Raw genomic sequence first — 72,089 nt, 5'->3', positions numbered from 1 at the left:
TAGGAACTGTGATTCAAATTTAACAATAAACGATGTACATAACATGTACGACCAATCTTGCAGCGCTAGCTGGCAGCATAACACTGCCAATGTATGATGTGTGAGTGAGTCAGTGGTAGTGTTAGTGAGTGTATGATGTGTGAGTGAGTCAGTGTATGATGAGTGAGTGTATGATGAGTGAATCAGTTTATGATGAGTGAATGGGTCAGTGGTTGTGTGAGTGAGTGTATGATGTGTGAGTGAGTCAGCTTATGATGAGTGAATCAGTGTATGATGTGTGAGTGAGTCGGTGTATGATGAGTGAGTGTATGATGAGTGAATCAGTGTATGATGAGTGAATGGGTCAGTGGTTGTGTGAGTGAGTGTATGATGTGTGAGTGAGTCAGCGTATGATGAGGGAATCAGTGTATGATGTGTGAGTGAGTCAGTATAAGATGAGTGAGTGTGTCACGGCATCCTCCCAGCCATCATGTCCTCCTGCCCACCATTACGGCCTCCTCCACGCCATCACGGCCTCATCCACGCCATCACGGGAAAAACCGTCCCGAATTGACGCGGACGCTAACATCCCGAGTCTGACAATTGAGGCTATTCATAAGCTTCTGCTGCCCGGTGTGCCGAGCCATGGACGAGCAAATGCTGCCGTTACAGCTGACTGAGGTGGAGTCCACAGTTTTGCTGTGCGGCCTTCTCTTGGTGAGTCTCGACGCCCACGGGAAGGGAGTTTCGAAACATTTTCTACGGTGCCACCAACCAACATGAAGCTTAATGGAGAACGCCTTCACGGTATAATCGCACTCTCAAGGGGCGATTTGATCGGAGCTGTGATGAGGGGATCTCTCCGAACCCCATTTGTTTTTTGGCAAGTTGGAGCGTGACTGATGCTTAGCACCTGATTGTGAGGCTGCTTGGGAATAGCAGGGGCTGTACGTTTGGGGCTGTGGCTGCGAGGTGGCCAGGAGATTGGAGCGCATCAATGGATTCTTGAATCTCTCCCATATCCGTGGTAGCTTTATCTACATGCTTTCTGTGCTTACTCCTCGTACAAGACGACCCAACCTATTTTTTGAAATTTGCGAAACATCCGAATGTATTAAGGACATCTTAAAACGAGTCTTGAGACTCAGTTGGGCTTGACAAGAGAAAAAAATATATTAATGATTTATTATTTAAAAATGCAGAAGCACATTCGGGCAATGTTCAATTACCGTTATTTTCAGTTATTTATCGGCTCTATTTATTGAATGAAGAGTTTCTTCACGTCGTGTAGATTAGATGGGTTTATTTGAACGTACTTTAACACTCTGGTCAAAGCGAGTTGGTGAAATAATGTTTTATTTATACCCCCCCCCATCCCGACCTCTGCCCCCCTTCTCTACATATAGTTTGACAATTATTACCCTGATTGTGCTGAATATTGTTTTTGTAAAAGCTGGCGCGTCACGTTGGTTTCACTTCTCTTTATTTGACCAGCGGTAATGTGACAGGGGATTTCCGTCTCTCTCCCTCGTTTGATCGTAGTCACAAGACGAGACAGAGCCATGGCGAGTGACGACGTCTCGGCTGCGAGCTGCCCGGCGTGCTGTAACCCGCTTGCGTCTCCCTGCGACCTTGCGTGCAAACACGCCGTGTGCTTCGCGTGCGTTGAGGGCGACTTGAGGCTATTCAAAAGCTTCTGCTGCCCGGTGTGCCGAGCCGTGTACGAGCAAATGCCGCCGTCGCAGCCGACTAAGAGCAACGAAGAGGAGGATCTCACGGATCAGTGCATACAGAAGCAGACCGGAGCGCTGATGGCACGAGAAGACGAAATTTGCTCGACCATAGAAGTTACAATTAAGGAACCCGTCATGGAGATGGTGAGTTTTTTTATAGTCTGCATGTCATCGTTATTATGTTCATCCAGTAAAGCGTAACTGACTTTTTGTATTTGAGGGCTATGTATATGTAATCGCAATCGAGTGATACTTCAAGTAACTTTCAGCATTGGGATATTTGAACCTTATGGCGGAACCCCGGGGTTCCGAGTAAACGGAAGTCAAAATCGTAATTAATGTCTTTATTTTTGGCGACTCTGTCTCACTGCGAACATAAACGCCGCGATCCACCTGGCGCAGATCATTCTGTTGTCGTGTCGTCCAAGCGCAGCAAGGACGAAGGCGCAGAAGAAACAAAACTTTGATTAGCGAATCGTGTAGAGCTCGTCGAGAGGAATATATTACCGTATCGATCGCCTTCAACAGACTTAAAATGACGTCGCAACACAGTTTATGCGAGAGCCGGGGGCTTATGGGACCCCGGGGTCTCGCCATAAAGTTAATTTGGCCAATAACAGTGACATTGTTTTGTTTGTTTACTACGGGAGGAAAGCGGAGTGCCCATGGAAAACCCATGATGAAAAGGGGGAGAATATGCAAACTCCACACAGCAAGGCGTCCGAGTTGGGAATTGAACCCAGTGCCATCTTGCGATAAGGCAACACGTTTTACGATTGCATGTGTTATCTAATCCATGCCTTCCTCTTTCTGTCTCTCGAACCAATTCTAGCCAGCATGGCTCTGCTTAGGTGGAAACTTTTTTGTCAAAACTGGTCCAGAGTGTGTTTGCATTGAACTAATTCTACTGAAATTACGCTGTCTCAGAAGAACGTGTGGCTGTTGGGATGTGTAGTAAAAAACGTGGTTGAACAGATATGTGAAGAAAGGCTCGTTATTTTGTTGCTCAAAGGTTGGTTTCGTTCTCGTGATTGCAAGCAGGTGCCTCCCCCGTTTGAAACCGATACTCGTGACAAGTGTTCACTGGCAGGAGCAGATGTTAAAAGTGACATCAGCACCGAGCCTGAGAACATCCCTGCGGGGGTGCCGATGAACGTGAACCCACCACCAGCACCGGGACAAATAGTGGAACGCCTCTCTGACAAGACGGACCCTGCACTGCACTGCATCGTTGACAGAGTCCAGGGCCAGAACGACGTCGTCCCTGTCATAGAAAATGAGTCGCCCGTTATAGAAGTGGTGAGTTCTACCTGTGTATATAAAAAATAAGAATAGGTTTTACCCATTCTGGCAATAAAACAGGTGTTAATATGCTCAAACACCAAATAGAAACCTTTTGCAAGGAGTTAAGTTCGCATTAACCACACGTACTTGTGGTGAACATGCAAACAAACATGCTCTAATATATGCAGTCTTTGAAACTGATTAGCATACACCAGATACAGTCTTCTTTAAGGGCCAAGTCTCACGAGTGTCATACCAGAGAATGCCAAAAGGCGAACAGTACAAAGACAATGCACTATCAGAGCATTTATAGCTTGGGGTGGGTAGCTACAAAATGAGATTTTTTAAAATACATTGAAACTGGCATGCAATTAGTACTGTGTAAGATGTGGCGCCTAAAGCAATGCAATTGCAATGAAAAGGTAAAGTGCTCGATTGTGCCATGACTGGCAGAAAGGCCTCCACACGATGGATAATGATTTGCATGTATTGGGCACTTGAACCGCCTCGTAACTGAATAATTAATACGCCCTACTGTAATATCTCTTTCGTTTTTAGTCAACAAGACACTCAGTGGAAGCTGTCCTTATTTGGTATAAGGTGCATGCAGAACCGACCTGCAAATGGGGAGGGTGAATATCTTGGCTTTTCCAATTAATATTGACGGTGACATCAACAAAGATGATCTGATTAATTTTCAAATAACGTTACTGGATCTCCAACGTCCACAGTGAAGCAGACGGCACTGATGTTATGGTTAACGCACCCCCGCTATTAATCAGGGCGGCAAGTGGGCTCGAATCACAAACCTCTGCAACAAGATGCAAATACGCTACCTGCTCGGCCACATCATAGTTGTAGGGGGCTCGAGAGAGAGTTGCACAATGTCACAGTCATTCATTTATTACATTTCTGAGCCAGCTGGCCTCGATTTGTCTAAACCTAACCCACATTTCACACAGGCAACTGGAGAACAGGACAGACCTAACAATAAAACTAACAAAAACATTCTTGATTTGAAGCTTATTTCGGTAAAGTCACGTCGGTAGAAATAAAATAAACAAATCACGACGTTTCGATCGCAACACAAGCAATCCTCTTAAGGTGGAACCACAGCAAGAAAAAATGCTGTAGTGGGCGAGGGAGCTGCCGTAGCAAGAGGTTATATAGGTAAGAAAGGGGGGAGGAGCAAGGGGGGAGAGAGATAGGGGTGGGCTGCGTGAGCGCTAGGGGAGAAGAAGTGAGGCTGGGGGGGAAGTAGGCGGGGCTAGGAGTGGGAAGCTGGGGACACGAGGGGGGGAGTAACTCGGAAAAAATTAACCCGTAAAAACAAAGTTTTTCACTATAAATCCTTTATATGCGTGGCATCGGTTTTATTTTATTATTCATTTCTGTTTTTCTTGAGTAAGAGTTTCATTTTTATCACATTGGTATTTTAAATTAAATATGAAAAAAAAATTCCCTAAAAAGTGGCACATTTTGGAAAAAAGTTTTCACAAAAATAAATTATCACGCACAACGAGTCTGTGTGCAAAATGTCAGCTCGATTGGATCACGGGAAGTGGGTTAAAAAACGACCGAAAGATTTGCACGGTCGTAAGCGCGCAAGCAAGCAAGCAAGTGAACTTAATATAAAGGATTTAAACATAGACTAGTACCCGGCAGGTATGATGGAAACAACCACAACAGTTAAGGCTTTACCTGGTTAATAACATCCTTCCAATGATTGCTCAACTTGTATCCATCTTCTCGGTTGAAGTTATGTCTATGTTTATATATTTGGATGGCTTCATGAACAAACCTTTGATAGTAGCCCGAAGGTTTGCAAAGTACCTTGATCACAGTTTAGAGAAAAAACAACATAGATACTGTTTAAGAAGAAGAATAAATAAAACATGAAATATAATCAATGGTCCTCGTACTATATCCGGGTACTATTCCAGTACTCAACCAAAATAATAGTCCTCGCCCTCGGTAGCAATAAAAGTCGTGGGGAGTTGGGGACGTTGCCAACCCCAGCTACAAGCGATGATCAAATTCTCACTGGCAACGTCCACCAAATAACTGCAACCAGGCTGTTATGGGTTTCAATGAGGATTATGTAGGAAGATTAGGTAGGAGGTACAATGGCCTGCTTTGCGACGCTGGCCAGACGTATTTTAGCAGGTGAACTAAGCTAAACTGTTTTATTTGACTAGGTATCCCACTGATCTATTAGCTCTTTTTCAGAAGCGACCTGGCCACAAATGAAGGCTCAAAGAAGTGGATTATTGTGTCGAAATGTATCGCAGCCAAATAATCTAAACGCATGTTTGTAAATAGAGAGGGAAAAACCGGAGGAACAGGAGAAAAATCCACGCGACCACGGGGAGAACATGCAAACTCCAAATATACCGGCATACGGGTGGGAATCGAATCCACGACCTCCTGTATACAAGGTGATGGAAATAACATCTCGCCACCGTGGCACTAGCGTAGGAGTAGTGTGGCTAGGAGTAACCAGACTATACACCACCACCTGCGACGCTGCTGATATACTAACTTTGGTTGTATTCAATAGCAGGGGGAGACTCAAACAAACAATATAAACGTGCCCATTGTTTGCACGGCCACAAAAGAGATATTCCGCCGGCGACTTACGGATTTCAAGTATAGTGTGCTCATTATTATACCACTGCAGTGCAACATTGTAAGCAAATGCTTGTTTTCAACCTTCCGGTTTGCTTAAACACCAAATAAATTGCCATATTTTGCAATGTGACAAATTTATTCGATTGGCTCTGTCGGATTTCTCCAGAAGAAATACATATTCTGATTCTGGGTGGTGGAGGGTTATCGTTAACCCGATATAAACACATTATAAAATAGGAAGAGAGTTGGTAGTCAATATTTAACACAAGTGCAACATGTTCCTCTTTAAGCATGGGTCCTGGCTTTGTAATACATTGGACGCACCTAGTATGTAATCCTTGTAACACTCAGTGCTGTTCGTGGTTCTCTTCCCCTGTAATTTCTGAATGTGAGACCCCCCTGGTGGATGAATAGATACAGTTGCTGCTCACGTGAAACGAGGAGGCGTTTGGTGGTTGATGGATCTGGGGGGGGGGAGTCCGATGGAAGGAAGACAATGCACACTCACACGTGGAGACGGGGATCCACGATGAAAGACTACTTTTGAGGAATAGTGATCATGTGTTAAGTGGTTTTTCACAATCCTTCTTGGCGATGATTTTTAGTCAAACATTTCATTATCGGGATGCATTCCGAAATGATTGATTCCTCCAAAAAAACCTGAAAAAAACCCATTAGATTTGATCTTCGGTGCTTTCAGTAAAGTCACGTAGAAAGAAAATAAATTAAATAATATAATACGATGTTTCGTTTGCAACACAAGCAATAGTAATCAGGTAGAACTAAAGTTTAGAGAGAAACAAAACACAGACACGGATACACATAGACAGACACACAAGCAGAGAGAGACACACAACATAGACACAAAGACGATTGTTTGTGTTGCAATCGAAACGTCGAAATTATATTATTCAATTCATTTTATTTCTACATGACTTTACCGAAAGAACCAAAGAGTAATTCCTGCAGTCACGAAAGTTTAAAATCAAATTAGATTTGTTTTGATTTTCATAAATATTTGACCAGAGTAAATAACCCATTGAGCTATACAGCTCTTTTTCAAGGGAAACTCTCCGAGCAGACAAAAACGGCAGCAAGCGTTATTATGAAGGCGTGACGTGGGAAATTATGTAATATTTACATAACGCCTTTACTTGTTTGCCGATAAAGAATAGTGTCACAATTGGCATCAAGTAACGCCACCTTTTTTGATCGCAAAAACACGTCCAACGTATTAAACGATGTTGTAACAGGATCATAAAAACCCCAAAACTATCCCTACTATAATCACCCAGGAATGCCCTTAACGCTCGTGGCGTCACTCCACATCGACCAGCCGCCCTCATTAATAATCATGAGCAGGTGACTGCACTCCACATGGAGCACCCTCCTCCCTCAATAATCATGAGCAGGTGAAGTCACTCCACATCGAGCAGCCCCCCTAATTAATAATCATTATAAGGTGACGTCCTCCAAATGGACACCCCCCCCCCCCCATTCATAATAATTAGCGGCTGACGTCACTCTACATGGGGGGGGGGGGTCGAGGCGCCTCCTTCCCCCTCCTCGGCGTCAACTTACAACCGTCACTACAAAGGCAGAACCCTCACGCTACGCGATCTCCGTAACGCTATTGAGGCATAGAAGTAAAAAGGACGTCATGATGTGATTATAACCTTTAAATTAAACTAGCCTTTTGCCCGTCCTAGCATGGAAGCTGTAATATTAAAGATTTATATTTACGTGTTCTTGTGTGATTGTAATTTTTTTAGGAATAGTTGTACTAAATACATTTTTCTTAACTTAAAAAAATAAAATCAGGACTTTGCAACATTGCTTGGTATAATATATTGTGTGAATCTCTTATTACTGTTCAAAAGGTTCCCCTGCAGTTGAGGATCCTTGATGAACACTTTGATCCGCTGAGGATTTTTAGATCTAGATAGAGCCACGTAAATGAGAAAATATGGGTTCATTGAGATAAATGCCCACATTTTCAAAAGTCTGACACTTGTTGATCGTCATTGCATAAGCAGGAATTATCGGAATTTGTCGTCGTTTCAATACGAAAGGAAGAGTGACATCACTTGGAGCTAGGTCGATTCTCGGGATGAAAACGATTTCGCCTCGGTTGCATTCCGATACAATCTCTTGCGGTGATGAAGTTATTTTGTAATTATTTGACCATCAAACGCGATCCATTACAAAGGCCGTTCTTCGGGTTCAGATTTCGCAGCAGCATGCTGATAACGCCAGTTTTCAGTGCCAATGTGTGTGGCGGCATTCCTGAAGGCATTTGATCGTGAAGAAATTCTGGAGGGTAATTAAATGCGTCCGCAGGATCTTCCGACATGATCGAGTCAGAGCTGTAATACATTCGGAGATCTCTGGACACCTGTGTGATGCTGTTTCGGTTCATTTCGAGAGTGTCCTTGTTGGTATGTGCCAGAATTGCTCTTTTCACAAGCTATTCAGCAGGCATGTGTTTCAAGTTCTGACCGTACATTGTGGTGACCAGATCATCAACCGTCATCATTTGAGGTGAAATTTCATTGGAACCTAACGGCACTCCAGATATCTCGGGAAAAGTTCCCAATCCAACTTTCAGCAGCCAATTGCTATGCTCATTTTGACCATCACTCCGAAGGTTTTCCGTGAGAGTCAATTTGGTCAAACGCTGCCATAACACGCTGGATTTGATGCAGCACTCGATTACATCAACACGGGTGCCTTTTGCTACAACCAGCAAAGTCTGTCTGAAATCGCCACCGATTACGACGACTTTTGCACCAAACGGCCTTTAAATCTGCATGATGTCGCGCAACAGCTGATCGATGCATCGAAGGCTATGCTTTGTCAGCATCGTAATTTCATCAATGATGATGAGTGAAGCTTGTCGTAGGGTTTCGCCTTGTGGCGAATTCAGTCTCATCGACGAAGAAGATGTGTCGAGGAGGGGAACTGGAAGCTTGAATCCGCTGTCAACAGTTCGTCCGCCTTTCAGTAAAGTCGCTGCGATTCCAGTGGTCGCAAAAGAAAGAGTGATTTGACCTTTTGCACGAACAAATGACAGCAACGTGGAGTACAAAAAAGTATTTCCAGAGCCGCCAGGACCATCTAAGTAGAAAAGTCTGTTGTGGACATGCTCATCGTCGACAGCTCTCATTATTGCTTTGAAAGCTTCAAATTTTTGCCCATTAAGGGAGCAAATTCTAGTTTCAGCTTCTTATTCTTCTTGCCAGTGCTTTGATTGGATGTCCTATCGATTGCGGAATACCAATTGATGCGCAAGACAATCCATGTTGTTTGAGAATCGCGTTGATGTCGTGCAGAGCCATGTTCAATGCAACATTTTTGTCATGTCGCCATAGATAATCCAGCGACATGTCAAGTGAATGCTTATTCCACAAATCGCCAGCGTTTGTTAAGTTTTATCATAATTTAGAAGTAAAAATTTGACTAACCTTTTGTTTCAAGTGCTGAAGAAATAAACAGACACCAAAAGCACTTTGTTGCTGCGTCGAATTAATTATTTGATAACATTTCAATAAATAAACGTCAAATTTAAAGAGAATTTGCGTTAAAAAATGTTTCTCCACTCATGATTATTAATGAGCGGAGGGCTCCTTTACAGTAACGTCACGTATGGATGTAGCACTGTGCTGCGTAGATTTATTTTTCAGCGTCACTTTCTGTAAAGAACCGTCATATTTGAAGCGATTTTGCGAAAAAATATATCTTTCCGCTCGACCCTCTTCCGCGTGAGTGTGAAAATCCACTTGCTCATGATTATTTTATTATTAATGACGGGGGGGAGGGGTGCGGCACGTGGAGTGACGTCACGGGCGTTACACACATTTCTGGGCTATTACAGTAGTCATGGTACTGTACATATTTACGATCAAATGTTGGATAGTGCTGCATAATCTTTGCGTTTGCATAGATTTCCAAACGTGTTACAATTATGATGAGATACCTCGGCGACTGAACATTACACGTGTTTAAAAAAACTATTGGCAAAGTCTTGTTAATTGGTGTAAAACCACGGATTTCACAAAGGCTGGGGCATCGTGACGGCAATTATGTTGTGGAGTATGGGGCCGTCTATAAATGACGTCCTTCGATTTTTGACGATTTTTGACCCCCCCCCTCCCTTCGTCACACGGCGTCACAAAGAGTCAACCCCCACCTCAAATATGACGTCACAAAGCTCTGCCCCCCCCCCCCCCAAAATTAAAACACGCTTCAAATCTCTTTTAACTATTGTTATTGTAGTGCGTATTTAATGTGGCGCTACACTCTGATGTTGTAAGAGAAAACATTTATTAAAAAGTGTATTTATTTAAGGAAAACGTGTTGTCTCTGTTTATTTTAAGTTGCGCATTTTGATGTGACGTCACATTTTTCACCCCCCCCCCCCCTCGTCACACATCGTCACAAATGTCTGACCCTCCTCCCCCCTACGTGCGTGACGTTATTTATGGACGGCTCCTATGCATGTTCTCGCCCTGTTGTGCATGGGCTTCCTCTGTATTTTCTCGGTTTCCTCACATAGCTAAAAAAAATATGCATTTTAACTTTGTTTGGCCGAAACATCTCAATGCTGAAAAAATATACCTACGAATAACTAAAATGGGATTATGCATGGAAATATCGACGGGACCCTCCTGAAAAAAAAGTATTGGAACTCTAAGTGAGGCAAGCAGATGAATAATCTTCTTGGTTCTTTCGGTAAAGTCACGTAGAATGGAAATAATAAAATAATAAAAATTAAACATAATAAAATAATTCTCACGACCTTTCGGCCACAACGCAAGCAGCCGTCCTCAGGTGGAGAACAGGTATGTCGAGAAGACAGAGTCTGAATGACACACCCCAGCATCACGTTGTCGTCTACTCATTGGTATGCGAATTTTTTCTCTGCCCCCTCCCTCTCTCCGCCCCCGCCCCCCTCTCTATATTTAAGGCCCTGTCACAGAAACGACCTCTCTCTTTGTGCCGATATGTGTTCTCTCTCTGTGTGTCCTTGTGATGTCTGTCTGCTTGTATGTCTATCTATAGTTTTCTAGTTAGATTTTTGTTGCTTTTTCTTTTATGCCTGATGATGATTGCTTGTGTTGCAATCGAAACGTCGTAATATGTTGTTATTTAATTTATTATTTTATCTTTAGACGTGACTTAACCAAAAGAACCAAAGAATTAAATTATATACTGTATTACTATACACCACCTTATACATTGTAATATCACACTATGTATTATTCTACCCACCCTACTGTATATCACACTGCTGTATATTCACTATACAATTACGATACTATATAATACTTTGTACATTGTATTAAACATTACAATTTTATACTATTTATTATTATACAATCCGCTATACACTATACCATTGACCGTCGCGTGAAAGATACTAAGAGGAAGCAACGAAATATGTCAATGGGAGAGTGGTGGTAGGAGACTTGTAGCGGAGCAAAAAATCCATTCCCTGCGGAGAATACAAGATATATAGTCAATGCCAGTGAGTGGACTGCGGTCTGAAAGTCACCGTAAACGTGAACATAATCAGTTAAGATCCGAAATGGTTTATTACGTCCTTCCAATGATTGCTGAGCCAGAATCCATCTTCTCGGTTGAAATTGTCTCTGTGTTTGTATATGTGGATCGCCTCATGAACGAATCTCTCATGGTAGCCAGATGGCTTGCAGAGAACCTCTGTCTTGGAGAAGTCAATATCATGTGAGCCCACTGAATTGTAACAGTGATCTGCCACGGCTGAGGTGTTTGTCCTACCGTGTTTCAAGTCTGCTTTATGTTCACGGATGCGGTCCGAGACATGTCGTTTGGTTTCTCCAATGTAACTGCTACCACAGAGGCAACTTAGTTTGTAGACGCCACTCACTGGCATTGACTATATATCTTGTTTTCTCCGCAGGGAATGGATTCTTTGCTCTGCTGCAAGTCTCCTACCACCACTCTCCCATTGACATATTTCGTTGCTTAATAAAATAGACTAAAGCATCTATTAAAATATCATCATCATCATCATCACGATCAATGGGAAGATAGCACGTATGTGTCCACTGCACATTTCGTCATTGTTTCCACTTTCCTCTGTATTGTACCAATAAGCTCAAGAAGTGCACATCATTCTATCACCGATCTATTTTGTCGTCAGGCCATTCTCTGTTCGGCCTTGCTCTCTTTCCGTTTTTTTCGATTTTTCCGAACAACATACTTTACATGTTGTTGTGTCTAAATAGTGTCAGTTTGCTTCTCATCACTGGTTACATCAGGTCTTATGCTATGTGCAACTTGTTTTATTACTTATACGTTGGTCAATCTTTGGGTCCAGTATAGATGCAGTATACTTCTGTAGCAATACATTTAGAATGCCAAATATCATATCCCTGTCTTTTTCAATGTCCAAGTCTCCCAAACATCAAGTTCAAGTTAATTTATTAGGTATAGCCCTGTGAGCCATTCGGCTCTTGAATCGGGTGCAACCGCAACAAACAAAAAACATGAACAAAAAACATCTTAAAGTGAATATGTGACTGAGCGCAAACAGAAAATCCATACACATCTGTACTGAACACGCATGTTATTAAAATTAACCTCATGGTGGGACCCTGGGGTCCCGAATTAACGGAAGTAAAAAGCGTCATTAATTAATAATTTTTGACGACTCCGTCCCACCGCGCACATAAACGCCGTGACCCACCTGTCACGGTCATTCTGTTGTCATGGCGTCAACGCGCAGCGAGGACGAATGCGCATTTGAAACAAAAACTTTGAAACTTGTATTAGCGCGTCGTGTAGAGCTCGTGGAGAGGAATAGATTGCCGTATCGTTCGCCTTCAACAGACATAAAATGACGTCGCAACGCAGTTTATGCGAGAGCCGGGGGTTTATGGCACCCCGGGTTCCCACCATAAAGTTAAAATATGCACGTCAATATCAAATCTAATCACGGCGGTGCGGTAGCGCCACCTGGTGGATATAGCGAAGCATTGCACTTTATTCAAACCAAAAAATAGGCAGTTGATTTTGAACGAAAGCATGATTCCAATAACAAGGCTGGAGGAGGTTTGAACACACATTTAATCAATGTTTGCTCTTTAATTGGAGGAGCACAGCACTGCACCACTCGCACTGCACCAGGGTGCCGCGGTGGTGAGATGTTAACTCCCTCACCTGGTATGGAGGAGGTCGTGGGTTCGATCTCGGCCCATCCCGACGCCTGCATATTTGGAGTTCGCATGTTCTCCACGTGGTCGCATAGATTTTTCTCCGGGTCCTCCGATTTTTCGAAGGACACTTAGAAACATGCGTTCAGAGTATTTGGTTACAATCAATTTCCACATGATTAGCCACTTCGTTGAGCTACATTTGTGGCCAGGTCGCTTCTGAAATCGAGCTGTATAGCTCAGCGAGCCCTAGTTGGTAAAAAAACTAGTTTTTAGTTTATAGCGCTCTGAACGCGGTTTGCAATAAGTTAAATGCAAATTCACGGTCAACAACAATGGCGAGTTGATATCACTAACCTACATTAACCAGCGTGGTGAAGTATGGTCAAACACGGTGGAGGCAGGCCGTCGTCCATAAAATAAAAAGGGGCGTGAATCTCTTTTGCTATTAATCGTGAATCCCACGAGGATGTAATGTTAAATCCATTCAATAGTTAATGTATTAATTAATTCGCTCATGGGGTCCAACCGTTTGTATTGAGTGCTCTTGCCAACAACATCTGTTAATATAGTGTCATCTGTTGAACAAGATTTACTTTGTTGATGGGATCCTGAATTTCAAGTTTCAATTCTGGAGCCTTAAGCTATGCCAACCAAGTTTAAGAGGCCAAGTGTCTCTACATTTTTGTCATACCAGAATAAAAATAACCATAGGAGAGTTTTTTTTCTCATTTATCTTATTTTTACAACTGATAATGTAAAATTGAAGCTTCATATTACATATGTTTTCGAATTTCGGGGCCCCTCAATGTTAGGCCTTTTGCAGTAACTTAGCTTATGCCTGAATCGGGACCTGCAGAGTTTCCTTGCTTAAACAAATGATACTGGATAACATTGGTAGGGAAAGTCAGGACGCAGATGGACTAAAGAAGATGTGTCTGTATTTATATTTGAAGATTTTTTTGAATTATGCTAACATGCGAACTCCAAATATGCAGGAAAGCCTAATTTGGTCTTATGGCTCGTTTTCAGAAAGGTCCTGCCAATTCTCTACAGTAGGGGGTGATGTTCCCAGGCGTAATCCAAAACTAATAATTTGCAGGTATTTTTTCAGCATTGGGATGTAGTCTATACCAGTTTGGCCAATGCGTATTTGTTTTAGCTATGGGAGAAAAAACGGAAAATGCACAGAAAACCCACGCCTGCAAGGCGACAGCACTATCCCATATTTTACTGTACTGCATTCCCTTAGCAAACCAGGGTATGGCTTCTCGTAAACGCCCACGTGAAGAGAGTTTAACAAAAAACATCTGTGCATTATTCACCAACCCTAGCTGTTGTCTCGACAGTGCTGAATTACTCATCCAGATCGATGGCATTCAAGTCGTTCATACATTGCAACATTTCCCTCGCGGCGTTCAGTTGGTGCTCATAGTGTTTCAAACGCATTAATAATAGCCTCGTTGGGCACTGGTAGATTCTACCAGATCTAGTATGAGTACCATTGATCAAAGTTTTTTGTTATTTTTCTTTTTAATAGTATATATGTTATATGTCTCTGAACTGTAATTCTTAAATGTTATTGTTCGTTTTAATGTTAGGGTTGAAACACTTATTCTGTGCTGCTCTCCAGTTGCCTGGGTAAACATTGGGCGAGGTGTTGCCCAATTCTAGACAGCTTGCTCAGAAACAGACAGACAGTAACGTGCCTCAGCATATCCACCACGATCGCCTGGCTAAATTATTAAGACAATTATTATTGGACTGCGCCATTATAACTATTTGTATTATATAAAGATACAAGCAAACAATTAATTAAATACAAAAAAATTAGGATAACGATGGTGATAATTATCACGATGACGTCGTTTCCCGGAGAGAATAACTTTGTCCTTCTGTAATAAAGACATTGCCTCCTTCCTCATTATTCGTCGCTGCCGCAATTACAATCGCTCAAAAGCCACGGGTTCAGATCACCCGTCACAATAAGCGACAAGTTGTGGAGCCCTTGAACCTCCGGGCCATGTCCTGTGCTAAACCATGCACTTTTACGTGCTAATGTCGGCGGGGCAGGCGTCTCCCAGTAGGTGCACCTCCAATATATCAACATCACAACACACCTATACGTCCAAACGCGTTTGTGCAAATGCAGATACGCACATAAAGGAACTGTCATCTCGAAGTCCCTTTGTTGGCTACGCAGGGGCAGGTTCAATGTGGAATTCACGCGATATTGTTCATGGCTCTCTTTCTGTCACTTGGTTAATGTTAAGACTTCCATTCCCCACACCTTGGACGAATATTTGTAGGCCAAGACACTCCAAGTTGGAGGCCTGACTGTGTTTTCCTAATGTACGAGGTTCAATGTTGATCGAATACTTTGCGGTACCCAGCAGAAGGATGTAAATGGGTCTTGACTGGGCCTTGCCAGGACTTATAAAACTTCGGAGAAGCATGTGGAGGGACCTGGGGGCAGTGAAGCCATGACGTGTCTCCGTGGTGAAAGGTCGGCGCAACAGCTGTTGCTGCCCAACTTTTTTCATTTTGCAATTGTAAGTGCGACGAGTCTGGCATTGATGGTATCATAGGCCTTGACCAGTTCAATAAAGCAGAGATGGAGGTCCTGTTGGAATTTCATACATATCTGCTGTAGCAAATGGACAGACAATATGGCGTTTGTGCAGGACCACCCTGGCCTGAAACCACAGTGGGGATCCGCAAGGCTCTCCTCAGCGTGCCTGGTTCGGTGATGCTGAATACTCATTGCCAGGACCTTTCTTAGCACACTGAGATGCCCTTGTAGTTGTCCTCGTGAAGATGAGGACCACCAGGGCATCATTCCAATCCTGCAGAATCTATCGCATGGTCCAGACTATTGTAATTATGTCATATAGGTCAGTTTGCACACAAAGGCCACCCTCCCTCAGCAATTTGCTGGCACTGCAACCCCAGCAGGTTCACATCTACCTTGCCATATCATATTTTTTGGGGTGAGGGATTTCCCCTCCCCCAAGAACTCACATACATGCTCAGCAAACCTGCAAAATTGCAAACGTGAAAAAATGAGGTCCGCACATACCTGGCCACACACCTGTATACCCCCACAGAACCACTCCCCAAATGCCTCACCTGCCTGTCATTACACTTTTACTTTGTAAATCTCTCTCTCCCTCCTCTCTCTATGGCCAGGTGTCTCTCTTTACTACAAGTCTACCGTTGTTTCTCTCTTCCCTGTGTCTCTATCCCCCCGTGATTCTCTCTCAGTGTTTCTCTCAGAATCGGAGACATATCCCCATTACAAGTCTCCGCTCCCGTCGTTCACGTCAGGGGCAACCAAAAGAGGTGAGATACACGAGGCGATCCAGTAGAGGCACGAAGAGATGCAGGGACACACGGAGACAGACACTCGTGGAGAGAGACGAGGGGGACACGGGGAGAAGAAGCGAGACATACAGAGAGATGCACATGGGGAGTCACTGGTAGAGATGGGGATATGGAGGGAGACACCGGGACACAGGGAGACATATAACTACAGGTATCCCTAGATTTACAAAAGGAATCCGTTCCGGAAAAAACACGGCAAAAATGAACTTTCTTGAAGCAGAATGGTTTTCATATTAATTTAATGCAAAAAAATTTGGGATGTTTTTCGGACAGTCATTATAACTCTACTCCTCACCTAAAAATATACACATATATCACTTTTCACAATATAAAATAAATAAGAACGTAAATGTTACAACGATTGAATAATCATAATAATTTGAAACAAAACAAATTACCCTTTTCAGGGAACTCGCCAAACGATCAGCATGGAATGACTGTGTAGGCATTAATTCTAGATTTGAAGCTTTCGTGACTGCAATGATTCATACTCTTAGGTTTTTCGGTAAAGTCACGTAGGTAAAAAATAAATAATAAATAATAGGCATTACTGTTGCACTGTAGGAATACCGTGACAATGTCGGGAATGGATGACGCAGCCTCAAGGGTGGTTCTTGTTTGATCTCATGGCGAGTGCCATGTAATATTTTATTCACACGGAAATTTTATTTCGTAATTGAAAAGTGTTCATAGTCAATTTCGCTAAACGCGATATTTCGGAAAACTGAACGTTTATAAATCGAGGGATACTTGTATTGGGTGAGGACAGAGACGCAGAAATACACGGGGAGGCACGGAAAGACACGAGGATACAGGGACAGGCAGGAATATGCGTATAAAAGGACACGGAGATGCAGTTATGCGGAGACACAAGGACATGTAGAAGACACGGGGTAATGCAGGGAGGTGCGTGTGAATGTTTATTTGTTGTGTGTTTAAATATGGTGAGCGGTAGTGGAGAGGTTAGTGCGCTGCACTACGAATCTGGCGACCCGAGTTCGATTCCCACTCATAGCCAACAACACCAGTGACGAGTATCTGGCCTGCGCTTGGGAATCCCCTACGTTGTCTCAGCACAAAATGAGTAACTGGTGTGATCTAGATTTGAAGTTTTCGTGACTGCAGGGATCCATACTTTTTGGTTATTTCGGTAAAGTCACGTAGGTATAAAATAAAATAAATTAAATCACGACGTTTCGGGCGCAACACAAGCATCCGTCATCAGGTGGGACAACCACAGCAGCACTCCCCTCCCCCTATCCCACCCCCCTCTCTATCTCTCCCCCCTCTCTTACCTATATAGCCTCTTGTTACAGCAGCCCTTTTGCCCACTTCAGCAATTGTTTCTTGCTGTGGTTGTCCCACCTGATGACATACGCTTGTGTTGCGCCCGAAACGTCGTGATTGAATTTATTTTATACCTGAATGACTCTGTCTCTCGACAGACCTGTTCTCCACCTGAAGACGGCTGCTTGCGTTGTGGCCGAAACTTCGTGAGAATTATTTTATTATGTTTTTATTTTATTTTATTATTTTCCTTCTACGTGACTTAATAGTTTGCAGATGAAAGCGTTACGGAGAAGGCGGATACACACACATACAGACAAAAATTCACTTTTATACATAAGAGATACGGGAATCATTAGACCGATTTATAAAATGTGTTTGCAACACTCGTGTTCACTCAAAGATGTGATGTTCTTACTGTGAACACCAGAATCCACTTTTGGGGTTCTGTGGAATCTGCAGTCCACGGAGCCATGACGTCACGGGCAGGTCATGAACATCCCGGCGACTCCAGGTAAGCAAGGGGAGCGGCGCCAAAGGAGGTGATGCGTTTCCTATGGCTCTGTCGAGTGAACAACAAGACACATGCCGGATGTTGAGCTGTACATATTTTACACTAATTCCCAATACGTCTACTATGCTGCACGTTAGAGGGGTGATAATTTACGTATTTTATTTGTACTAACATGCATCTTAACACTTGATATATACCCGTCTATTGAAATGTAGAGAAACGTTTGCGAAGTTATATAATAATGCTACTGTACTAAATTCAAATTGCTGCGTGAATAGTGCCCAGCATATTGTCACTGCAGTGGAAATTAATACAATTCAATACAACGTTTGTTGCATTAACAATTTTTCAAGTAAAGTAGTAATTGGTGGCTGAGCAAAGTTACCGCTACTGAATGGATAAAAGCACCACATTTTGCATGTGGGTCTTTCAGGTCCTTATACAGGATTAAAATGTAAGCTCGGAGCCCTCCTGAGTTTTGCCTCGTATCCCAACAGAACACTGACTTCCAAGATATCCAACAACAATTTAAAGTACAGTTTGTACTTAGTTGCTTTTAGAATATTCAGATAAACATTGTTCCTACGGCCAGAAAATGCTATTATTAGATGGTTTAATGCATTTCATAAAAGTGAATCAGAACCACAAGACTATGTTTTCGACTATTTGGTTAAATGTAGCAATATACCACGTAATGTAATGAGTCCCAAAATTACACTGGGAATGAATGTGTGTGTCTGTGTTTGCATGGGTGCACATATGTGTGTTGGTGAAAGTGAGCAAGCGTGAACGTGAGTGTGCATGTGTTAGAGTTGAAGGTTCATTCATTCGTTTCTCAATCCGCTTGTCCCAGTGAGGGTGGTGGTGGCAGCATGTTAACTCTCCTTTCAATAATCCTTACTAATATCTGCTTCAAATATCATACAGGAGTCCCAGGACTCCCTGGAATGCCACAGTGGCGAGATGTTAACTACCTCGCTCGGTATACAGGAGGTCGTGGGTTCGATCCTGACCCTGACGCCTGTATACAGGGTTTCGATTTAAAGCTTTCGTGACTGCAGGGATTCATCTTCTTGGTTCTTTCGGTAAAGTCACGTAGAAGGGAAGTAATAAAATAATAAAAATAAAACATAATAAAACAATTCTCACGACGTTTCGGCCACAACGCAAGCAGCCGTCCTCAGGCGAAGAATTATTCGCCTGAGGGCGGCTGCTTGCGTTGTGGCCGAAACGTCGTGAGAATTGTTTTATTATGTTTTATTTTTATTATTTTATTACTTCCCTTCTACGTGACTTTACCGAAAGAACCAAGAAGATGTATACAGGGTGTTTACAAGAAATGTACCCAATTTGAAATCGCTATATCTCTTCAACCATGAACCGCCCATAAATGAAACTCTTACCACTTGAAAGGGCGGGGCATAGAATATCAAATGATTATTGCTACATGCCTCTCCCAGCGCACAAACAGCCCCTAGCCTCAGTCATTCACAAGACACACTGCCTCAACGTTGGATATGTCGCACTGGACCCCAAGACTTGGCGCTATACTCTTGGCCCCCAAGATCCCCAGACATCACACCCTGCGACTTTTTCTTGTGGGAATACGTCAAAGACCGTGCTTTTGTGCCACCATTAGCGACTAATCTGGATGACCTCAAAAATTGAATCACGGCAGCGGTAACTTCAGTGGAAAAAGACACTTTGAGAGGCGTTTGGGACGAATTCAACTATCATCTCGATGTTGTCCGTACAGCAGGTGGAGAGCACATAGAGCATTTATTAATGATTAGTCAATCTTGATAACTCATTAAGCCATTTGTAACTTTTTGTGTAATTGTAAAATGTTGCCATCGTGAAATATACTGCTTTGAAATTGGGTCTATTGTTTTTAAACAGCCTGTACAGTATTTAGAGTTTGCATGTTTCTCTTGCCGTAGTCTCGTGGAATGTTCTCGGGGTCCTTCGGTTTTTCCCTCCACATTTAGAATCAACATGCGTTTCAAGTATTTGACTGCTATAAATGTTTTTCTGATAAGCCACCTCGTTGAACTATCATTTGTGGCTAGGTGGATTCTGAAAAAGAGCTATATAGCTCAGTGGGCCTTTCCTAGCAAAATGAAAAGAGATAGTACCTCACCATGGGTGAAATTATTATCTACAATACAAAGCCATCAGAATCAATTGTGTTAATTCGCTTCTCAGGTTTTAGCTGCCACATGTCAAACAGACAAAGCTATATACATCACAGACATGCTGTTATATAATCCCCATGTATATTTGCAATCATGAGGTAGCTGATACTAGGAATTTCTAGTGGAATTAACGACGAAGTGGAAAGCAGCATCCAGTCGCTGTAAATATATGCCCCCACCTGCATTGACGTCAGCAGGAAGAATATTCCTGTACTGGTGGTGGTGCTGTTGGTGCTGATCGAGGCGGCGATGGTGGAGTGCTTGGTGGCGAATCGCATACGTGAACCTCCTAACACCTGTGAGTGCTTGACACAAACCTGAATCTGCCAGCACCCCCTCTACTATCCCCACCACCATCATCATTACATCAGCTCCATCTCCGCTTTCATTACTACCATCAATACGACCACCACCATCAATACGTTCCTCACTACCGCCACCGCCACTACATCCACCTCAGTCACAATCACCATTATCACCACAATCATTTCACAACCATCAACACCACCATCACAATGATAACCACCCATTATCACGATCAGCATTATCACCAGCACGCTCACCAAAGAGCCTCAGCATCACCAGCACGATCACAACCGTCATAAACTAACTATTGTCACTATGCATCTCCCCAGCCCCACCTACCTCCACGCTCGTGGTTGAAACGTTCCGCTTGGCTTCCTATTATGGAAACCACATGGTCCTGCAGAGGGGACCGCGTGGTGCCTTCGTGTGGGGGTTCGGGAGCGTGGGAGCCAAGGTGGTCGTGAGACTCTACAACAGGAGCAAGGACTTGTTACAAGTGCACAGGAGCATCGTGTCGGCAGGTCTCTCTCTCCACCATGCTGCAACTTGGAGGCTCCTTATTCATTAGTGACATAAAACATATGCGTTGAGGCGCCCTCGTTTGTGCCAAGCCCGGAGCCAATGCTCCTTTATCCTTGCATCGCTAGAGGGCCCTGACCCTGGGGTTTGAGTATATAAAATACCGTTATCAAACAAAAATTGTAGTAAGGTCATCAATGTCATTATCAGAATTTAATTGTAAGACACAGTAGATATGAGAATAAAAGTTTGATTATACCGCTCACGTTAAAACTGCTGCTTGGGGTTATTTCATCACTCCCACTACACCAGCCAATCAGCCACTAAGAAGAAAATTCCCATGCAACATTGCCGGCATGACATTATTATTTGGTGCGCTTAAGCTGGTCGTGGTTGAGGTATCATGATTATCGGTAACAATTGACTCACAACTGGTCCTGACCAACCCTCAAATATCTCCTAACTTTAGGATGACAAAGTCTTGATGAATCGCTTATTTACTTGGAGTGACACGATGGGGCGTCATGGTGGCAATATGTTATCTGCCTCACCTGGTATGCAGGAGGTCATGGGTTTGAACCCGACTCCGATGCCTGTAGATTTACAGTTTGCATGTTCTCCTGTGGTTCGCGTGGATTTTTCTCCAGATCCTCCAGTTTTCCCCTTCACATTTAGAAATATGCGATGAATTTTGCTGTTATACATTTCCACCTGATAAACCACTTAGATTAGCTATAATTTGTGGCCAGGCCGCTATCTGAAAAATGGCTATATAGCTCAGTGAGCCTTAAATGGTACAATACTATTTGTTTCATAGTTTTTATAGTTTAAGTTTAATCTTGAACCAAGCTTACACAATTTTTTGGGTATTATAAGTTGTGCTGCGCTCAGGCACCTTGTCTCTTGAGTTGCCACCCAGTTAAACAAATAAATGGAAACAGGAACACACGATGTATGTTGGGCTGTTGGGGCAAGTAGTGTCAGTGAGCACCTATTTAGCCTATGTCAGCTATGTGTATATATATTTCCGGGACCCTTTCGGCCAGAATTCAGATGATAAAAAAAGTTGTATCATTTCTAGCAATAATATAGGAGGTGTTAAGGTGTTAAAACACCAAATATACACACATTACAAAGCGCCAAATCTGCATTAACCACACATAGTTGTGGCAACACGCAAAACATGCTTTGGTAAGCATTTTCCTTAAAACTGGTTGACCTACACCAGAGGCAGCCTATGTAATGCCTTGTCGAACCAGTGCTATAAACCAAAGGTCACGAAAAGGTGTCAAGAAAAATAAGTGGGCTTGGGTAGGGCACATGGCTATAAGGGACGATGAATGACGGTCAAGAATAATAATGGAGACACACCCAAAAATAAAATGGGTCCAAGAGGATGCTCACCGAGGAGTTGGAGTGACTACTTCACCTCATGTACCAGTGCTGGACGGATTGTTGCATCACAAAATCATTAATGGTGGCGGTGGCTTGGAAAAGCTTTACACCAGAAATGCTATAATCATGACTGATGATAATGATGATGAAAAATCAATTACTTTCAGGAGGAAAATGTGCTGACCAATGTGGGTAACCAAATTCCTCACAAACGGTTCTTTCACACAAGAGTTGTTAGATTTAACATTTCAGTTGATCAAAGGGTAAAACCATTTTCACAAAGCACCAAGGCAGCAGTACCCATGATATGTATGCAATATCACCGCTCATTTAGACAGTACCCTTTATGAAACCAAGAGAGAAATAAACACATTGTGAAACATGATACATCGTTGCCTCTTTTGCAAGAGTCATCTGGGTTGTTGATTGAAAGCAAAATGGGTCATAAAGGGAAGGCAACGAAAAGCATGGGTGTTTAAAAGCTCAAGTTTAACATCGGCAACGATGAATCAAAGACCCGAAGACTGTGTATGAGGAAAGGTTTCTCCAGGTACTTTATTTTTCTCCCACATTAATTGGCCAATACACCATATATAGAGGACTGCAGAGCTTGGACAATTGTTGGCATCGGCTCACTCCGTGGCTGCCTTCCTGCTTATCTATTGCTCCTCGTGCATCTTGGTCATTCTCTCTCTAACTGCGTTAGCGAATATTGGGGGCGCGTTAAAAGTTTAACTAGATATTACAAGGCTAAATGGCGTACCTATGTATGTGTGTCTTTGTGTGTGTAGAGTCACACAGGTGGTCCGTGACTCTGAACCCCATGGATGCTGGGGGGCCGTTCTCTCTCAGTGCCACCCAGCGGAGCCCTGTGTGGAGGGGCACTGAGAGGGAAGCGGTGAGGGTTGTGATTCGCGACATCTGGTTCGGAGAAGTGTGGCTTTGTGGGGGGCAGAGCAACATGCAGATGACTGTACAGCAGGTAAGGTTTCTCTTCATCCTCTATTTGCCACCAGCAATTCCCCACTAGCCACGGAATGCGCTGCAGATAGCCCCCACCCCGACCCATAAAGCTCACACCTCTGAGTAGCACGGTTGGCTATGTATGGTGGGAAATAAGTTCAATATAGAGTACATCCCCTCTTAACGACCACCCCTGTTAATGACTACTCGCTTAACGACGGGCCTCTATAGAGCCCAATGTGTTTGCTTATCGACCATTCCCCTGTTAACGACGGGCTAATGACGAGCACGCGACTGCCAATTTCGGCCAATTGGCGAGATACAAAGTGGTCTGACCAGATCGTGGCCAATCAGCGATGTCCATTCATGAGCCTTGGGGCATTGTTTACATTCAGTGTGTCTGCTGTGCTTTGAAGTGAGAACATCTACTCGCTTAACGACCAAATCACTTCACGATCGGTTTTGTGGAATCAATTACCATCGTTAAGAAGGGTTCTAGTGTACATACAATTATTTCTGCACCTCAGGATTAGTTGCAGCTAAGGCCACAGCGATCCTATGTAAGGGTTATAAATTTATAACATCTAGAGCCTCAAACAATTAAAAAACTGTACGTCTATCCAATAATGTTGTTTAAACACCATTACCAAATGGCTCATAAGCACTCGTTTAGAGGCTATAAGTGCACGTTAGAAGTGTTGAGTATCGACTCTCTTGCATGTTGTTTTACATACCTTTCAGTCGCTGTACAACTTGTTAATGACAATTATTTTTGCTGTGCAATTCTTATCTTATATATATTTACTAGCAGGAAGTACCCGGCGTTGCCCGGGCGAAAAAGACAGACACACACATCGACTTACATACGCTTACAGACATTGACCCACATACACACATATGGACTCACACACATACATACATAGACTGACACACACACATATGGACTTACACACATATCGACAAATACACACACACATGGACCCACGCACACACATATATAGACGCACACACAACACCCTACACACACACATATCGACTGACACACACAGACATCGACATTAGATACACACATATAAAGTTACACACACACACATTGACTTTCACACACAAATCGAATCACACGCACATATGGACTAACACACACACATGGACTTTCACACACACATACATCGACTCACACACATCGATTTAGACGCACACACAATTTATTTTTTATTTTCACTTACACACACATCGACTGACACACAGACACGCACACAAGGACTTAGACACAATAATCGATTAATATTCGCCAAGTAAATTTAGAAATATGAGTTGTTAGCACACAAACAAAAATTGTAATATTTCCAAGGTGATTATTAAAATAATAGGTTTCTATGGACGTGAATGTAGTGAAAGAAGCAATAAATATAAATATTAGTTGTCTGCACACAAACATTATTAATGTAATATGAGCAAGGTGATTATTAAAATAATAGGTTTTTATCAACGTGAGTTTAGCGAAAGAAGCAAGAAAAAAGACCAAAGAGTAAGAAAAAAAATACTTAACATTGCCGTGGTGAGGCCTAGTCCCATGCAGAGCCCCCGGCCTCGCCTAGATTGCCCAGTCGGGCGAGGTGGAACCTTGGCAGGCTGGGGGCTGAGCCACTACCCCCGCCCCTCCCCCCCCACCATCCCCTCGCCCGCACTACAATAATAGTATATACGCACTATAATATTAATATCTACAGACTCTATCGTAGTAAGCACACACATTGGGGTGGGGGAGGGGGAACATTAAACGTTGAAGAATTTACTTCAGCGTTTATTTGCATTATGAAGGTGAAAGATAAATCCCCCCCCCTCCACCGATGACGCATGTGCATTTCCAGGGAAAACCTCCCGTCAGCCTAGTGGTATACTAAATAAATAAATAAAGATACATCGCACTAAATTGCTCATTTAACTAATTAAAAGTTGAGGGATGTGAAAAACAATTAGCGCTTGCCCACCACGGGGCTTACGGCGTGATACCAACTAATTTTTTCTTACCTAAGCCCCACCGTTTGAGAGCCAAATCCTTCGCAAGTGTGCGAACACACACACAGACAAAAAATGTATTTTATAGGTAAGACTAGCGGGAGTACCCGGCATTGCCTGGGCCAAAAAGACACATCAACTTACACACACACATTGGAACTTTTAGAGCAGGTTGGCAGCAAATGGGTAACTTTGGCACAAAACAAAGAACGCCATCAGGTTGGTATCTTGTGGAGCCAGGGCCTGTTGTTGGTCATTTTCTTCTGTGAAGTAGATGCATTGACCATTTTGGAGTTGAACTGACAAATGGACGACTGTGGGGGAACGCTCGTGGATGGGGGAGGCAAGAATGATCCAAATGGCCTCATTGCTCCTGATGTATCTTCCTTGGACAAAAAGTGTAACCTCATCCACACTTGGCCTGTCTTTTTGTAAGGCAAAGACAGGCATGTCAAAACCGTTGATGTATTTGCAAACATTTGATGGCTTGCACAGAATTGCAAAATTCCACATGAATGTGGCGCTCGAAGATCTTGAACAGAAGAGAGCAGTCGGGAACGATCCACTGGTTGTCAACCTTCATGTCAGAGTTAGTGGCAGGTCTGAGCGTTGTTTAAAATCTACCATTTCTGCAACGATATGGAGGATAGGCATGGCCTGACTGAGTGTCTTCCAAGAAGTTGCATGGATACTTCTTCGTACACCTGCGGTCTTGCATACATGGCGAAATATGATTGAACTGCCCACATGGGCCATAGACCGTTTGCTTGCAGACCACATCAAATAGGACAGGGTCTTGATGGGGGTCAGGTATCTCAGCACTGACAAATGTGTCAATGTCACTTGAATGAATTATTTCCGTCATCAATAGCAAAATTTGAGCATGAGGAAGACACGCTTTTGCCACTCTATGGTGTGCAAGTTACATGTTGTCTTTCCAAAGAAACCGCCTTCCTTAGTCGGAATAAGCCTGATGAGTTCATCAATTTTAAGTGTGAAGACCCTTGCAATGATGTCATGTGTGTTTGTTGCCTTTTGGTTTGGAGAAAGCTCAACCTGGATGTATGTATCTTGATCCACCTGTGAAGGATGAAGGCAAAATAACGAATCTGCCCATATTCTGAGCGTTTGCATGTACGTCAGCAGTGATCGTGTCCCTGGAATGAGCATACTGTTTTATACGAAGGCGTTTTTATTAAGTTAAATGTAAAGAACACACTTAGTAGAATTGGTTGGCGCACCGTAATGTGGTTTCCTCCTTCTGTGTCCATGATCATGAAGGAATATAAGACTTTAGAAGAGACAGTTTTGTGAGGATGTATTTGTCGTGTAGCTTTGATAATTTGAGAAATTTGGACGTGGTACCTATCTTGAACTTGTCAAAGTATAATGGGGTATTGTAGGGCATCATATGCTCTGCTTGTGTCAGGAAATCGTTTTATGGTGTTGTCTTGGTATCGAAGCACAATGTCTCATACCGACTGTGGTGGTACCTGCTATGATTACAGCAATGCATACTGACTGTGGTGGTAAATGTTATCACTAAAGTAGTACATGCTGACTTTATAGCAGTTTTTATCGACTCTATAGCCCAAAGTACTCACCTGACAGAGTGGCGTGGTGATGCCTAGTCCCGTGCAGAGCTTCCGGCCTCGCCTACATTGCCCAGCCGGACGAGTTGGCACCTTGGCAGGCTGAGGGCTGGGCCGCTACCCCCCCCCCCCCACCATCCCCCCGCACTCCAACAATACTATGCAAGCGCTATAATATTAATATCTATGGACTCTATAGTAGTAAGTGCACACATTAGGATGGGGGGGGGGGGGACATGAAACTTTGAAAAATTTACCTCAGCGTACACAAGGCAGATCTGAAACACGGTAGGACCAATACCTCTGCCGTTGCTGATCAATGTTTTAACGCAGTGGGATAACACAAAATTGACTTTTCCAAGACCAAGGTACTCTGCAAACCCACCGGCTATTATCAAAGATTTGTTCATGAAGCCATCCAGATATATAAAGACAACTTCAACCGAGAAGATGGGTACAAATTGAGCAATCATTGGAAGGACGTTATTAACCAGGTAAAGTCTTAACAGACTGTGATGTCTCCATCCTACCTGCCCATGTCAGCTGTTTTTTACGACTCTGTGTGTCTTTCTCTCGCTGTCCGTGCTGCCCTGCTTCCTCCCCCCTCCCTTCACTCCCCGCCCCCCCCCCCCCTGCAGCCGACCCCTCCAGTGCTGCTGCGGTGGACCACTTTACTCCAGTGACCCGGGGCTGCTGCGGGGTCCACTTTCTGCCCCGCCTGCTCCCTCCTTCTCTCTCCCCCCCTACTGCCGAGACCGAAATAACCTCATGCCACGGCAGATCTCTCGCCGACTTCAACAAAAAAATTTTCTTGCTGTGGTTGTCCCACCCGATGACGATTGCTTGTGTTGCGATCAAAACGTTGTGATCTATTATTGTTTCTACCTACGTTATATTAAGCCCATACTGGCAACATTTGCATAGCCTACCGTCAAAGTGTTCACCTCGAGGTAAAAAATGTTGAGTTATGCACGTCATGGATAATCGTGCTGGCAGTGGGAATATCTCCAGTTTTACAAATGTGAGAGACGATAGTTTCAGAAAGTTTTTTCCCCCCAATTTTAAATTATGAAATTCGCGTGGTATAAAGCTGCATAACGCCTCTCAACATTAATTTATTATGCTTCAGCATCAAGCCTCTCAACATTCATTTATTATGCTTCAGCATCAAGTGCTCCCTTTATGGTAATCAGTTTTTAGCAGGGGGGTGGGGGAGAAGTCTTCCGTAACGTGCGCCCCAGCGCATCACTGAGCAGATTACAGCCACGACGGCATGCACGCAGTCAGTGCCGATTAAGCTGGTGTGGAGCCCGTAGCATAAGTTATGAAGGGGCCCTAAATAAAAAGAAACCACAAATATTAAAACACAAATTTGTAACTAGCATAGTAAAGTAATTGTATTTTTTCATTTGCTATACAGCCAGATAATTACGACAAATCGCTAACCTTAAACACAGTCGTTCATAAAAGTTGAAGGCAGTGTAGTACTTCTAGATTTGAAGCTTTCGTGACTGCAAGGAATCATCTTCTTAGGTTTTTTCGGTAAAGTCACGTAGGTAAAACATCAAAATGAATGAAAATAAAATAAAATAAAATAAAAAATCACGACGTTTCGGAGGCAACACAAGTCTCCGTCATCAGGTGGGACCGTCACAGCCAGATTAGCTGCATCAAGTGAGGCAATGATTCAAGATGTAATCCCTTAAAAGCGAGTTGAGGGGGGGAGGAGAGGGAGGGGGGAGCTCATCAGACTATGGTAGCCAATGAATGGAACGTATCGGGAGGGAGGGGGGGCGAGGCCAAAAGGGTGGGCGACGGCGTGCAAGCGATTGTGCGCAAGCGGCTAATTACTGCACACGCCAACACAATGGAGCGATTATGCGCAAGCGGCCAACTGCCGCACACGCCAACACAATGGGCAGAGAGGGGGAGGGAAGCTCTAATACACATGATAGACAAAAGAACGAAAATGCCCATGTTAATACCAATGCTGGCTGAACAATGAAGAGAGTACTGTTAAAAAATAACTGGGGATGTTAACACTCGGTAAAGTAAAGTAAAATAGTGCCTGTCAGATAAGATGGTCCAAAAAATTGTAATTAAGTCTTTTTTGCGTGGTTGATAACATCTTTCCAATGATTACTAAGTTTGTACCCATCATCACGGTTGAAATTATGTCTGTGTTTGTATATTTGTATGGCTTCGTGTACAAACCTTTGATGGTAGCCGGGAGGTTTGCAGAGAACCTTGGTCTCGGAAAAGACAATTTCATGAGAGCCCACCGAGTTGTAGCAATGATCGGCAACGGCAGAAGAATCAGTTCTGCCGTGTTTCAGATCTGACTTGTGCTCGCGGACACGATCAGAAACATGACGTTTCGTTTCTCCAATGTAGCAATCACCACAAATGCAACTCAATTTGTAGACTCCAGGATACTGTAAGTCAGGAACGACATCCTTCACAGATGGAATCAGATCACGGATTTTATGCACTGTACTGAATCGGACTTGGATCTTATGTTTGTTTAGAATTTTGGAGATCTTTTTGGTCACGCCAGCTATGTATGGTAACGTGATGGTTTTGGTCGGAGTTTCATGTGGCTGTTTCTGTGTGGTGGGAGAGACAGCTTGGCTGATAGTACGGTCAGAGTATCCGTTCATCCTGAGGGCCCGATGTACATGTCTTAATTCACCAGTCAGGTGGTGTTTGTCAGAAATGCCATGGACTCTGTGGTATAGCGTTTTGATGAGAGAATTCTTTTGAGATGGGTGGTGGTGGGAATCCGGTTTCAAGTAGGAATCTGTGTGGGTGGCTTTTCTGTAGACAGAATGTCCCAAGGATCCGTCAGGCCTCCTCTCAAACAGAATATCCAAGAATGGTAGTTTACCGTCTTTCTCCACTTCCATGGTGAATCTGATGGATGGGTGTCTGGAATTGATGTGGTCCAAGAAGTGGTTCAATGCTGGGAGGCCATGTGGCCAGATGACGAAAGTGTCATCCACATACCTCTTCCACAGGGAAGGACGTAGGGTGGATGTCTGGATGGCGTCTGATTCAAACTTTTCCATGAACATGTTGGCTATAACTGGTGACAAAGGGGAGCCCATAGGGGTACCCTCATTCTGTTTGTAGAAGGTGCCATTCCAGGTAAAATAGGTGTTGGTGAGGCAATGCCTAACCAGCGCAGGTGCATCAGAATTCACACTCACATCCGCTGCTGTGTCCTCACCGAACTCCAAACAGATCTTATTTAAAGCCAGCCTATCACTAATCTCGGAGAGAATAAGGTTACTCCGATCTGAACTCGATAATTTAGACAAGACTCTCTTACAAACACATTTAATGCTAACACAAAAAATGTCACCTTCTGATTGGAACCACGTTGATAACATGACTTCTGCTTCTGCTGACTCAATGTCAGCCAAATGCAAAGCTAACCTGATTTCCAAATTCAACCTCCTATCTAAGAAGAAACCAGAGCCACACATCGCAAAGCTGGATGTTAACAAGACCGTGATTAATCAGAGTAACATCCCAATTTCTGACACTCTAAAAACGGTACTGGCCAAGGGACTAAATTTCGCCGTCACCCCTAAATATATACCAGTAGAGGATATGATTTCCCAGATTGATGTAGCCCTCAGAGGCATAGGACACATCCATGCGGATGTAGCAAGAGCTGAAATAGCTACGATTCTTAAGAATGCTAAGAAACCCACTAGTAACATCAGCAAAAACGAACGCTCTGAACTCGCAGACATAAAAAAGAGAGATGATATAGTCATCCTCTCGGCAGACAAGGGCAATGCTACGGTCATCATGGATAAAGATTCATACAACAACAAAATCCTGGACCTTCTTAATGATGGGAGTTACTCCAAAATTAAAAACGATCCCACTAAAAGCCTAACGACGAAAACCAACAGTATCATCACGAGTTCGACTTCCCTAATCGAACCAAGCAAACGTCCCTCTCTAAAACCATCGGCTGCAAGACCTCCCAGACTCTATGGTCTTCCCAAAATCCATAAGGAAGGCACCCCGCTACGACCCATTGTGTCGACGATAAACTCTCCTACGTACAAACTAGCCCGTTTTCTATCAGATACTCTGCTCCCTTTCACAGGCAAGACCTCTTCGGCAGTACTCAACTCAACCCAATTAGTCTCTATGGTTAAGGACATGGTACTCTCTCCTGATGACATCCTCGTCAGCTTTGATGTAGTATCTTTGTTTACCAAAGTCCCAGTACCAGACACCCTAACAATAATTGAGGACTTAGTCCAACATGGATTGAATTCTGATGCACCTGCGCTGGTTAGGCATTGCCTCACCAACACCTATTTTACCTGGAATGGCACCTTCTACAAACAGAATGAGGGTACCCCTATGGGCTCCCCTTTGTCACCAGTTATAGCCAACATGTTCATGGAAAAGTTTGAATCAGACGCCATCCAGACATCCACCCTACGTCCTTCCCTGTGGAAGAGGTATGTGGATGACACTTTCGTCATCTGGCCACATGGCCTCCCAGCATTGAACCACTTCTTGGACCACATCAATTCCAGACACCCATCCATCAGATTCACCATGGAAGTGGAGAAAGACGGTAAACTACCATTCTTGGATATTCTGTTTGAGAGGAGGCCTGACGGATCCTTGGGACATTCTGTCTACAGAAAAGCCACCCACACAGATTCCTACTTGAAACCGGATTCCCACCACCACCCATCTCAAAAGAATTCTCTCATCAAAACGCTATACCACAGAGCCCATGGCATTTCTGACAAACACCACCTGACTGGTGAATTAAGACATGTACATCGGGCCCTCAGGATGAACGGATACTCTGACCGTACTATCAGCCAAGCTGTCTCTCCCACCACACAGAAACAGCCACATGAAACTCCGACCAAAACCATCACGTTACCATACATAGCTGGCGTGACCAAAAAGATCTCCAAAATTCTAAACAAACATAAGATCCAAGTCCGATTCAGTACAGTGCATAAAATCCGTGATCTGATTCCATCTGTGAAGGATGTCGTTCCTGACTTACAGTATCCTGGAGTCTACAAATTGAGTTGCATTTGTGGTGATTGCTACATTGGAGAAACGAAACGTCATGTTTCTGATCGTGTCCGCGAGCACAAGTCAGATCTGAAACACGGCAGAACTGATTCTTCTGCCGTTGCCGATCATTGCTACAACTCGGTGGGCTCTCATGAAATTGTCTTTTCCGAGACCAAGGTTCTCTGCAAACCTCCCGGCTACCATCAAAGGTTTGTACACGAAGCCATACAAATATACAAACACAGACATAATTTCAACCGTGATGATGGGTACAAACTTAGTAATCATTGGAAAGATGTTATCAACCACGCAAAAAAGACTTAATTACAATTTTTTGGACCATCTTATCTGACAGGCACTATTTTACTTTACTTTACCGAGTGTTAACATCCCCAGTTATTTTTTAACAGTACTCTCTTCATTGTTCAGCCAGCATTGGTATTAACATGGGCATTTTCGTTCTTTTGTCTATCATGTGTATTAGAGCTTCCCTCCCCCTCTCTGCCCATTGTGTTGGCGTGTGCGGCAGTTGGCCGCTTGCACATAATCGCTCCATTGTGTTGGCGTGTGCAGTAATTAGCCGCTTGCGCACAATCGCTTGCACGCCGTCGCCCACCCTTTTGGCCTCGCCCCCCTCCCTCCCGATACGTTCCATTCATTGGCTACCATAGTCTGATGAGCTCCCCCCTCCCTCTCCTCCCCCCCTCAACTCGCTTTTAAGGGATTACATCTTGAATCATTGCCTCACTTGATGCAGCTAATCTGGCTGTGACTGTCCCACCTGATGACGGAGACTTGTGTTGCCTCCGAAACGTCGTGATTTTTTATTTTATTTTATTTTATTTTCATTCATTTTGATGTTTTACCTACGTGACTTTACCGAAAAAACCTAAGAAGACAGTGTAGTACTATGGCAATAGAGCAAGTGCAAAATCACTGAACCGGAATTGATAGCTTGAAAGCATTTATGCGCGGGGCCCTTGAAAGTGCAGTGCCCGTAGCATATGCTACGTTTACGACTCGGATAATCCGGCACTGCACGCAGTAGCGATGATAAACAGCAGTAGAGACTGGACCCACACCTCTCAAAACATCACTCAGCCCCAGGTACAGCACTCGCAGCTTCTGGGGCTGCACTGCTTGAAGCTATCGTAGTCCTGGTTGTGGTTCCTCCCCATTCCAGCAGTAAATCAGGCCCTCTTGCTGCACTCGGTGTGGTTCCTCCAGACTCCAACAGACGATCAGGCCCTCTTGCTGGTGGCTGATGATGGCTGCTGGTTCATCTCTGGCTTGGTTTCCTTCGCCCCTTTAATCGCCGGTAAATTAGCATAATTGGCCTTCCCCACACCCATTCAACTAAAACCCGTCCACCAGCTATCACGGACACCATAGGGAAGCCAGGGATGTGATCCTCAACTTTCACCTCATCACACTGCCTCCCTCCTCAGGAGAGGCAACGTTTGATTTGACTTAATCTCCCGCGAGTGTGAAAGAGAAGTTACACTCCGGCTTGCCCTAGGCAGGTACTATTGACATATACTCAAGTAGTCGGCACCAATATTGTCAGCACCTTTAATACTTGCGTAAGGTGTACGGATATAGTTGCAATGACAATGCACATCAAATCACTCGGTCAATTTCAATTTGTGCTGTTAAGGGAAATGAAGGGCTTGTGATCTGTTTCCAATATGTACTCGCTGCCATATAGGTACATCCAAAACGTATGGACCCCCACCCCAATGCTAAGCACTCTTTCTCAATAGTTGAGTACCGTGTCTCCCTTGGTAACAATTTCCGACTGGCATACATCACGGGAAAATTGTCACCATAATTCTCCTGCAGCAGCAGATCAGTTCCCAAACTTGTGTCTGACGCATCTCTATGCAACATGGAGGTTTTCCCTTAATCGGGCAATTTCAGAATTTTGTCTCCAGTGAGACCTCCTCTCAATGTTTCAAAGGCTACACTGGCATCCTCCTTCCATTTCAATTGGTTTGGTTGGGAATTAGCGGTCATATTGGTCAGAGGTTTGGCTATTTCAGCGAATCTTGGAATACATTTCCGGTAATATCCTACTAAGTGTAACACGTAGGCTTTTACGACCAATATCATCCATAATACAGGTTTTGTTTGGGTTAGATCACGTAAATATATAAATGTGTCATTAAACCCGTCACCACCGAACACAGACAATTAGTAAGGGTTGTCACGTAAACAGAACATGCCAATTCGTTACTTGTACGGCACACTGGTGTGTTGGAGAGCCAAGCCACAACATTTACAATCCGAGTACGACGTTTCACAAGTAATTACAACTAGCTTCATCAGGCGACAGCCAAATGATGGTACAACCCAATCCGTAATTACTTGATGGGTTATTCGTCACGTGCTCTGCCTGCTCTCGTTGTAACGGCATGAGCTCTGATTGATCCCTTACTCTATCATGCCTTTATACCATTTCTAGTTTTGTCGCACCTGGGATATTACCTACCATGACTTTATACAGAGGTTCCTCCATGCACATGGCATTAACAACTCCTGAAAAGTAAGGGGACATCAATTCAATCTTGTCTATTGATTATTCGTCACGTGCTCTGCCTGCTCTCGTTGTAACGGCGTGAGCTCTGATTGATCCCTTACTCTATCATGCCTTTATACCCTTTCTAGTTTTGTCCCACCTGGGATATTACCTACCATGACTTTATACAGAGGTTCCTCCATGCACATGGCATTAACAACTCCTGAAAAGTAAGGGGACATCAATTCAATCTTGTCTATTGAACACGGGCGTGCTGTCCCATCCATTAAAACAGACACGGTATTTACCCGTTAATTGGGAGTTAGCCACAATTGCTTGTTTTACCACGATTCCACTGCATCCAGTATCCCCGAGCATCCTTACAAGTGTAGTAAGTTGCAGGAGGCTTTGGACGACGGGGTTGGAGGCACACTTATTTATTAATACCAACTTGTATACAGTAACGAGAGTACACAGCACTTGAAGGGGTATCGTCCCCTTCACTCGTCTAACAGGGAGACACCACGTCTAACCCCGCTAACCTACGCCCGAGTCCTCCACTATGGAGCTAGGGGAGGCTACCTATCCCAGCCCTGGTCAAGCTGGGATCCCGGCACCCTGAGTCTCCAGACCGGCTCTTATAAGAACGTCAGTCTGGGCTCGCGGGGCCACGCCACCGGCTTGCCCTGGTCGGTCCTGACAAGGACAGCGAGCCAGGGGAGCTCCGGGGCCTATTCTAGCTGGTCTTCACTCTTCGCTGGTTAAAGCTAACACTCGACCTCGAGCCTTCCGGCTCACCACCTTTTATAGCACTCGGCCCCCGGGAGGGGCCCATGGGGGATGCAGGTGCAGACGTCGGTGTGAGCACCTCCTCTGTGTACGGCCCTAACCACGCCCCTTGTGTTTGTTACCCATCCGTGCCCATACATCTTTACAATTACACCTCTACATCACCCCCCCCCCCCTGTACAGCCCGCAGCCGTCCCCGGCTGCAACAAAATCACAATAAAGGTGCATCCCCCCCTCAAAACCGTGTGTGCCTCGCGTAATTTTAACAAGAACAACAACAACAACAACAGGAACAGAAAAATAACCCGACGCACCCCCTCTGAATAAATACCACATTCCGTAAAACCAACATATATACACGCACCCCGGACGCCCCCCCCCCCCCACCTTCCGCAAGGGCCCTCCAACGGCTGACCTCACAAAAGTCTGCGCGTTTTGGCGCGCGTTCTCGCGGCGGGCCCGTCACAAGGGCCCGCCCTGGCTCGCCCAGTGGCGGGTGTCGACAGTCCGGGTGGGAGAGTGTCTGGCTTCGCTGCTGAGTGACCCCCGACCCCCCCCGGGAGGGGTTGGCGGTCGTGGACACATCACTCCTGGTGCACCTGGAGATGGAACAGTCGGTGTCAGGTTAGGCGAAAGTAGCGAAGCCGGGGAGTCGGCGGACCCCTCACACGTTTGGCCATGCGTGTGTGTGTGAGGAATACGGGGCGGCGCAATGAACGGTTTCAACCTGGAGGGGTGCACGTACCACCGACGCTTCCCCCACTTGATGCATACACATTGCGGCCGCAAGACCTGTATGACCTCCATGGGCCCCCGCCACGGCCGCACCAGCTTCGACGAGGTCGCCAGTGGCACCTGGGGACAGTGCAACCATGCTCTGTCTCCCGGTTTCCATTGGAACACATGTGCCCGCCCCAGCCTAAGCCTCTCATTCGCCTTTTGGCGGAATTCCGAATTTTGTTAATTTCCCGATGTTAAATTTAACGTGGTCGGACAATTTAGAATTCGCCTGAGGCGCCGAGAGCTTCAGCTGAGTCGTCACAGGTGGGTTAGCCTCGCGGCCATATATTAAGAAGAAAGGTGAAAATCCGGTGGCCGCATGGGGAGCCATCCTGTAGGCTTGCAACACACCCACAATGTGAAGGTCCCAATCGGTCTGGGATTCCGATACCTGCTGGGACAGCATGGACGTGATAGTCCGATGCAGCAGTTCCACCATCCCGTCAGTTTGTGGGTGATATGGGGAGGTCCGAATTTTCTCCGTACCCAAGAGGTTGCACACCTCGCGGAGGAGTTTCCCCGAATTTTTTTTACCCTGGTCAGTCAGCAGCCGTTCCGGAGCACCCTTGTCGAGGACGTAGCCCTGGACAAAGGCCTCCGCGACGGCTGCTGCCGACTGGTTGGCCAGGGGCCAGGCCATGGGCCATCTCGTGAAGTATTCGACCCCTGTCAATAAGTACCTATTTCCCCTGGGTGTAGCGGGAAATGGCCCGAGAATATCCAGAGCAACGAGCTCGTTAATCCAGGAAACCTCTATCGACTGCAACGGAGGGTTGGACCCCCTCGCTGGTGGCTTCCGCTGCGCGCATTGAGTGCACGACCCCAGGAGATCCCCCACGTCCCTTGCCATGCCCGGCCAGAAGAAATCGAGCTGGAGCATGGCAAGGGTCTTGTGAGTCCCCAAGTGCAGGAGCCGCTCATGCGTAGCCCACACCACTTTACCCCTCAATGCTGCAGGCACCACCAGCCGTTGGCGGCGGGATTTCCCGTCCCAGTGCATTAAAAGCCCCTGGAACAACCCCCACGAGTCAACGTTCGCCGCCCCCTGACCAACCCCCCCGATGCGACGGCGCAGAGCGAGGAGGGAGGTGTCCTCCATTTGGAGGCGTCCCCACTCCGCAACGGACAACCCCAGCAAGGAATCCCTCCCTTCTTGCTCGATAGGACCCGAAGTTGAAGGCGCATCGGCGGCAGCCACAAGGACCGAATCCGTGGTCATGTTTGGAGGCCTACAACGCCCCGAACCCAAGAGGCAAGCGCACTCTGAAGTGGGCGGCAACCGCAACAGAGCATCAGCGTTCGTGTGGCGGACGCCCTTACGATATGTGGTGACAAAGTCGTAGTCTTGGAGAATCTCCAACCATCGAGACAACTGTCCCGATGGTTGTTGAATCCGCAAGGCGTACTGCAGCGCCGCATGATCTGTACGGACGGTGAAACGCCGACCGTACAGATACGGGCGGTACTGCTGAATGAAATAAACGATCGCCAATAGTTCACGACGGGTAACGCAGTACCGTTGTTCCGCCGGAGACAACACCCGACTACCGTAAGCCACCACATGCTCTACGCCACCAATGAGCTGTGACAGCATGCCCCCAATGCCCGTGTTACTTGCGTCTGTATCGAGCAAGAAGGGTTGTGAGAAATCGGGATAATTCAACGGCGGAGCCCCCACCAGGGCATCCCGGAGGGAGGGAAAAGCAGCCTCCTCCTCCGGTCCCCAACGAAACCTGACTCCCTTGGACGTCAAGGCATGCAAGGGTTTCGCGATCGTAGCGAAGTCAGCCACAAACCGTCGGTAGTACGACGCGAACCCAATGAAACTCCTGACCTCCCCCACCGAGGTGGGAGTCGGCCAGGAGCTGACGCATTTCGTTTTGGCGGGATCAGTGGATATCCCCGAGCGTCCAACAATATGACCCAAATACCGCACCGATTCGCGGAGCAAATGGCTCTTCTGTGGTTTAAATTTCAAATTGGCAGCCCGCATTTTGAGAAAAACAGCACGCAACCTCTGGAGGTGTTCATCGAATGTTTTGCTAAAGACGATGACATCGTCCAAGTAAATTAAACACGAATCCCATTGCAAGCCCGCCAAGACCAGTTCCATTAACCACTGAAAAGTTGCCGGCGCGGAATGTAAGCCCATCGGCAAGCGGTTAAATTGGAAAAGGCCGTGCGGTGTACGGAAAGCAGTCTTAGGTTTAGATTCGTCATCCAGAGGAAGCTGCCAGAATCCAGAAAGTAAATCCAGGGTGGAAAAGAATCGCGCCCCCGCCAAGGCATCAAGCGACTCATTCATTCGAGGAAGCGGGTACGCGTCGGCTACTGAAATTTTGTTCAACCGCCGAAAGTCGACACAAAACCGCAGTGAGCCATCGTGTTTTTTCACCAAAACGATCGGTGCGCCCCACGGGCTGTTGGAAGAGGATATGATATCGGCGGCTAGCATGTCGTCAACGGCCGATTTGACATGATCCTTTTCGGCGGGACTCAACCGAAAGGGATTTTGGCGGATTGGCGCGCTGTCACCCGTGTCAATGTGGTGTCGCAGCAATTTAGTACAACCAATATCAAATTTGTGCTGACTAAAAACGTCGGCAAACTCTTTCAGGAGAACTCGCAGCCTCTCACGCTGTGAGTCGGACAGGTCCACTGATCCCGTGCAAAGCGCATCCAGCCATCCGTCATCACAGTCCGAATGCGGTCGCGATGGAGGATCGGTGGTCACCTGACCCACGAGCGGTTCCTCATAGGGTGCCGGCGTTGCGTGTGCAAGCACGGTCCCTTGAGGAACCACGGCCGTTCGTGATCCCACATTAAGGACTGCAGTGAAGGGGTCCCCATCCCCTTTCACCATGGTCTGAGCCGCAAGCAAATTGGGTCCATTGACCCCGGCTCGAGATGGTCCCAACAAGACCCCCCAATCCGCAACCCCCTCAGCAAACGGCCGACGCAACCTAAGGGGGACGAGCATCTGAGCTCCCGGGGGTACGCGAACAGATCTCGCCATGAGCGCCTGCACGGTCGCAAATGCCCGACGCTCCATGGCGGGGGAAGACAAAAATGTTACACGTCGGCCTGACGGGAGTTCGATGCACCCCTGGTCGATCAATATACGGATAGGCATTTTGGCCAAGAAATCCATCCCCAACAGGCACAGAACCGCCAGCGAGGAGGAAACCAATACAGGCCCGGATAATTTTATGTCCCCAATGCAAATTTTGGCGCGGATCTGCCCAATGATGCCCAGCGAGCCCCCGTTAGCAGCATAGCATGGCACGTCAACGGGGAGCAAAGGACGGCTTTGAACGGGAAGGATGTTATAAATCAAATCAGATATAATGGTCGCCGATGCTCCTGTGTCAATTAAAATCCGCACCTCAACCCCAACAATGTGACCGACCACGACCGACGACTCCGTCGACGCTGCAACGACACGATAAGCGAGCTCCGACCACTGGGCCGGTTGGAGCGCTCGCCGCATTTCAGAACATTCTGACGCAACGCCCGGCGATTTTCGAGCCCTGTTTGTTTCAGCGAGTGAGTGTGTGTCAGATGTGTGCACGGGCCAAACGTGTGAGGTGCCACGACTCGCCGTATTTGTCTGCTGGAGCTTGGGTGGAGGCGGCGCGGCGTCCTGACGAGGTGTCGCCCCGCACTGACGAGGAGCCCGGCATCCTGAAGCCACGTGGCCTTGAAGGCCACAGTTGTAGCAGCATGTGAGCGCCGCAGATGGCCTGGGCTGCTCCTGGCGGCTCGGTCCATTCCGAGCCTGTGGTCCCGCAGATCTCCATTCCCCCCGCCGCTCCACATCGCAGACCTCCTCCGATGGGAGGGTGGGAGCCGCCATGGCATGGCCGGCCACCCCCTTGGCGGCCTTGCGATGCAGGGACCGCAAGCCCCCGTGGATGTGGCGCGCGACCAGCAAGGAAGACATCTCTGTGTCGTCTTGAGCCAAGACGGCGACGTCCAGCTCGTCCGCGAGTAGCAACAGCTTTTCTGCCACCATAGCGTCCACTCCCTCCTCGTCCATCCGCGGAAAAGCTGCCTTCGCCAGGGCCAGGAGAGCCGTCCAGAAAGCCAAAGGCGATTCGTTGGCGCCCCGATGGCGATCGTGGAACAGCTGTCTGCAGTCCGAAGGCGGGCCGTAGACAGCAGACAGCAGCTGCAGCGCCAAGTGCAGCGTGGCCCGCTTTTCCTTAGGCGCCGAGGTGAGGGTAGCCAGGGTGTCGTTGTCCAGCATCGCCGGCAGCGCGCGTAGTGCTTCGCCGTCCGTCCAGTTCGCCATCTCCTGATGAGCGAGGAACCGTCTCTTGAAGCCACCCCAGTCCCCGTCCACGCCCACGAACTCTTTGAGAGGCGGCAGTCGCTGCTGTAACGCGACGTCCGTGGTTGTGGATCGTGCTCCGTCGTTCTCGGCACTCGGTACAGTGGGGGCGGGCTGCGCGTATGGCATCGCCGGTCGCTCCAGTGTCGACGCGCTGGCCGGTGTTGATGATGTCATGGCTTGTGCTTGGCCCTCGGCGGTCACCTGACGCGGGCCGGCCCCGCCCTCTGCTCCCACTGTAGCGATGGCAGGAAATTTGACTGCGAGCCGCGTGGGGGTGGCGGGAAATGGCGCTGCGCGTCGACTGCCATCGTCGTCCCGCGCAGCCTCTCCAGCCCCCAGCCGCGTGATCTCCTCGAACGCGGCGGCCGCAGTGTAGATCAGCTCTGCCAGGCGGGAGTGAGCCAGCCGAAGTCCCTCGGCCGACGCACCACACCCTTCCTGTCGTAGCGGCGCGGGTGTACTCGGCCCCGGCTGCTCGGATCGGACCTCGGCCATCTCTGGTGCCGAGCCGGCCGAGGTGTCCTCCATCGCCGACTCCCTGGTACGTGTCGTCCCTCGTGTGTCCATTGGTGAACGATCACTTCTGACACCAGATGTAGTAAGTTGCAGGAGGCTTTGGACGACGGGGTTGGAGGCACACTTATTTATTAATACCAACTTGTATACAGTAACGGGAGTACACAGCACTTGAAGGGGTATCGTCCCCTTCACTCGTCTAACAGGGAGACACCACGTCTAACCCCGCTAACCTACGCCCGAGTCCTCCACTATGGAGCTAGGGGAGGCTACCTATCCCAGCCCTGGTCAAGCTGGGATCCCGGCACCCTGAGTCTCCAGACCGGCTCTTATAAGAACGTCAGTCTGGGCTCGCGGGGCCACACCACCGGCTTGCCCTGGTCGGTCCTGACAAGGACAGCGAGCCAGGGGAGCTCCGGGGCCTATTCTAGCTGGTCTTCACTCTTCGCTGGTTAAAGCTAACACTCGACCTCGAGCCCTCCGGCTCACCACCTTTTATAGCACTCGGCCCCCGGGAGGGGCCCGTGCGGGATGCAGGTGCAGACGTCGGTGTGAGCACCTCCTCTGTGTACGGCCCTAACCACGCCCCTTGTGTTTGTTACCCATCCGTGCCCATACATCTTTACAATTACACATCTACACATGTGTAATAACAGCCATAGAGGGTTCACGTGGGGATTGGCTTGCCGGTCCTGCTTTGTCTAGGTCCCTGTGGGCTATTCATTATTCCTGGTTGCACTGGGTTTTCGGAAAATCTTGCCCATATACCCAAAACTGGAATTTTTCCACAATCTCTTAAGACTACCCATTGATGTATCCCATCAACAGTTTGGCATGCATCGATCTTGTGAGCTTTTGTCCTGGGTGTGACAGCCTTGGTTGACCCAGGACTAATTTTCCTCTCAGTCTGTCTCCCAGTTATTTTTTGGTTTGGCTAACAATTGAGAGAGATATATTTTCACATTTTACCCCTATGTGAAGGACCTTATGATCAGAGTATAATTAAGTCCCAGACTCCAGTAGAAACCGATGTACAGTGAGGGCAAAAAGTATTTGATCCCCTGCTGATTTTGTACGTTTGCCCACTGACAAAGAAATGATCAGTCTATAATTTTAATGGTAGGTATAATTGAACAGTGAGATACAGAATAACAACAACAAAATCCGGAAAAACGCATGTCAAAAATGTTATAAATTGATTTGCATTTTAATGAGGGAAATAAGTATTTGACCCCTCTGCAAAACATGACTTAGTATTTGGGGGCAAAACCCTTGTTGGCAATTACAGAGGTCAGACGTTTCTTGTAGTTGGCCATCAGGTTTGCACACATCTCAGGAAGGATTTTGTCCCTCTCCTCTTTGCAGCTCTTCTCCAAGTCATTAAGGTTTCGAGGCTGACGTTTGGCAACTTGAACCTTCAGCTCCCGCCACATATTTTCTATGGGATTAAGGTCTGGAGACTGGCTAGGCCACTCCAGGACCTTAATGTGCTTCTTCTTGAGCCACTCCTTTGTTGCCTTGGCCGTGTGTTTTGGGTCATTGTCATGCTGGAATACCCATCCATGACCCATTTTCAATGCCCTGGCTGAGGGAAGGAGGTTCTCACCTAAGATTTGACGGTACATGGCCCCGTCCATCGTCCCTTTGATGCGGTGAAGTTGTCCTGTCCCCTTATCAGAAAAACACCCCCAAAGCATAATGTGTCCACTTCCATGTTTGACGGTGGGGATGGTGTTCTTGGGGTCATAGGCAGCATTCCTCCTCCAAACACGGCGAGTTGAGTTGATGCCAAAGAGCTCCATTTTAGTCTCATCTGACCACAACATTTTCACCCAGTTGTCCTCTGAATCATTCAGATGTTCATTGGCAAACTTCAAACGGGCATGTATATGTAATAAACCTTCTCGAGACGGCTCTTGGAATCAGTTTTTTATTTTTCACTTCCACAGTTACACGCACTCCCCGTTGCTGACAGGCAACGGGAAGCGGGCAGACAACCAGCTCAGTCACACACGCACGTGGCACTCAGAGCCCCGTACGCGCGTGGCTCCTGCTCTCTTCGTTCCCAGGTTTGCTCCCGACTCCCTCGTCTATCTCCCTCTTCATCCCTCGGTCACGTGATACTCCCCAGCCAATCCTCCGTAGTCCGCCCAGCCCGTTCCAGATCATTCCCCGTCAATCCAGGGACCACGCCTCTGATCCGGCTTCCCATTAGCTGAGGCTCAACTTGGCCAAGCCAATGACCCTAGCTAACATGCCGTGATCACGCCGAGGCCATGCTCCCTGGCTCTCCCCTTATTGGCTACAAAGCGAGACCGGCAAGCCAATCGCCACGTGAGCCATACATGGCTCTTATTACATATATGTGCTTTCTTGAGCAGGGGGACCTTGCAGGCACTGCAGGATTTCAGTCCTTCACGGCGTAGTGTGTTACCAACTGTTTTCTTGGTGACTATGGTCCCAGCTGCCTTGAGATCATTGACAAGATCATCCCGTGTAGTTCTGGGCTGATTCCTCACCGTTCTCATGATCATTGCAACTCCACGAGGTGAGATCTTGCATGGAGCCCCAGGCCGAGGGAGATTTGACAATTCTTTTGTGTTTCTTCCATTTGCGAATAATCGCACCAACTGTTGTCACCTTCTCACCGAGCTGCTTGGCGATGGTCTTGTAGCCCATTCCAGCCTTGTGTAGGTCTACAATCTTGTCCCTGACATCCTTGGAGAGTTCTTTGGTCTTGGCCATGGTGGAGAGTTTGGAATCTGATTGATTGATTGCTTCTGTGAACAGATGTCTTTTATACAGGTAACAAGCTCTATGAAAGACACCTGGAGCCAGAAATCTTTCTGATTGATAGGGGCTCAAATACTTATTTCCTTCATTAAAATGCAAATCAATTTATAACATTGTTGACATGCGTTTTTCTGGATGTTGTTGTTGTTGTTATTCTGTCTATCACTGTTGAAATAAACCTACCATTAAAATTATAGACTGATAATTTTTGTCAGTGGGCAAACGCACAAAATCAGCAGGGGATCAAATACTTTTTTCCCTCACTGTAGATATTCGACTCCTCGAGAACTAACGTTGGGTGGTTTACCTTGAAAGTGTCCATCAAACAAATCAGCAACTCTAACACGTCACTTTGAACATCTGGAAATACCAGGGTCAGATGCGACTTCTGGACAAAAAGGTGTTTCTTTTAGGCAACAATTTTGAGAGCTAGCTGCAAGCCACTCTGGTGATCAGGGCAAGAAACATCCTGGTCATTCTAGCACACATGGACTCCATCACGGAGATGGTTCCCTTGACAAAACTTCACATGAGTCCACTTCAGTGGGCTCTACTATGTAAATGGGACCCATTTCATGGCATTCTCGATCAATGTCTAACTGGGTCCAATAGACATGAATTCTCATTTGCTGTGACAATATAATAGCTGTAGTAATCGCAAAGATTCTTCCAAGTTTCGCTCTCTAATGATAGAGGCTATGGACCCCTGTGTCAGGCAAGATACATTTTTTTCAGATGCCACGCGTTTTCGGTTGACTACATTTAATGGATGACGTTCAAGAACCTTGGTGTTTCAGGGCAGGTGCAGAACCTCATTTTGATGTCAAGCAGAGCCTCCACGGACAAAGTTTATGCCAGCCACTGGAGGGAGTTCTCCTGCTGGTGCATCAAGGCTAGTTAAGACCCACTGTTCTGTGGCATACGAGCTATTGCCAATCATTTCTAGGTAGTGTTTGAGAGTGGAAGCGTCCATAAAACTATGCCTTTCAGATATTTTTGCCATTTACACACACTTCCACGGAGTCCAGGTGGGTTCCTTGGTGGTGATGTCCAGGCTCCTGAGAGCCATGTCTCTGGAGAGGCATGATAGGCTAGCATCGGTTGCTCCTTGCCAGCCCGCCGGCCTTTGTCTCTATTGGACAGCAGGCCATCGAGAGTCGTAGTAGCTCTTTGTCTTGTATGGGAACTCAGTCAAGGTAAACGCAACCTCGAAAAGCCGAGAAGGAACATCCAGTGGCGTTGGTTACCCATTCCACCAGAGCAGCGGTAATATTTTGTACCAGGGCATCCAATATTCCATTGAATATTATTTGTAAGGTGGCGACTTCAAGGTGGCTAAACACGTTTTTCAGGCATTACAAACTGGACACAATGGTGGTGCTTGTTGCAGAGGTTCTAATCCAGCAGGCCACCCTGGTTAATACAGCGAATGTCTCTCATCATCTCCAATTAAATGTAGCATACACAGCATCATCACACACAACACCCCATGTCGCCATGACCCTATGTTTCCATGTCTTTGTGTCTCAATGTCCCTGTGTCCCTTTATCTCATGTCTATTTTTTACATGTCTGTGTGCCCATGTGTCAGTGTCTCCATATCTCTATGTCCCCGTGTCTTCATGTTTCCTTGCTCTATGCCTCTGTTACTCTATGTCCCCGTGTTTCCCTGTCCCTGTGTCTGAGTCCTTTTTCCCTCATATTATTCTTCCCATGTCTTTATTTCCATACGTCTCTGCGTGCCATGTTTCCACATCCCTTTGTATCCGTGTCTATTTATACGTATCTCCATATACCTGTTCCTCTCTGTCTCCATGTCCATGTGTCACTAGATAGTAAACACGACATTGACCTTAACTCTGGGTCTCTAAATCTTTATGTATCAGTGTCTATTATTCCAGTGTATATCTCTATCCGTGTCCCCATGTCCCTGTGTCGGCATGTATCCGCGTCCCAGTATCTCGGTGTCTCATTTATTGTTCCTGTAACATTGTCCCCGTGTTTTTTGTGTCTCAGCGTCCCTGTATCTCTATGCATCTGTGTCTCTAGGTCTCTGTGACCCAGTCTATCTCTGCGTATCGATTTCCCCACGTCTCTGGGTCTCTGTGTGTCCATGTACCCGTGCCTATGGAGGCACGGGTACATGGACACACAGAGACCCAAAGGACATGGGTCCTTTGGACCCTGTGTCTAGTCTTCACATGCCTCCCGTGTCCCTGTTGCACTGTGTCTATATGTTCCCATGTCTCTGTGTCACTAGGTCACTCAGGACTAAACGCGAGCTAGAATCTAACTCTGGTTCTCTGTATCTGTTCTTCCCGTATCTATGCCTGCGTGTTCCCATGTCCAGGTGGTGAACGCGAGTTGGGAGCTGGCTCAAGCCGCAAACTTCCCTCTCGTCCGACTGTTTGCTGTCTCCTTGAATACATCGCTCCAGCCCCTTGACGACTTCTCATCAGTCTATGCATCTGTGTCTCTAGGTCTCTGTGACCCAGTCTATCTCTGCGTATCGATTTCCCCACGTCTCTGGATCTCTGTGTGTCCATGTACCCGTGCCTATGGAGGCACGGGTACATGGACACACAGAGACCCAAAGGACATGGGTCCTTTGGACCCTGTGTCTAGTCTTCACATGCCTCCCGTGTCCCTGTTGCACTGTGTCTATATGTTCCCATGTCTCTGTGTCACTAGGTCACTCAGGACTAAACGCGAGCTAGAATCTAACTCTGGTTCTCTGTATCTGTTCTTCCCGTATCTATGCCTGCGTGTTCCCATGTCCAGGTGGTGAACGCGAGTTGGGAGCTGGCTCAAGCCGCAAACTTCCCTCTCGTCCGACTGTTTGCTGTCTCCTTGAATACATCGCTCCAGCCCCTTGACGACTTCTCATCAGTCGAACTTTCCTGGAGTCTCCCCACAGCCGGTACGTGTTCAAAATTGATCACCTCTCGGAGTTAGACACAGACAGTCCAGGAATTAGCATATGTGTGGCAAGATTTTAATTTTATTGATATCTGGTACCAGTATTGTATTGAGATTTAATACAGGAAACTGCAGTGAGTATAGCCTTCAGCTGACTAAGAAACATGTCCCTGTTCACTGAGTGGAACAGGCAGTGAACTTGTTCATATCTAAATTATTTGGGTCTTTCGGTCATTTCACGTAAAATAGAAAATAATAGATCACGACGTTTCGATCGCAACACAAGCAATCGTCTTCAGGTGAGAGAGAGAGAGAGACAGTTGCTGAGCCAATGTCTTATTTCGGCCTGAGATGGGTGCATCAAGGTAGGTGGGTGGAGCTGGTTTAACCACAGAGGCTGGGGCAGTGACCTTTGTATTGTGAGAGATTAGCATGAAAATGGCTGGGGCAGTGGCCTTTGTATTTTGAGAGATTAGCCTGTCCTGAGATGGGTGCATCAAGGTAGGTGGGTGAAGCTAGAGATGGTCCAATCAAAGAAGCTGGGGTAGTGGACACCCAGCCTGTCAATACAAAGACATCCAACCGAGTAATGAAACTCAGAGAGCCAGTTAACATCGATAGATAGGATGGAAACATCATAGCAAGTTAATACTTTACCTAGTTAATCACGTCCTTCCAATTATTGCTCAATTTGTACCCATCTTCTCGGTTGAAGTTGTGTCTATGTTTATATATCTGGATAGCTTCATGAACAAATCTTTGATGATAGCCAGTGGGTTTGCAGAGTTCCTTCGTCTTAAAAAAATCAATATTGTGTGAGCCCACAGCGTTAAAACTATGATCAGCCACGGCTGAGGTATTGGTCCTACTGTGTTTCAAATCCGCCTTGTCTTCACGAACACGGTCCGGGACATGTCGCTTAGTTTCCCCTATGTAACTACTGCCGCAGACACAACTCAGTTTGGAGACACGCAAATATTGCATGTCAGGGATCACATCCTTAACAGATGGGATCAGATCACGAATTTTATTTAGTGACCCCTGCTATGTATGGAAAGGTGATGGTTTTGATTGGGTCTTCAGATGTTTTTTTCCCCCACGGTTGGGGTGACAGCTTTGTGAATTGTGCGGTCTGAATATCCATTAATCTTGAGGGCTTGGTATACGTGCTCCAGATCACTGGCTAGGTGGTGCTGGTCGGAGGTGCAACGGGCCCTGTGGTGTAGAGATTTGATGAGATAATTCTTCTTGGCTGGATGGTGGAAGGAGTCAGGTTTTAGATAGACATCCATGTGGGTGGCTTTCCTGTAGACAGTGTCCCAGTGACACATCTGGTCTTTTTCGATTAAAAGATCCAAGAAGGCTAACTTGTCATCCTTTTCTACTTACATGGTGAATTTGATGTCTGGGTGTATGGAATTTATGTGCTTGAAGAATTGGTTCAGTGCTAGCAGGCCATGTGGCCAGATGACGAATGTGTCATCTATGTATCTATTTCACAAGGAAGGACGTAGCGTGGATGCCTGGATGGCATCTGTCTCAAATTTTTCCATGAAGATATTGGTGACCACTGGCAATAAGGGATAACCCATTGTGGTACCTTAATCTTGTTTGTGGAATGTACCATTCCAGGTAAAGTAAGTGTTGGTAAGACAGTGTCTCACCAGGGTTCGTACATCAGCATTCAGTCCTTGTTGGACCAAATCTTCAATGATTGCAATAGTGTCAGACACAGGAACTTTGGTGAAAAGAGAGACCATATCGAAGCAAATCACCTGGAGATAATGAGATTTCTTTAATAAGAGAAACCAAATGAGCTGAATTAAGTACAGCTGAGGTGGTCTTGCCAGTGAATGGAAGCAAGGTCTCAGACAGAAATTGGGCCAGTGTGTAGGTGTGTGAGTTAATGATGAGATGATAGGACGGAGTGGTGTACCTTCTTTATGGATTTTTGGTAAGCCATTAAATCTGGGTGGTCTAGCAGCGGAGGATTTTAGAGAGAGCCGCTTGGTTGGTTCGATTAGAGATGTCGAATCAGTGATGATATTGTTGGTTTTCGCAACCAGGTGGTTTATAGAATCTCTATTGATTTTGGTATATCTCTCTCACCTGAAGACGATTGCTTGAGTTGCGATCGAAACGTCGTGATCTATTATTTTCTATTTACGTGACTTGACTGAAAGACCCAAAGAATATGAATTCCTGCAGTCACGAAAGCTTTAAATCAAGATTGTTCGTATTTATTAGACCCGTTTTGCCATTTTGTCGATGATAAAAAGGACTTTACCTTTTCTGGCAATAATGCGGGTGTTAAGATGTTAAAACCCATAATAGACACCTATTAAAAGGCACCAAGTCTGTATTAACCACAAATACTTGTAGTAAATCATTGATTATGTATGCATTGTCGTTGAAATAAAATGGCCTAAACCAGAAAAAGCATATTTTATGGCTTTGTCTCACCGGTGCTATAGACTAAAGAATGCCAAAAAGTGATCAGCACAAGGACGATGCAAATGAAAAAGTATTAATAGCTTAGGTTAAGTAGTTATATCTATGGCACCTTTTTTTTGCCAGTGTAGTGACATCGGGAATGTCACTGTATGGTGCTGGCCTGAGAAGGCCACGGCATGCGATGCACTGTCATCGCATACATCCCATAGACGGGTGTAGTACCAACCCTAGCGGGGCTTGGTGTGCGCTGGGATAGCACGGGCACCACGCATAGCGTGTAGTGCGGCCTCCCACAAGCGGGAGTAGGAGAGTGTCAGCCCAGGGGCAGGGTTGCCCCGAGCCAAGGCACTCTGGTTGACCCCGCAGACACGTGATCTGGAGTGTTCACAGAGAGGCCCCCAAGTGGGGGGACTCGGGGTGATCATGTGTCTGGGGAGAGCTCTCGAGAGGAAGCTGGAAGGCTCTAGAAAGTGGGCGGGGCCAAGGGCGGAGCAGCCCCGACCCGTGGCGGATATAAAGCGGGTCTCTGAGAGGGATCGGGGTCGCTGCATTCTACAAGGTGAAGCTCTACGTCTACAAACTGGAAGCTCTACGAGACATCAACACGTGGTCGGGACCCGAGTGAAGGCCCGACCCTTCGTATCCATAACTTCTATGTATAGGGTAGTTAGCTGGGTGGTCACCACCCTAGGCTGTATCTTGGTGTTATGTGTTGATGTTACAATAAATGGGTGGCCTCTAAAGAACAACATCTGCGAATCAGTTTGACTCACTACACCAGTATCAAGATGATAAACAAATAAAAGACACCCTTTCTGGCAATAAATTCAGGTGTTAAAATATTTAAACAGCAAATAGACACCTATTACAATGCATCAAGTCTGAATTAACCACAAATGTCACAAGTATGTGTTGTTATGTGTCTTGAACTTCTTTTGCACCATGCATAGCCAATTGTGCTAATTGGAGGTGCCCGAAAGGGTAAAGCATTTTCTTTATTTGGTGTGTGAACGTCTTAACACTTGTATTTATTTCCAGAACGTATTTAATTTTATTTTGTTCATAATGGCAATGAGTCCCACAACTAGGGGAGAACCTGAAGGCACATCCACACGGAGAACATCAATTGTGCAACCAATTCGCTCTCAAAAATGTGCAACTAATTTTCGCTTACACCCAACGTTGGTGGTGAATATTTGAACTGGTCCTGGACCTCCCCTAGATAGACTGACAGTTAAATGAGTACCTGCCGTGCTGTATTAATATCAGCATTAGGCAGATAAAGGCGTAGTCGGGCATGTTGCGAGGCAACCACCTCCTCACGTGCCGTGTCAGCCTAAATAGGAGCCTGCTAATGGCATTTGCTTTACCAGATTGTTAAGAGGTTACACAGATAATCGTTGACCATGTCTGCGTATGTCTACGTCTCTCTGTGTGTCTAGCCCGCCTGGGCATGGGAGAATACACCGTTTTCTCTGCCGTCTGTTGGTTCTTTGGCCGAAACCTACATCGCACTCTGGGTGTCCCTGTGGGGTTGGTGCAATCCTGCTGGGGGGGCACCCCCATCGAATCCTGGTCCTCACCCCGAGCCCTGGCACTCTGCGGACTGAACACACAGCCTCAAAGCAAGTACGTGTAATAGAAAGCGATTGACTTGTATAAAGACACATAGACCCGTATAGGGAGCATATATAATCACAAAGAGTGAATGGGTGATTGTTTATGTATGTATGTTGAACTTATTTTGCATTGTTCGTAGCCAACCGTGCTAATCAGAGGTACCCGGGAAGGACAACAAACTAAACAAAAAAGGCAATTTTAAATAAATTAGTTTTCAATCTAGAAATAAAAGTGCATAGCTCCAGTGGGTTCCTAATATCAGAGGGAAGGGCACTCCAGACAGCAGCAGAAGCAAGTCTGAAAGCATGCGATGCGGTGGCCGTCTGTTTGATGGCTAGCAAAAAAACGCTGGGAGGATGACCAGATTCGCGTGATGGTCTATGCTCCTTCATGAGATCAGCAAGGAATTGTAGTTCAGTTGCGGCAAGCACTTTGTGTGTAATGCGTGCAACCTTATAATGTATTCATTCGGCACCCAGAAGCCAATGCAGCTTGGCGAGCACTAGACGAACATGGTTGGATCTTGCAGTACTCATCATGACACTGGCCAAGGTATTTTGTACACACTGCTGCTTGGTAAAAGTAAATTGCCAGACGTCCCACAGAGTACTGACTTGCAATAAACGAGCCATGTTGATGTTATGCTACATGTAACCGTGTTGGCTATGGCACGACTCATCACAGTCGAATATATCATCGAGCACTGATATGAAAATTTTAGGACCTGACTATATTTTGCATGTGGTGATCAAAAAACATTTCTGATTGAGTGTGGTGCCCAGGCTCTTTAGATGAGTAGAAAACTGAATCTTGGAGTCTGTAACCACCACACCTAATCTCCCACCTCCCACATTTGTTTAACATGAGCCTGAGTGCCAACCGTTAGAACTTCCGATTTTGTACAAAATACACGTGTACCACTCACATGCAATCTTCGAGGTTACCGATGCTCTCCATATCTAACTTGGACTTCACTGTGATATACAATTGTGTATCATCAGCATATTGATGGCACCTGGTGTCATACGATAAGATGACATCGGTGATTGGAGAGACACGTTGAAATTAGGAAGAACCCGAGGATGGTCGCCTGTGGTACAAAAACTAGACACGGCATCGGCAATGAAGTTCGTCACCCAGCTTTACGAACTGTGATCGACGATGTGTAGGTATGGCTTAATCCACTCCAGTGTCATACCTGAAACACTGAACTTTGACCTCAGCCGCCTGATGAGTATATAATGGTTGATAGTGTCGAAGACAGAGATCAAGACCAACCAATGTTGCAGTGCACTGATCATCCATGATCTTGTAGAGGTCATCAGTGATGTTTAATATAGCCATATCAGTGCTGCAGAACTTCCAGTATGCCGACTGCAATGGGTTAAATATGCCCATTGCAGCGACGTGCAGAAGTAACTGCTTCAGACAAAGGCACTATATAACCCTAGAAATCGTACTCAGATTTGATTGGGCGATAGTGTGCAGAGTCACTATGACTCAAACCAACTCATTTCAGGAGCGGCGTTATCAGTGCCATTTTGAACCAGTCTGGAGAAAAGGCTGCGCTGAACTAAATATCTGCCAGGTGTACAATCAGCGAAGTAAGCACGTCTGAGCATGATTTGATAATTGGCATGTGGATATAGTTGCGTAGCGACGTCTTATTTGGCAGGGGAGTGATGAACATCGACATCTCTACCACCAAAGTTTGTGCCAGGGTCTCGAGTTTTGCATTGGTTCCAGGTTGATTAAACTCAGATGACAGACTGCATTGCTTTCAAGTTTGAAGCAGGCAACTTGATCATTACTATTTTATTGGTGAAGAATGTTGCAAGGAATGTGCAAAATAGGTTAACTAGTTGATGGGTGGTTGGAATGCAGCAGACCCGTCACGACATGTTACGGAATATGGGGGTCATGAGCCAACCAATTTATTCGCAGAGAATATAACAATCTGCGAGACTCAATAATGAGTTGGTTGGCAGATATGCAGGTGGCTGTGCAAGAGAGTCGGAGTCTTGAAATCGTCCTCCTCCACCTCCGCTTAGCAGTGATCGCCCCTGGTGACAGCCAGTTACTGCGCACTTTCCCCATTTTATTTGTGCTTATTCGAATGGGCACGAGTTCATGAAGAACAGCAGTGGTGTCATTTTCGAACTGAGCTGCAAATGAATCAACCGTCAATACAAGATTTAGACACACCGGTGATGACCAGATGTCCAAACGGTAACCACTCTTTGGTTTTTTCGGTAAAGTCACGTAGGTAGAAACAAAATAAAGTTGAATATAAAAATAACAAATAAAATAAAAGCATGTGGTTAAGTCGCTTCCAGTCTCTATATGATATCGTTGTGATGGGTGGGTGAATAATCGGTAATGCCATTTTGCACATCACGTAATTGCTTAATTACGTCTGGTGAGTCGTCATATACCCAGGTGTTGGTAATGGCCAATATGTCGAGTCCACAGTCATTAATCAGATCCGAGATCAGTGCTGTCTTGTGAACTATGGAGCGTGCGTTGATTAATCCTAAGTTGAGGAGCCCTGGTCTAGGGTTAGGCTCAATACCTGACTTGGGCAGCAGTATATCAAGGGGGAACTGCACATCACCAATGTGTACAAAGCCCCTAATTCAAAATGGCCAAAGCCAGCACTCCCAAGTGCACCAATCTGAGCCCTATACATTGGTCACTTTAACAGCCATACTATGTGAGGTTATGCAGTAGGTCAGGCTGACGGTGAAGACCTCACCGACGGGATATCTGCCGAACATCTACACCTGGTTTTCGATTCCAGGCAGCAAACAACTTTACATTCTGCTCGCTGGAAATGCGATGACAACACGGACCTCACCATCGTTTCCAAAGATGAAAGTGGGAGCACACTTGACGTATCCCGCCAAATACTCTCAAGTTTTCCCAAAAGTAAACATAGGGCCATCATCACCCACATCGGCATCAAAATCCCCATTATTTAGTCAAAACGATTATCAAGGCTGAACCTGGTCAAATCTGACTGGAACCACTATAAGGAAGCTGTAGAAAGAGTAATGAGTCGAATTCCGGCGATCCTGGAATGTTATTACCGTTTTTTTGGCGTCCTTACTGCAGCTGCCAAGAACAGCATCGCCCAAAGCTTCCTGAAGAATACACTCCCTGCTGGACAAAAGGGATCCAGGATCTGCTCCAACAGTACAACCAGTCGGGCAGCCCATAGGTTGGAAAGGCCCTGCTAGAGTCTTTAGACTCAGTCAGACATCAGCAGTTGATTGAGTGGATTGAAGGCCTGGAATTCACACACTCTAGCCACCATGCCTATTCCCTACCACGACATCTGGGTGCTACTAACCAAGCAGAAGACTCGACCGCACAAGTCCTGCCCGACTCTATAGCCTCCAAAATAGTGAAGAACACTAAAGGACCACTTGACAAAAACATAAAGCAAGAGTACCTCGCCAATTAAACCAGGCATTGGCCTCAAATTATTCACAAGACCCGACCACCATCAGCACAGAGGAAGTGATGGTCTGGATACATTGAATAAAGGTAAAGCTGCTGGCAGAGATGATACCCCCCACAGAATTCCCTCATCAGTTAGGCCCTAGGGGACTCCAATGGCTGGCAACCCTGTACACCAATATTATGGAAACCAGACGCATCCGAAAAGCATGGCGGGAGGTGATGATCATTGCAATACCCAAACCGGGCAAGCCAACTGACGACCAGGTAAGCTATAGACCAATATCACTCCTATGCACGACCTATAAACTCAGTGATCCCTTAAGAACAAGCGGGATTCTGGCCTAGACACAGCTGCTGAGACCCAGTTTTGGCCCTTGCGACGCACATTGAGACTGGATTCCAGAAGAAATCCAAGGCTGGCGTAGCCTTTGTTGCAGCATCATCATCCCAATGTGTTGTTGCTGCTTTTGTTGCTGCTGTGATTGTTGTTGTTGCTGTTGTTGCTCTTATTCCTGTTGCTGCTCTTATTGCTCTAGTTGCTGCTGGTGTTGTTGCTGCTCTTGTTGATGCTGCTCTTCTTGCTGCTGTTGTTACTATTGTTGTTGTTGCTGCTGTTGCAGCTGCTGTTGTTGTTTAAAGGCTATTTGCCATGTCGCGCTAGAGCCAAATTTTGATACGCTGCCCTCACAACACATCTACGTCTGGCTTGGGGCCACGCATTATCTACAGGCATTTCCGCATATTCATTGCATGTGACGTCAGTCAGTGCACAGTGAGGACACGGTGTCATCACATCATCTCTACGCGTCTTCACTCATTCATTGAATGAGGTATCAGGCAGTAAGTCATGTGGACATGGCATCACCACGTCATCTACACGCATCACAACTCGTTAATTGCTATATTCTTGGTTCTTTCGGTAAAGTCACGTAGAAGGGAAATAATAAAATAATAAAAATTTAACATAATAAAATCAAATTCTCACGACGTTTCGGCCACAACACGGGCTGCTTGTGTTGTTTAATATTTTATTATTTCCCTTCTACGTGACTTTACCGAACGAACCAAGAATATGAATCCCTGCAGTCACGAAAGCTTTAAATCGTTAATTGCTGTTTACCTTAGCAACACGACTCGGTTTTCCAGTGAAAAAGAAATATCAGAAGCAATTGAATGACTCACGACAATTGGACTATTTTTGGACCTTGGACCTTTTGCCCAAATTATATATGTACACATCAAGGCGTGTGCATATATAACAAAATTTTAAGTAATGTTTTACATCGTTTATGCTCTACTGAATGTCTAGGAAAAGCAAAGTTAATCAAGTGATGGACACTCAGTATAAGCCTTTTCGCAGTCTATCTTATCTTTGCAAGCTTATCAGCGTGGTGCTGGCCACGTCACCTTATCATGAGCTTGCTAACAACACTTGTCCCAACAGTTTATCTAGGCTACATCAGGGATCGTTGTCTTTGTCTTTGAGTGTAGTGATCAACTGGAACCGACCGTGCTGTGGAACGCAATGATTAACCCTCTGCTCAAAATGAGCCTCAAAGGGGTAATCTGGTACCAAGGTCAGTGACATCAACACATACATACACTCATACATACACAACAACAGTTGCCATTTGCCACTTAATGGCACTGACATTGCCACAGCGCTTTTGCCAGACTAGGTGCACTTTCAGACTATCACAATAAGTGTCAGTGGCTCGTTGGTAGGTCACGGGACAGGCCCAGGTGTTATGGGTTTACTGAGATGATTGGGACCACCTGTGCTGCCCATTGTGCCAACTTGCTGCATTTTAGCTACCCAGCATTGCGCTCATTGTTGGACCATCAATCTAACACCCTCTGTTGTTGGAAGGCGACTGATTTAAACTACCTATTAGCATAATTAAATAGCCTCCTCCATATAGGCCGATATATACACTGCTGGTGTTAGTAATCAGCCCCAAATTCTCTCACACCACATCAGTCCACCATTTCTCTAGCCTGTGCCGTGCCCATGTAACTTCCTCTATCCCACAAAATAGAAGCTTCTTGGTCAAGTTAAGATGTTAAAGAAGTCCACATTTCACAAGTATGTAGAAAGACGTCATAATTGTGGCCAAGAAGACTCAAAACTTCGTATAAAGTGACAGGCCAGATATCTTCCACACGGCGTTAAAGCAGCTGATTATACGATAATGCCATTCGACTGATTCAAAGTGATACCTCTGCTTTTCATAAGCACACTGCTCAAATATGGTAACTCCTCCAATCTCTCTACAAATGCCTGATTACTCATATGAAGTTCAGCGAGTGGAGTATTACATAAATAAAATACCTAGTCAGGTGCTTTGTTTTAGTCAGGCTGATGGTAAGGCCACACCTCTGAGTGGCACACTCCACGTTTCGCACCAGTCTCCAATTTCTCAGAGTGAGCACCAACCACGAGATCATCAGCATACATAACATGGTTGACAAATAGGAAACCACCCCTTTCCTGTGTAGTGACATGGGAGGGGAGGGGCTGCTGGGGGGCTCTGGGACCCTGGGCGGCCCAGGCGCTTGGGCCCCTTGGCGCCGGGCGCTGGGTTCCCAGGCGGCCCAGATGCTTAAGCCTCTTGGCGCCAGGCGTTGGGTTCCCAGGCAGCCCAGGCGCTTAAGCCCCTTGGCGCCACCAACGAGGGGGGGGCTGTGTGTGATCTGTGGGATATCTGAGGGCGCACACGGCCCGACCCCTCGTTGGGGACTAGGCATAAAAGGGGAGCTCCCTGGACGATCAGGGCCAGTTGTAACTCAAGACCCAAGACCAGCCATCTGAGGACCCTGGGATGCTGTGAGAGCGAGTGGTGGGACTCTGGAACTCCCGGCTCTATGTCCTTGTGAGGGCGAGTTCCAGAGCGTAGCCAGAGTAGTGTATCTAGGCTGTGTACCTAGGCTGTGTACCTAGGCTGTAACAGAGTAGTTAGATTGTTGGACTGTTGGAGTGTTGGAGTGTTGGATTGTAATAAAGAAGTTACCACTACAAGTGTCTCCAGAACCCATTACATTTGGAGTCAGAAGTGGCCATGGAGACAAGAAGTAAGCCACGTACCTTCAGTCCTGGCGGCGATGTCGAGGAGCAAGCAGCGATGGGGCGGCCAACGCCGGCCGACAACGACGCCGCACCGCCGGCTGAGCAGCTGTCTGCTCCGCCGACCGTCCCCTCCACAGCGTCGGAAGCAGGGATGGAGGAGGCGCTGCTTCGCCTCGCAGAGCTGCTCTGCGCCACTGCCTCCCTCCTGGGCGGGGTGCGGCGCTCGCGGGCGATGGTGGGAGGGAGAGAGGAGGCGCAGCGCTCGACCGAGCCCGCCGTCGCCGCCACGGGCATGGTGGACGCCACCGGCATTCCTGCCGCGGATGTGGGGGATACTTCCGGGAATGACATCACTTCCACCGGAGGAGCAATGACCGCTGGGAGCAACGTCACTTCCAGGCCCAGCGCGGTCAAACCAAACAACGCCGCGTCATCAGCGCTGCGACCTTCACCGCCGGACGACAGCTGGCTTCAACCTAGCATACCGCGTCATCAGCGCTGCGACCGGACAGTGAGAGCGCCATTCTTACTGTAACCGGCGCCGGGGCCGGCACATCGATCGACACGCTGGTCGCCGCCTCTGCTCTGGCCAAAGGTTGGAGGTCGGGAGACCAGGCCCCTGACACTTCGTCCATTTACGCGCTCCAGATTAATGATTTTTGTTGACATTTTCTTCGTTTTCGTCGGGGAGCCGTGATTGTTGTTGGGTAAACTGTGTGGAGCTTCGCTCGTGAGTGTTGTCAATGTGGGTGCGAAACTTTGCTTGTGATTGTTAACAATGTATGGTTTGTATGGAGCTTTGTTCGTGATTGCTAATGTATAGCTTGTGCTGTCATTGTTAATGATGTATAGACTGTATGGGACATTTATCTTGAGATGGTTACATGCTGCTAGGGATTTGGAATTGTCGTGCTGGCTCTCAAATATCTTGGGGTGCAGATCCTGACCAGGATGGCCCAGTGGGTGTTGCGTGTCTAACACGAGAGTTGTGGTCCCGTCATGCTATGGCTGACGGCTTGACCTGACAGCCCGGAGATTGAAACACTCTGTGGCATGTCTAGCCTAGTGGGCTGTGCACTCACATGGCTCGGAAAGTGTGGTCCCGTCATGTTATGGCTGACGGCTTGACCTGACAGCCCGGAGATTGAAACACTCCGTGGCATGTCTAGCCTAGTGGGCTGTGCGCTCACATGGCTTGGAGAGTGTGGTCCCGTCATGCAATGGCTGACAGCTTGACCTGACGGCCCGGAGGTTGAGACCCTCCGTGGTGCGTCTGAAGCTGTAGGCTCGCCCTGACGGCCCGGAGATTGAAACACTCCGAGGCACGTGGAAACAGTGGGCTGGAGATTCATAGTGTTCAGGTGTAGTTGTCCCGTTACGTTGGGACTGTATCCCTCAGTTGTTAGGGTGCATGTTGTGCAGTGAGTGAATGATGGGTCGTCTCAGCATGGTCGGTACAGCTATATGCTGCGATGCGAGTCTTGGAGAGAGACTGGGTCTCAGCTCGGTCGGTACAGCTATATGCTGCGATGCGAGTCTTGGAGAGAGACTGGGTCTCAGCTTGGTCGGTACAGCTATATGCTGCGATGCGAGTCTTGGAGAGAGATTGGGTCTCAGCTCGGTCGGTACAGCTATATGCTGCGATGCGAGTCTTGGAAAGAGACTGGGTCTCAGCTCGGTCGGTACAGCTATATGCTGCGATGCGAGTCTTGGAGAGAGACTGGGTCTCAGCTCGGTCGGTACAGCTATATGCTGCGATGCGAGTCTTGGAGAGAGACTGGGTTGAAGCCCCCCCCCGATATGGCCGACGCGTGCTACTGGTTGTGACGCCGCGTCGGATAGGGCGGTGGGGTGGTAACATGGAAATTCCCCCCCAATATGGTCGACGTGCGCGGTTTTAAGATGGAGACGCCACGTCGGAAAGGCGGGGGGTGCTAACGAGTGACATGTAATGTCGGTGGTGGTCCTCATTGAGGGCTGCTGGGACGCAAGCACGGGATGCCTTGGAGATGCGGTTCGCGCGTGCGGCCACCATTTCTGGACAGGAGCAGGCAGATTAATTTTGTTTGTGTCATGTCAATTTTATATATTTTTTTTTTTAAATGTAGATTCTGGAGCAGCCCTGAAGTGCGACTTCTTTGCCCAGTACATGGGTCGGCCCTGAAGTATGACTTCTCGACCCGGGACATAGACAGACGTCCGGATTAGTGTGTGTAGAGGGATGCTCGACATGTTGGTCTTCGCCTTCTCTCCACCTGACGGATGGGAGGCTGGCAGGGTGGTGTGGAACCCTGCCATCCATGCGGTGGTTGTGCATCCAACGCGTCAGAATCTGTACATTTGTTGTTGTTAATTCCCCGTTTTCTATGCGGATCCCGAGGAGGGCTAGGTGTGCCGCGGGTCGTTTGTTCACGTGTCATTGCTTCACCTTTTTGTTGATTGACGCTTGTATATAGTGTAAAGTGTACAGGTTGGTTATGGTATTTATGGTTGCTTTCTTGTTCTCTTTTCTTTTCCTGTTGAGGCTCGCGTATTTTTTTCTCTCTCTCCCTTTCGTTAATTTAAACTTTCTAATTATTGACAGCCGGGACGGCTGGAGGCTACATAGAGGAGGGTAATGTAGTGACATGGGAGGGGAGGGGCTGCTGGGGGGCTCTGGGACCCTGGGCGGCCCAGGCACTTGGGCCCCTTGGCGCCGGGCGCTGGGTTCCCAGGCGGCCCAGGCGCTTAAGCCCCTTGGCGCCACCAACGAGGGGGGGGGCTGTGTGTGCTCTGTGGGATATCTGGGGGCGCACACGGGCCCACCCCTCGTTGGGGACTAGGCATAAAAGGGGAGCTCCCTGGACGATCAGGGCCAGTTGTAGCTCAAGACCCAAGACCCAAGACCAGCCATCTGAGGACCCTGGGATGCTGTGAGAGCGAGTGGTGGGACTCTGGAACCTCCGGCTCTACGTCCTTGTGAGGGCGAGTTCCAGAGCGTAGCCAGAGTAGTGTATCTAGGCTGAGTACCTAGGCTGTGTACCTAGGCTGTAACAGAGTAGTTGGACTGTTGGACTGTTGGAGTGTTGGAGTGTTGGATTGTAATAAAGAAGTTACCTCTACAAGTGTCTCCGGAACCCATTACATTTAGCGAGTGGAGTATTACATAAATACAATACCTAGTCAGGTGCTTTGTTTTAGTCAGGCTGATGGTATGGCCACACCTCTGAGTGGCACATTCAACGTTTCGCACCAGTCTTCAATTTCTCAGAGTGAGCACCAACCACGAGATCATCAGCATACATAACATGGTTGACAAATAGGCAACCACCCCTTTTCTGCAACTGGGCATTAAACCGCCTCCCATTGTATCTATACTAGATGGAGATGTATCTGTACAGCAATGTAACGATTCCCAAACTGTGTCATCAAAGATGTAAAATAGTGTAGGGGCCAGAATAAAACCCTGTTGCATCCCAAGGTGAACAGGGAATCGCTCTGACTACCAGCCATGCAGCTTTACCTGGGCCTTCCCACCACGATAAAGGTAGTTAATAACTGAGTAGAGGGTCAAGGGCATCCTTTCAATCCTGTGAAACCCATTTTGTACTATCGGCACTTGTAATGATGTCATATAGGGCAGCCTGCACACCATAGCCAATCTTCCTCAGAAGTTCACTTGAGAGGCCATCTCTGCCTGGTGTTTTACATGGTTTTAGGCTCTGCCTATTTCCTCCAATATTGAGACAGCAACCCAAACAGGGTCAACCTCACCTTGCCCCATTATATTATTTCAGTTAAGGGGTTAACCATCCGAGCACTTTACAGGAATTCTAAAATAATAAAAAAATACATTATCTTGGATTGGAAATCACTCTTTTTCCATTTTTGGGTGCTGCAACTTAGGTTTTGATGGGAGTAAAGAGTGATTTCTCATCTATTATAATATTGGTCACAAAAGCCTATATGTTAAAGTGGTTTGTGAGTTGGCAGATCAGCTCCAGAGATGGTAATTTGGTGTCAAGGAAATGGGCCTAATTCACTGTTCCATCACTATATAGTCCACCAGTTGTTCTTTCTTCGACCCGGCATACATCGATGACATGTGAATGCACCAATGCTAGAACAGCGTGTTGGTGATTACAAGGCCATGGGCTGCACAAAAAGTATCATTCTCTTACCGTTGTTTTTCAGCTGATCTGGCCCATGCCTCCCAATCACTTCTGCCCAAGTAATCGCATTAAAGTCACCAAATAAGATGCTTTTATCCCAAGGGGGCACTTTAGCCAGCACCTGGGACAGGTCATATAATGCACCAGACTCATAAGTCTTGCCCAGCTGATGACACAGATGTCATCATCTATGGTTATCTATCTTTGGTAGAAGTGTAAGCTGCCACCACCATTCCTGGAACTCGCAGCTTGCATTTGCCTAAGACTCACTGCTTCCCACATAGATCAACCACTTTTCAATGCCCCTTCATTCCTTTGTTCAGTTTCCTACCATGAGTGGAGGAGGACACTGTCCACCTCTTGAGGTGGAGACAGAACCAGCTCACCAGACCTCCTGTATTCCAAATGGATCCAGGAGGTACTGGTTCAGCGCCCAAAATGTGCCTTAAAATGTTAAATTGTTAATGTGTGAGTGTATGGGTCTCCGTGCATGTACAGGTAGACTTGGGCTTAGCACAACCCCGTAGAATACCGAATCGTCAAAGCGCTCTTTGATTTGGATAAAATGCTTCCAAAAAATGTTAATAAAAATATCTAAACATTGCTTACAAGTGTAGTGTCAACGATTCAGAGACAGAGTTTCTAGGAGGCACTTTCTTTATTAACAACTTTCACGGTCTCGTCCGCACACTCTCCACAGGAGCTCGCCTGTGCATAATACTAGCCATCTAACACTCACGGTGCTGACTGAGATAGCCAACTACTATCCTTCAAAGCGCAATATCTAGCAGAGATGGCAGCGACGACGGCGACGAGAAAGAAAGCAACGACGAGATGAGTCCATTCCCAGAACCGGCAGCCTCGAGCCACCCACTCTTGGCTCCATTCATGCTCCCAGCATGGCCTGGCTCTGTCCTGACCGCACCTCCCTTCTCAAACCCGCTAGCAGGTTCCAGAGCCTCCAGACGGGGTCCTCCGTGACCCTTACCCTAGTTCCTCCCCTCTGCCCACACCCCGTGCATGCCCTCACCGGCATGTGTACTATCTTTCCACCACAGTTTCCGCTGCTGTCCACCAACCAGCGCTATTACACTACACACGTAAGAACATGCAGCAGTGCTGGCCGATAAAACGTAGCCGCCCCCATCATTCACTCAGCCAATGAGAGCGATGTACACTGAGCCAAACAGACCCCACCCCCCACGATTCAATTATTACGATTCGTCGTCACGATTACATTAAAAAAATCGATTTGTTTAGCCAGGTGATAAAGAGTCTCAGGATCCACCTAAAATAAACCTCACCACATAAATTTACACAGAGGGCATCACTAAGATTACGGAGGTCCTGGGGGTCTTTGAGAAATTCCTGGACTGGCAGCTCAGCAGCTTCCCCAACCTCGTATCCCACCGCTCCCTTGTACAAGTAGAGTACATAATACTTACTGACGTTAAATTGTATTATTATTTTACTTATGAAAAAATGTTTACCATCTGTATTATAAGCAATATTACTTCTACCCCAATGAAGCCCTCATATATTGCTCATACGTAAGAAATAATGCTGTCCGGAAACACATCCCCATGTAGTATACAATGTATAATGATACCTTTAGTGCTGCATCAATTAGTGCTAACTTCTCCAGAAACGAATATTGCATGCTGAGGTCTGGCTGTATATCTGTGTGAGTCTATGGATCTCCCTATGAGTCTATGAGATTCTTGCATGAGTCTTTGACAATTTACAGACCGGTGCTGCTTTCACCTTGAGTCCTACAGGGACAACTGAAACGGTTTGGTCCCCGAGGGTCGACTGTTGCGGGGCAATGAGATGGTTGAAATGTTAATATAAGGCTCTTTGAGATATTGCGGTGTTGTAAGCAAGTGCCACCGTGTACATGCACTTCTATATTTCTTGTTCCTTGAGCAGGTGAGAGAAACACTGGATACAACACTGACCTCTACAACTGCAGCTTCCCAGCCATGATTAACGACTGGCGTGAGGAATTCTACACAGCCACCAATGGCAACACAGACCCGCTTCTGCCCTTTGGATTTGCGCAGGTAAGTGGATTGACCATTGCCGGTAAATGATAATGATCAGCATGATTTAAGTGTTTGACTTTATCACCATGGCTGAAAAGGGTTATTTTTACGTGCTTGTTTTTTGTCATCAACTTTTGGGAAACCCGTTCATCAATGTGGCCTGGTTTCTCTTGGGTGAGCCCCTAATGGCAATACAAAATGACACGAGTGTTTATAATATTGGTTCATCCTTATAATCATTATTTCTGTATCTCGCCCCAAGGCCTTTATCCCATCTCGTTCAACATCGTTGACCCCATGTCTGTCTCTGCGTATCTTTCCCTGTCTCTTCTCCCTCGCTGTCTCTCTTCCCATATCTCTCAACAGTTCTCTCCTCGTTTCTCTTTCCCCATATCTCTTTACCCGTATTGTTCTCCGGGTGTCTGTCTCCCCTTGTCTTTAGATCTCCACCAGTAACCCAGATGACGACACGGACTCGTATCCACGCATTCGCTGGCACCAGTCTGCAGACTACGGTTTCTCCCCGAACTCGCAAATGCCAAAAACCTTCATGGCCGTGACCATCGACTTGTGTGACCGCAACTCTGACTATGGGTGGTGAGTGACTGATTCACTAATTATGGTCCACTAGCTTTACTACCTGGCTTCGCCCGGGACTTGGATTCTTGTCTTTTATTAATTTCATATTCCCTCATATTTCACTGAAAACCCCTGAATAGAATGAATGCTTGGACGAAAGAAAAAAGCCAAAACAAATAAATTTCACTAATTCAGTCATCACAAATTACTTATTCATAGTGTGATTATTTAAACACTTGGCCGTATACAACATTTTAGGTTTTTGTTTCTTCATCAGTGACAATGTATAATTTTGTTGGATCCTTTGCTGTTGACATTCCAAAATACAGCTGTCCATGTGAGAAGCATTCGTCTGTCAAATCCAAGCCCGTAACTTTAAGTGACTGACCCTGCGGTTTATTAATGGTGATTGCAAATGAAAGCCGAACAGGAAATTGTAATCGTTTGAATGAAAATGACAAATCGGTTGGATTCAATGGAATCCTTGGAATGAAGACGTGCTCGGCTTCAATTGGAACAGTTAGAATCGATGCCTCGATGACATGAGCATTTAATGCCTTCACCGTCAGTCTTGATCCGTGACACAGTTTCGGTGGATCCAATTTTTTTCACAGCATGATGGGAGATCCAACTTTCAGCACTAATTTGTGTGGTGGAATTCCGTTTCGATTCAAATAATTAAAAAATTCTACCGGATAGCTTGTCGCTTAGTCTTCATTCATACATTTGTCAATGGAGAAAAATGTTTGTGAAAGTGCTTGAATCATTTATTAAATAGATTTGTTGATTTTATCGACTTTGACGTTTAGTGGTGTCTGAATTGCACGTGCCTTAAGTCATTTGCGATTCAGAAGATTTGCTCCAATGTTTGGATACACGCAATTGATGAGACTCTTCAGAGTAAGACAAATTTTGCAGAATTCTTCGGAGAGCTTGATTTGTCCAGTTTCACTTGTTGCTTCCTTGCCGTTGCCAATGTTGAGCAAATACTCAGATTAATTCTTGGATTCATAGATATCAGATTGGTGAACTCTCATGTTGGTCGTGAGCTTCATTGTTGTGACGTCTCTCCAAAGCTGTAATGAGTTCAGGCAGGATTTGATTTCATAAACCATCGTGCCTCTTGGAATCACTAGTAACGTTTGGCGAAAATCACCAGCAAGGACAACAATCAAACCGCCCATAAGATTTTTGTTGCCACGAATGTCTTTCAGTGTTCTGTTGACTGCCTCAAATCCGTGCTAATGCATCATCGATATTTCATCCCAGAATAACGCTTTAGCTTCTAACAGTACTTTGGCCTTTCCACTTCCTTTCTTGATGTTGCAAATGGGCGCTTCATTATGAACCAAGTCAATCGGGATTTGAAGCGTTGAATGCACTGTTCGTCCTCCAGTTATCAACGTTGCAGCGATGACAGAAGATGCAACAGCAAGTGCAATTTTCTTTTCTCCTCTGATGCGGGCTAGCAACAAATTGATAAAAAAAAGTCTTTCAGGTTCCTCCAGGTACATCGATGAAAATTACTCCGCCTTCGTTGTTGTAATGTCGTCGTAGAACCTCTTGATAAATTGTTTGTTGCTCTGCATTCAACAGTGGCTCGTTCAACGTGACGTAATCCAGCATTTTGTCAGAGTCATATGACAACTCTCAAAGCATTTCTCGAGTCATGTTCACTGCTTTCTGTCGTGAAGGACTTTTCATGCCGATTTCCGACAAAGACTTTACAATCATCTCCAAAATGTATCTTCAATGATCATAAGTGCCTCATTATAGATGTCATCAGTGAATTCCAAAGTCATTTGAGGATTATCTCGTCGAAGTCTATTCAAAATGTCTTCAGACATGCAGTCTTTGTGGCTCTCCCAAAGTACTTTAGGATTTGATGGTTCACAAAACAACAGGATGATTGCGAAGAGAGTTCTGATTTTTGATGGTGAATCCGATTCCTTCGCTTCCTTCAATGTCTCGTCCCATTGATTGTCGTTCTCCAGTAGTCCCAATGCCAGGCAAGCTGCATGACACGTGTTGTGTTCAACTCCATCGACTGTTCGGAGATCCTTGAAGCAAGTTGGGCCTTTTTCTTCGTGCAACAACATTTTCAAGTAGTAGCAATCGAAGTTTCTCATGTGGACTGTGTAAACATGGCCTAGAGCGTCGCCAGATAGAATTCCGACATGTCCTGCAACAATTGCACCTTGTTTGCGTCGACTGAAGATTTTTTTTGACTTGTCCCATGTGTAATACATCAGAACTTCGCAATAGAGCAGTGTTTTTGCAAAATTGTCCGTTTTGCATAGCTCGAAGAATCCTGTCCCTGTTGTGTTTTGTGGATTGGCCGGAATATTTTGCAAATTGCCTTGATTAAAATAGATGCGCTGACCATTTTCGAGGTGAACACGAAGATGCATGACTGTTGGGTATCATTCGTGGATCGGAAATCCGAAAATGCGCCATGTCGCTTCATTACTGGAGATGTACCGGCCTGTTTGGTCCACCGAGATTTCATCAATTTCCACAATGTTACGTGGCATAGTAAATACTCCTTGATCGGATCCCTTGTGGACATACGTGAGGATATATTTAATCGATTTCACTGAGTTGCAGCACTCAACGTTGATGTGGGCATCGAACATCTTCAGAAGCAAAGGACTGTACGGAACGAACCAGCGATTATCAATTTCCACATCCTCCGACTTCATTTTGATGGTTGTCGTTTGTCTGTCTTCAGGTTTTCGGCGACGATACAATGGGTAGCCATCTGTTAATGTTTGCATTTCCTTTTGAATTGACGCAGAAATATCTTTCTGCACATCTTATCGATCATGCATGGAGACTGCCAATTCAAAGCGCCGCAAGGACCATGTACCATGTTTTTAATGACGATGTCGTGAAGCTTCTTATCGGTGTCGGGATTGGGAATTTCTGCAGAGATGATTTCGTCGATTTGATTTGTTTTGAGTCCATTCGTCAACCACATCAAAATGTGTGCATGTGGAAGACCTCTCCTTTGCCACTCGATGGAATAAAGCCAATATTTAAACGAGTCAAAAACGTCGCCTTTGATGAGAACATGAATGATTTTGATGAGCTTCTGTTAGAAAATTCTTGCACCAAATCATGTCGGTCCGTTTTTGATTGGCCGTTAATCAAATTATCTTCCTTCTCTTTGCAATTCGGATTGAACGTGTACGTGATGAATAATGACGGCTTGCCTCCATGACGAATGGAGGTGATGGCGTCTTGTGCATATTCATGCATGTTTCGTGGCCCTCCGGTATATGTTGATGGCAAAATCACTAACCTATCATTGGGTCTTTCGGTAAAGTCACGTAGATAGGTTCAAAGAAAATAACAAAATAACAAAAAACTTACCGTGATTTTCTGCATTGCCATCGTTCACAATCGCATCTTTCAAGTGAATGTAATAATCGACACGAAACTTTTTTTGGTTCAATCGGATGAAGAGCAATCTTTCCATCTCAATCTTGGCATACATGTCAACCAAATATTGATGCAGTAACTGTCGGTAATTTAGCAATCGGTTCTCATTCGATCGCACCATCAATCGATAGGCGTAGTACGACATTGCAAACACCATTTTGTTGGCTTTATTTGACGTTCCTGGCTGAACTTGATGGATGTTGATGGCATATCCGTCCTCGCCTCATGAAAACATCAGCGAATATTGCAAGGCATCATACGAAATGTGTCTCGGAAACACTGTTAAGGTCATTGTTACGCATAGTCAAAACAATATCGCGTATTTAAAAATCATTTCCAGCAATGATGATGGTGACTTCATTGACTACCAGTGCATTAAAAACACGTGCATGGCCTTGTGCTGGTTTCTTGTTTGCCTTAATGACGATCTTTAGGTCTTCACTTGGATTATTATCAAGTGCCATTTTGAATTACTGAACGTAGTGATTGTTTTCGTGTAGCATCTTTTGCAAGGAAGCCATCAAACTTTTGTTGGTGCCAGGAATCACAGCACAACTACGTTGCGCTTCAGTTTCTTTGTCGCCAAGAAAGTAAATTTGTAGGAATTTTGACTCTTCGTTGGGCAGCGATGGGAGAGAGCCAGCCTTGTGGAACACTTGACCTTGAATTTTAAAAGTTGGCATGAATCGAGTTGACTGAGGCATAGGCACAGATGTTCCAAACGAAGTCATTTGAAAACTGCAATTGTATTTGCGGATCAGGCTTAGAAATTATTTCGACTTTGGATGATCACCATTCATAAGGCTCTGCAATGGCTCTGGCAATTCCGGAAGCTCTGGCAACCAAATATTTCGACCGGAACAGCACGATCCTGGTGTCTCGCCTTCACACTTCAGCGCATTGCAAAAAGTGCACTTCAAAGTCATGCTACCAACGACAATTGGAGGAAAGTTTGAATAATCCAATTCAGGATCATAATTGAATGCTTTGTCCTTCAAATATAGCCAGTTTCTTGCCCGTGAGGCGCCTTGTCGAATTCTCTTCTGCTGGAGTCGATATTTGTGAGGTTCAACAGTTTCAGCCAAAATTCGGTTCTGGTGAGCATTTAAATCACTTTGAATTCGTTGCTGTCGCTGCTCCTCGCTTTCAATAGCTCTCGAGTTTGAAGCTCGTAGGCGTTCTGACGTTCGGCGCTCGTTCGTCTCTTCAGCAGTCTCGTTGCATCGTCGAACAGCTTGTTGAGTTTTGTGCACTTCACGTGCTTGTCTTTGCTCTTCCGATTGTTCTGCTCGTGACAGCTTTTAACGTTTTGTGTTGATTTGAGTTTGATGAAAAAAAATTGGTCTCTTCTTTGTGGGCATTGCTGTCACAAATATTCGTCGATTATAAGCAACGAAATGTACGGAATGTATGGAATTTGTAGGGAATGTCACAAACACGTTATCTAGCAAACACTCAATTTTTACTCTGTGTTGATTCGGCTCAGCAATATTGATTTACCTGACCGTTTCCTTATTCAAAAATCTAAAAAGGTTTCCTTGAATTTACACAAACTTACATTGTAAATATTTCACTAATGAAACACGTGATGAGGCAACACAACGTTAAAATACTTTTACAATTATAAGACTATCTGACTGAACAAAATCCTTAAGAATGAACGTGGCGAGATTTTTTTTCTAAATCGGATGTTTTTCACTCGAGCACATTCAACCTTAAATCACTTATACGCAAGGTCGATTTCATGTGTAAGGTCTCGAACGCTGAGCTCTGGCGTCATGAAATTTGCACAGCTTATGCTGTCTGGAATTTATGAGCAATGCTTCACATGGTAACACTGTGGGGGTATTGTGAGTAATGTATCACGTGGTAACACTGGGGATATTGTGAGTAATGCATCACGTGGTAACACCGTGGGGGTATTGTGAGAAATGTATCACGTGGTAACGCTGAAGGTATTGTGAGTAATGCATCACATGGTAACACTGTAGGGGTATTGTGAGTAATGTATCACGTGGTAACACTGGGAGGGGGGGTATTGTGGGGGCCTTAACCCACTGACATGTAAGGTCGATTTTTGCAACTCGGGAAGGGAATGACATAGCGAGTTGAAAAAAGTCACGTTGACTTAGAAATTCCAGACAGCATAAGCTGTGCAAATTTCATAACGCCAGAGCTCAGCGTTCGAGAGTTTTTGCTGCTTCACACAAACAAACAGATGGATTTTCTGCTTTATAATTAAGATGACTCCCCTCCCTTCTTTCCCCTCCCCTCCTCTATCTAGCCAACTGACGGGCAGGCCTGCACAAAAAGCAGACTTCATCGTGCACTTGAAGTGCGCCCTTCATAGAGGAGACTCCATAGAGGCTAGCTGGCCTCTAGGAAATGCACATTGCTTTCCAAATAGTATAACAATCTGAGGAGCAAGCGGTGCACTGTAGATTACAATAAGAATTAGCTGCTCAGAAAATATCCAAAACTCTACCATTTTGCCGCAGATATTGTGATCACTGACCCCGTGGACAACAGGAGTTTCCGCAAACTGCGGGGTTGCCTTGACTTAAAGGAATTTTCTGATTGTTGGAGAGCAAATTGATGGAGTTCTGCTGTGTATAATATACAGTGCAGTATATAATATAATTTAGTGTAGTAAATAGTGTTGTGTAGTATGTAATGTAGTGTATAGTATTAAATAGTGTAGTATATAACGTAGTGTAGAATAGTACAGTATATAACGTAGTGTAGTATATATTAATTTAGTATATGATGTATCACTCTGTGTAGGATCCACCCGCGCTACAAGCAGGAGGTTGCCTCCCGTCTGCTACTAGGTGCACTGGCTGTTGCCTACAATCACAGTTCCTCCATATTCCAGGGCCCCTTCCCAGAGGTGGCCACTGTGAACCTGAAATCCCAGATGCTCGTCATCAAATATGGACAGAAGCTGATCCACCGCAAATGGGGACGGGGCGACTTTCAGGTCAGAGGTCATATTACATAATGTTCGTGTTATCGGTTTCGTATACCTTTGTTGTTGTGTATTACTATTTTTATCGCATTGTTTTAAGTGCTTTGCTATATTCCAGTACAATCAAAGATCGTTTATTTTTCAACTGAGGTTCACTGCACATTACCCTGCTACAAGTTTCTAAGCATTGTATAATCATAATCTCTCTCCTCCCCCCTATTCTTCCTCCTTTCCTCTCCTTTCCTCCATCCTCTCTGAACGTCTACCCTCTTTTTCCCCTCCCATCCTCTACTCTCCTCTCAATCGCAGATCTGCTGTTCCCAAGTGCTCAGTCAGTGTCTAGACCTAGACTGGCAACGAGCTCCAATCCTCTACGTACAAGACCACAGTGTCTTCCTCGACATCTCCACCTGCATTGGCACCAACAGGGCCGTGACGTCTGTCCGCTATGCTTGGTCTAACTGGCCGTGTGAACTCCACGCTTGTGCTCTCTATGGAGTGGAGCCTACCGCACTACCAGCACCCCCCTTCATAATGGCCGTGCCGTCGGAGGGGGGTTTATAATGGCAGTGTCGGGGGAATTTAAAGCGGTAGTGTCGGGGAGATTTATAACAGGGGTGTGGGTAGGGGGTTCCTAACGGTTGTTTTCATGGGGCCCTTCAGGGCCATGTTGGCGGGTTCATAAAGACCATGTCGGTGGGTTTATTAAGGCCTTAGCAACAAAGCTGTCCTCTCTTCTGTGGTGGAGTCTGCTGGACCCCGGCTAGGGTCGCCCACCTTCCCCACAGATCAAGACCGTAATACATATTGCTAGATCGACACTGCACAGTATATCACAATGAAATTCCACACATTACCAGTACCATAAATATCTGTATAAAACAATTCCTGTCGCCCACACTGTTGTATATTGGCCTTTTCCAAAAAATAATTTTAAAATGTGATGTTTATTTTGAATTTCATAGTTCCTTGTAGACATGTGCATTCATTACGTTGTGAGTTGAAAAACCAGATGGGGCAAACAACTAATTAGGACTAGTGAGACATTGGAAATCAGAACAGGCTTGATAGCTTGGGATGATAATAAGTAGCACGAACTTGTCAAACTCTTTCCTTGATCGAACACAGACATTACCAGAAAGACCATGAATGGGCATTATGCTGCTTTTAAAGTGCCCATGATAGGAAACCTGCCACACTCAACATCTTGAGCTTTTTTTTTTACCTACGTGACTTTACCGAAAAAAAACCTGAGAATATGAATCATTGCAGTCACGAAAGCTTCAAATCTAGAATCTTGAGCTGTTTAAATTAGTAACAAGTCTTGGCATTTGTGATGACCGCATATGAATATTCAAAAACATCATGGTATTACATTGTGACCTTGATGATATGATGTATCACTACATGACAATGCAGCCAAGGGCCAAAAGGCGAAATATTACCATTTTGCATGATCTTATTAAAATTCACGATCATAAAAAAGTGCTATAAGGTCTGGGTTACGCATGTGAAAATTGACAATAGAATTATGTCAGTTCATGATGAAGTGTTGATCAGGAGAATTCAGGCCAAT

General features: G+C 46.0%; 2 protein-coding genes across 3 annotated transcripts; both read left to right on the top strand.

The window, feature by feature from the left end:
- The first annotated feature begins 1,482 nt into the window (after positions 1-1,482).
- On the top strand, positions 1,483-7,463 carry LOC144737495 (uncharacterized). 2 transcript variants are annotated; one of them, XM_078620211.1, is made up of 3 exons: positions 1,483-1,856; positions 2,751-3,011; positions 6,021-7,463. In XM_078620211.1, exons 1-3 carry the CDS (start codon positions 1,542-1,544, stop codon positions 6,039-6,041), a joined length of 597 nt encoding a protein of 198 aa, XP_078476337.1. In that variant the 5' UTR covers positions 1,483-1,541; the 3' UTR covers positions 6,042-7,463. The 2 variants fall into 2 exon arrangements, 1 of the variants encoding a protein (XP_078476337.1); XR_013589002.1 differs by having other exon boundaries at positions 1,489-1,856; positions 2,754-3,011.
- Positions 7,464-20,296: 12,833 nt separating this feature from the next.
- SIAE (sialic acid acetylesterase) lies at positions 20,297-71,362 on the top strand. The gene is made up of 11 exons (XM_078620212.1): positions 20,297-20,301; positions 20,401-20,501; positions 20,839-21,030; positions 23,215-23,405; positions 46,583-46,721; positions 50,617-50,803; positions 55,751-55,836; positions 63,407-63,540; positions 63,965-64,119; positions 70,330-70,525; positions 70,823-71,362. The coding sequence occupies exons 1-11, from the start codon at positions 20,297-20,299 to the stop codon at positions 71,075-71,077; spliced, it is 1,641 nt and encodes a 546-aa protein (XP_078476338.1). The 3' UTR covers positions 71,078-71,362.
- Positions 71,363-72,089: the final 727 nt, after the last annotated feature.

Source organism: Lampetra planeri, chromosome 70 (genome assembly GCF_965212315.1).
Source record: "Lampetra planeri chromosome 70, kcLamPlan1.2.h2, whole genome shotgun sequence".
NCBI lineage: Eukaryota > Metazoa > Chordata > Hyperoartia > Petromyzontiformes > Petromyzontidae > Lampetra > Lampetra planeri.
The sequence above is the reverse complement of the archived record's forward strand: the minus strand, read 5'-3'. Positions and strand labels throughout refer to the sequence as shown.

Bases quoted from the DNA above. Each gene is read 5' to 3' on its own strand.
- LOC144737495 (XM_078620211.1), top strand. From the start codon at position 1,542: ATGGCGAGTGACGACGTCTCGGCTGCGAGCTGCCCGGCGTGCTGTAAC. The intron at 1,857-2,750 runs GTGAGTTTTTTT...CGTGATTGCAAG, and splicing joins AGGAACCCGTCATGGAGATG to CAGGTGCCTCCCCCGTTTGA. The intron at 3,012-6,020 runs GTGAGTTCTACC...TCTGAATGTGAG, and splicing joins AGTCGCCCGTTATAGAAGTG to ACCCCCCTGGTGGATGAATA.
- SIAE (XM_078620212.1), top strand. The intron at 20,502-20,838 runs GTGAGTGCTTGA...GCATCTCCCCAG, and splicing joins ACGTGAACCTCCTAACACCT to CCCCACCTACCTCCACGCTC. The intron at 70,526-70,822 runs GTCAGAGGTCAT...TCTCAATCGCAG, and splicing joins GGGGACGGGGCGACTTTCAG to ATCTGCTGTTCCCAAGTGCT.